Source organism: Chiloscyllium plagiosum, unplaced genomic scaffold (assembly GCF_037043375.1).
Source record: "Chiloscyllium plagiosum isolate Xiang-an unplaced genomic scaffold, Cpla_swu_hap1 HiC_scaffold_10, whole genome shotgun sequence".
NCBI lineage: Eukaryota > Metazoa > Chordata > Chondrichthyes > Orectolobiformes > Hemiscylliidae > Chiloscyllium > Chiloscyllium plagiosum.
Window position 1 is genome coordinate 1,793,601 of NW_028270148.1, and position 60,948 is coordinate 1,854,548.

At 44.8% G+C, this 60,948-nt stretch overlaps 1 protein-coding gene across 1 annotated transcript; it reads left to right on the plus strand.

Moving 5' to 3' along the window:
* The first annotated feature begins 13,720 nt into the window (after positions 1 to 13,720).
* On the plus strand, positions 13,721 to 53,474 carry pomca (proopiomelanocortin a). The gene is made up of 3 exons (XM_043695221.2): positions 13,721 to 13,736; positions 22,454 to 22,609; positions 51,713 to 53,474. Exons 2-3 carry the CDS (start codon positions 22,481 to 22,483, stop codon positions 52,532 to 52,534), a joined length of 951 nt encoding a protein of 316 aa, XP_043551156.1. The 5' UTR covers positions 13,721 to 13,736; positions 22,454 to 22,480; the 3' UTR covers positions 52,535 to 53,474.
* The last annotated feature ends 7,474 nt before the right edge of the window (positions 53,475 to 60,948 follow it).

A 60,948-nucleotide genomic window follows, 5' to 3' on the forward strand; every position in this document is an offset into this window, starting at 1 on the left:
TGTCTGAAGCATCTATATCCTGGAACATTTAGTTGCCAATCATGCCCTTCCTTCAACCAAGCCTCTGTGATTGCAATAACGTCATACTCCCAGGCACCAATCCAAGCCTGAAGTCCATCTGCCTTACACACTATACTCCTTGCATTAAAGTAGATGCATTTCAGGCCACCAGTTCTTTTGTGTTCACCTGCTCTATGCCTACTCTTCCCCTTATTAACACTATCTTCATTATTCTTACAGTCTCCAGTCTCCACCTCGCTGCCTACTTGTTTTCTTTTCTGGTCCCCAGCCCACTGCCACATTAGTTTAAAACCTCCCCAACAGCAGTAGCAGAAACTCCCCCTCGGCAATTAGTTCCGGTCTGGTTCAGGTGTAGACCGTCCATTTTGTAATAGTCCTACCTTCCCCAGAACCGGTCCCAATGTCCAACAAATCTGAACCCCTCCCTCCTACACCATCTCTCAAGCCACGTGTTCATCCTGCCTATTTTTTCATTTCCACGCTGGCTAGCACGTGGCACTGGTAGAATCCCGAGATCACTACCTTTAAGATCCTCCTCTTTATCTTCTCTCCTAGCTCCCTGACTTCTGCTTTCAGGACCTCATCTCGCTGTCTACTTATATCGTTGGTGCCAATGTGCACCACAACAACTGGCTGTTCACCCTCCCCTTTTAGAATGCTCTGCAGCCGATCGGTGACATCCCTGACCCGAGCACCTGGGAGGCAACATACCATCCGGGAGTCCTATTTTCACCCACAGAACCGCCTATCTACTCCCCTCACAATAGAATCCCCTATGACTATGGTCCTACGAGACTTTTTCCTGACCTTCTGAACAGTAGTGCCCGCCATGGTGCCACGATCTTGACAACTGCTGCCCTCCCCTGGTGAGCCTTCTCTCCCAACAGTATCCAAAACGATATGTCTGTTTTGGAGGGAGATGACCTCAGGATAACACCATTGAATGTCATGGAGTAATGGTTGGATTCTCTCTTGTTGAAGCTGGTCATTGCCTGGCACTTGTGTTATTTAAATGTTGCTTTCTCCTGTCAGCCCAAGCCAGGATGTTGAGCAGTTTTGGTGACTTTGGATTTGGATTGTTTCAGTATGTGAGGAATCATGAATGGCACTGAACATTTTGAAATTATTGCCTCGCATCCCCAGTTCTGACCTTATGGTAGAGAGAAGCTCATTGATGAAGCAGCTGAAGGTAACTGGGCTGAGAACACAGCAGGGCTGAGGAGCTCCTGAAGAGATGTTTTGGGACTGACATGAACCATCTTCCAGGAGAGATGGCCCCTGATTCCCATTGACTCCAGTTTTGTTCAGGCTCCCTCGTACTACACTCAGTCAAATACAGCCTTGATATAAAGGGTCATCATTCTCACCTCACCTGTGGAGTTCAGCTGTTTTGTCAAAAAGGCTGTAATGGAGACAAGTAGAGTCATAAAGTCACAGAGTCATAGAGACATAGTATAGCACAGAAACTGACCCTTCGGTCCAACCCGTCCATGCCAACCAGCTTTCCTAACCCATTTGCTAACACTTGGCCCATATCCCTCTCAATCATTCTTATTCATATATCCATTCAGATGCCTTTTAAATGCTGTAATTGTACCAGTCTCGACCAATTCCTCTGGCAGCTCATTCCTTACACACACCACCCTCTGTGTGAAAACGTTGCCCCTTAGGTCTCTTTTATATCTTTCCCCTCTCACCCTAAACGTATGCCCTCTAGTCCTGGACTCCTCCACCCCAGGGAAAATACTTTGTCTGTTTACCCTATCCATGCCCCTCATGATTTTAAGGTCACCCCTCAGCCTCCAATGCTCTAGGGAAAACAGCCCCAGCCTGTTCAGCCTCTCCCTATAGATCAAGTCCTCCAACCCTGGCAACATCCTTGTAAATCCTTTCTAAACCCTTTCAAGAAGGAGACCAAAACTGCACACAATATTCCAAAAGTGGCCTCACCAATATTCTGAAACCAGCAACATGACCTTTCAACTCCTGTACTCAGCACTCTGACCAATAAAGGAAAGCATACCAAATGCCTTCTTCACTATCCTATCTACCTGCGACTCCACTTTCAAGGGGCTATGAATCTGCACTCCAAGGTCTCTTTGTTCAGCAACACTCACTAGGACCTTACCATTAAGTGTATAAATCCTGCTAAGATTTGCTTTCCCAAAATGCAGCACCTGGCATTTATCTGAATTAAACTCCATCTGCCACTTCTCAGCCCATTGGCCCATCTGGCCAAATACTTATTGACTCTGGCAGAACCTAAGTTGAAAATCACTGATCAGGGCAGGTGCTGCTTGATAGTACTGTTGATGATCTCTTCCATCACTTTACTGACGATTGAGAGTAGACTGATGGGGCAGTAATTGGCTGGGTTGGATTTGTCCTGATTTTTAAAATTTTTCAAATCCAGTGTTGTAGCTCTACTGGAACAGGAACAGCTTGGCTAAAGCACAGAGTATGTCCTAGAGCACAGTTTTTCAGTGCTCTTGCCAGAATGTTGTCAGGAGCCATTGACTTGCAGTATCCATTGCTTCCAACCATTTCTTGATATCACGTGGAGTGAATTGAATTGGCTGAAGACTGATATCTGTGATGCTGGGGTGTGGAGGAGCTGCTGTTGGCCTGGGGTGGACAAAGTAAAAAAATCACAGCACACCAAGTTACAGTCCAACAGGTTTATTTAGAAACACTAGCTTTCGGAGCATTGCTCCTTCATCAGGTGAAAGGAGCAGCACTCCGAAAGCTAGTGCTTCCAAATAAACCTGTTGGACTGTAACTTGGTGTGCTGTGATTTTTTTAACTTTACCACCTGAGCCTGACTATTTGGGCAGAATGTGCAGAATGATCCAATTTCGAAGCTCCTTGGATGCTGCCTGAACTGCTGTGCTCTTCCAGCACCACTGATCCAGAATCTGGTTTCCAGCATCTGCAGTCATTGTTTTTACCAGAATGATATTCCTCCCTCACTAATGTTGTTAAAACCCTTTATTCTGCTAAACCTTTCAATCAAGTTTTTATTTCACATTCTCTGTTTTGAAAGAGACCAAGTTTCTTGGATCTGGTATTTGAGCCAATTTTTTTTCAAGATCTGTAGTCAGTTTTCCACTTTGCAGTTTTTGCTGAAAGTTTCATTCTCTCAATTGTGCTTCCCTTCACCTGATGAAGGAGCAGCACTTTGAGAGCTTGTGATTTCAAATAAACCCTGTTGGATTATAACCTGGTGACCTTGTCAACCCCAGTCCACATCAATACTGATGAGCATCTCTCCAAATCTCTTCCCTGTTTTCTTGAGTGCTTCACTCTCCTGTATGCCAATTGGGGATGACAAATGTTTGTACTATTTCAAACTTGGCCCAACCAAGGTTCGATCAAAAGCTGCCATTATCTCTTAAACATTCTATTCTTTTGTGCCAGAAGTAACCTGCAGCAATTAGGGTCTTCCTGATTTATGGTACTATGATTTCTGTATCTGTACTGTCAGATCTTTTTGTTCAGCTGTCCTATTTAGTTCCTTATCTTCCAAAGAATAAGTGCTTTCCTCACTCTGCCTACAACAATGAATCACCTTTCTTTATCTCTCCTCCACTATAAGGAATTTGATTTTCTTTTAAACCACCCACTCTACAAGTCTGTTTATGTCTTTCTGAATTGTGGAGAACTCCTCCATATTACTTATATCTCTATATTGGTATTATCTGTAAATTTCAAAACCATAACTCCTATTTTTAAACATTTATTCACAAGACATGGGAGTCACAGGCAAGGCCAGCATTTGTCACCCATTCGTAATTACCTTGAGAAGATGCAGCCCATCCTGTTGAAACACTGCAATTGTAATAAATGCTGTTAGGAAGGAAGTTCAAGGATTATAATCCAGTAACACTGAAGGTATAGCGATATATTTTCAAGACAGGATGGTGAGTGACATGGAGGTAGTGGTGGAAGGACAGGGACAGGATTTCACAGGTCACAGGAATGTGCTGGCAGACTGCTAACTGGTTTGAAGTGTGTCTACTTCAGCACCAGAAGTATCCGAAATAAGGTAGGTGAGTTTGCAGCCTGGATAGGTACCTTGGACTTCGATGTTGTGGCCATTTCAGAGACATGGATAGAGTAGGGTGAGGAATGGATGTTGCAGGTTGCAGGGTTCAGATCTTTCATTATCATGCAACATTGTCATGTTGCAGTTGTATAAGACTCTGGTGCGGCCGCATCTGGAGTATTGTGTGCAGTTTTGGTCGCCATACTATAGGAAGGATGTGGAGGCACTGGAACGGGTGCAGAGGAGGTTTACCAGGATGTTGCCTGGTATGGTAGGAAGATCGTATGAGGAAAGGCTGAGGCACTTGGGGCTGTTTTCATTGGAGAAAAGAAGGTTTAGGGGTGACTTGATAGAGGTGTACAAGATGATTAGGGGTTTAGATAGGGTTGACCATGAGAACCTTTTTCCACGTATGGAGTCAGCTATTACGAGGGGGCATAGCTTTAAATTAAGGGGGGGTAGATATAGGACTGAAGTTAGGGGTAGGTTCTTTACTCAGCGAGTCGAGAGTTCATGGAATGCCCTGCCAGTAGCAGTGGTGGACTCTCCCTCTTTATGGGCATTTAAACGGGCATTGGATAGGCATATGGAGGATAGTGGGCTAGTGTAGGTTAGGTGGGCTTGGATCGGCGCAACATCGAGGGCCAAAGGGCCTGTACTGCGCTGTATTTTTCTATGTTCTATGTTCTATGTTAAGAACAGGCAAGGCGATAAAAGAGGGGATGCGTGCCCTTGTTAGTAAAAGATAGTATAACTGTGGATGAGAGAATTTTTGATGAGGACTCGTCTACTGAGGTAGTGTAGGCTGAGGTTAGAAACAGGAGAGGAGAGGTCACACTGCTTGGAGTTTTTTATAGGCCTCCGCAGAGTTCCAGGGAGGTGGAAGAGAGGATTAGCAACATTATTCTGGGTAGGAGTGAAAGGAACAGGGTGGTCATTATGGGGGACTTTAACTTCCCCAACATTGACTGGAAATGTTATTACTCTAGTACGTCAGATGGATCAGTTTTTGTCCAATGTGTACAGGAGTATTTTCTGACACAGTATGTCGAAGGGCTGACAAGAGGGGAGACCACACTGGATCTGGTGCTTGGTAATGAACCAGGACAGGTGTTTGATTTAGTTGTAGGTGAGCTCTTTGGAGAGAGTGACCATAATTCAGTTACGTTTAGTTTAGCGATGGAAAGGGATAGGTACATGCCATAGGTCAAGACTTATCGATGGGGCAAGGGCAATTATAATGCGATTAGGCAAGAATTAGGATGCATAGAATGGGGTAGCAAAATGCAGGGGATACAGACAATGGAAATGTGGAACTGGTTTAAGGAACAGATATTGCATGTCCTTGATTGGTATGTCCCTGTCAGGCAGGGAGGAAGTGATAAGGTAAGGGTACCGTGGTTTACTACAGAAATTACATCTCTTGTTAGGAAGAAGAAGGAGGCTTTTATGTTGATGAGGCAAGATGGTTCAGATGAGGTGATGGAGAGTTACAGATCATCTCGGAAGGATTTAAAGAGAAAGTTAAGAAGAACAAAGAGAGGACACGAGGAGTCTTTAGCAAATAGAATAAAGGAGAACCCTAAAGCTTTCTATAGGTATGTGAGGAATAAAAGGATGATTAGGGTAGGAATAGGGCCAGTCAAAGACAGAAGTGGGAAGTTGAGTGTGGACCCTGTGGAGATCGGAGAGGTGCTAAAGGAACATTTCTCATTGGTTTTCACTCAGGAAAAGGAGAATATTGTAGAGGAGAATAATGAGGTACGAGATATTAGACTAGAAAGGATCGAGGTTAGTTACGAACAGGTGTTACCAATTCTAGAAGGAGTGAAAGTAGACAAGCCCCCTGGGCCAGATGGGATTTATCTGAGGATTATCTGGGAAGCTAGCAAGAAGGTAGCAGAGCCTTTGGCTTTGATATTTGAGTCGTCATTGTCTACAGGTTTAATGCTCGAGGACTGGAGGATTGCAAATGTTGTGCCCTTGTTCAAGAAGGGCAATAGAGATGACCCAGGTAATTATAGACCAGTGAGCCTTACTTCTGTTGTAGGAAAGGTTTTGGAAAGGATTATAAGAGAGAAGATTTATAATCATCTAGCAAGCAACATTTTGATTTCAGATAGTCAACATGGTTTCGTCAAGGGTAGGTCGTGTCTCACAAACCTCATTGAGTTTTTTGAGAAAGTGACCAAGCATGTAGATGAGGGTAGGGCAGTTGACGTGGTATACATGGACTTCAGTAAAGCCTTTGACAAGGTTCCACATGGTAGGCTGTTGGAGAAAATGCAGAGGCATGGAATTGAGGGTGATTTAGCAGTTTGGATTAGAAACTGTCTTTCTGAAAGAAGGCAGCGAGTGGTGGTTGATGGAAAATATTCAGCCTAGAGTCCGGTTACTAGTGGTGTGCCATAAGGATCAGTTTTGGGACCACTGCTGTTTGTCATTTTTATAAATGACTTAGACGCAGGCATAGGTGGATGGATTAGTAAATTTTCAGACGACATTAAATTCGGTGGAGTAGTGAGCAGTGTGGGGGATTTGGATAAACTGCAGAATTGGGCTGAGAGGTGGCAAATGGAGTTCAATGCAGCTAAATGTGAGGTGATGCACTTTGGGAAGAATAACAGGAAGGCAGAGTACTGGATCAAAGGAAAGATTCTTGGTAGTGTGGATGTGCAGAGGGATCTTGGGGTCCATGTACATAGGTGATGGGGAACCTGAAAGGTCAGACAGTGAATAAATCACCGGGGCTAGATGGCCTAAATCCCAGGGTTCTGAAGGAGATAGCTGAGGAGCTGGCTAAGGTATCGGTGATCTTTCAGAAAACACTGGTGGGTTAGGGAGGATCCCAGAGAACTGGAAAATGACTAATGTAACACCCCTGTTTAAGAATTGAGGGAGACAGAAGACAGGAAATTATAGGCCAGTTAGCCTGATCTCAGTTGTTAGTAAGATTTTAGAGTGCATTATTAAGGATGAGATTGCAGAGTACTCAGAAGTGCATGGGAAAGTACAGCTGAGTCAGAACAGCTTCATGAAGGGAAGGTCATGCTTGACAAATCTATTTAGAACTCCTTGAGAAGCTAATGAGCAAGTTAGACAATTAGATTAGATTACTTACAGTGTGGAAACAGGCCCTTCAGCCCAAAAAGTCCACACTGACCCGCCGAAGCGCAACCCACCCAGACCCATTCCCCGACATTTACCCCTTCACCTAACACTATGGGCAATTTAGCATGGCCAATTCACCTGACCTGCACATTTTTGGACTGTGGGAGGAAACCGGAGCACCCGGAGGAAACCCACGCAGACACGGGGAGAACGTGCAAACTCCACGCAGTCAGTCACTTGAGGCGGGAATTGAACCCTGGTCTCCTGGCGCTGTGAGGCAGCATGCTAACCACTGTGCCACCGTGCCGCCCACAAATTACAACCAGAGAGGGCTGCCTAATCAGGGTACTTCCATTATACAGCACTGCCCACATTGCGCCCCCACTATCGCCAGATCTCAGCCTACTGTAATGCCCCTAGCATAACTACTAACATAATCTAACATAGCAGAGCATAAGCTCGAGTTTGCAGTATGTGTCCCTTAATCCTCCAAACATTAATCTACCAACCAAACTCCAGTCAAAGAACATGAGCTACAGATTTTAGAATCAGAATCCCTACAGTATGAGGAGAAAGTGAGGTCTGCAGATGCTGGAGATCAGAGCTGAAAATGTGTTGCTGGAAAAGCGCAGCAGGTCAGGCAGCATCCAGGGAACAGGAGAATCGACGTTTCGGGCATAGGCCCTTCTTCAGGAATGGGGAAAGTGTGTCCAGCAGGCTAAGATAAAAGGTAGGGAGGAGGGACTTGGGGGAGGGGCGTCGGAAATGTGATAGGTGGAAAGAGGTCAAGGTGAGGGTGATAGGCCAGACTGGGGTGGGGGCGGAGAGGTCAGGAAGATGATTGCAGGTTAGGAAGGCGGTGCTGAATTCGATGGATTTGACTGAGACAAGGTGGGGGGAGGGGAAATGAGGAAACTGGTGAAATCCGAGTTCATCCCTTGTGGTTGGAGGGTTCCTAGGCGGAAGATGAGGCGCTCTTCCTCCCTACAGTATGAATCAGGCCCTTCGGTCCAACAAGTCTACACTAACCCTCCAGGGAGTAACCTACCCAGGCCCATTCCCCTACTCTGTATTTACGTCTGACTAATGCACCTAACCTGCATATCTCTGAACACAACGGGCAATTTAGCATGGCCAATTCACCTAACCTGCACAACTTTGGATTGTGGGTGCAAACTCCACAGGCTGAAGTCAAACCCGAGTCCCTGGCGCTGGGAGGCAACAGTACAAACCACTGAGCCCCCATTTTGTTCAATGACTTACTTGTCTTACCCTGATCAGCGTTTCCTTCGCCATGCTCCCTTGCCGTTGTTGCTCTTGACTCTTACCCTCGATATCCTTGAGCTGTCTTCTACGAAGACAATGGAGAGTCGGTGAAGATGATCTGTTTGGTTTTGACTCTGTGCTACCCAGGTGTCTGCAACATAAGGAAGTGCCCATGACAAAGGATTGGCAAATTGGCAGAAGGCAGAGAATGGAGATAAAGGTGTCTTTTCAGGAGAGCAGGCAGTGACTAGTGGAGTTCCATAGGTCATACAGTCATAGAGATGGATAGCACGGAAACAGACCCTTCAGTCCAACTCATCCATGCTGACCAGATATCCCAATCCAATCGCGTCTCACTTGCCAGCACCCGGCCCATATCCCTCCAAACTCTTCCTATTCACATACCCATTCAGATGCCTTTTAAATGTTGTAATTATACCAGCCTCCACCACTTCCTCTGACAGCTCATTCCATACATGCACCACTCTCTGCGTGAAGAAGTTGTCCCTGAGGTCTCTTTTATATCTTTCCGCTCTCACCCTAACCCTATGCCCTCTAGTTCTGTACTCCCCCACCCCAGGGAAAAGACCTTGTCTAATTACCCTATTCATGCCCTTTGTGGTTTTATAAACCTCTATAAGGTCACCGCTCAGCCTCCGATGCTCTGACAGTGTTAGTGTTGAGACTACAACTATTCATATCGAACATTAACAGTCTGGACAAAGGAACTGAGGGCATTGCTGCCAAATTTGCGCATGATACAAAGATAGGTGGAGGGACACAGGTCGTGTCGAGGAAGCAGAGAGGCTGCAGAATGACTTGAACAGGTGAGGAGAGTGGGCAAATAACTGGAAGATGGAATTCAATGTGGGAAAGTATGATGTGTTACACTTTGGTAGGAGGCATAGAGGTATAAACTATTTTCTAAATGGGAAAAGACTTCAGAAATCTGAAGCACAAAGGGACCTGGGGCTCCTAGGTCCTAGTTCAGGATTCTGTTATGGTTAATTTACAGGTTCAGTTGGCAGTTGGAAAGCAAATGGAACGTTAGCCTTCTTTTCGAGAGGGCTAGAATACAAGAGCGGGGATGTATTGCTGCAATTGTGTAAGGCTCTGGTCAGACTGCCTTTGGAATATTGTGCTCATCTTCATGTTAGTCCAGAGGATGATCCAGGGAACAGGAGGAGGCAGAGCATCACAGATACCAGTCTTTGGCCAATTGGATTCACTCCATGTGATATCAAGAAACAGTTGGAGACACTGAATACTGCAAAGGCTACAGACCCTGACAACATTCCTGCAATAACACTGAAGGCTTGTGCTCCAGAGTTTGCTGCTCTCCTAGCCAAGCTCCTCCAGTATCATTACAACACTGGCATTTGCCTGACAATGTGGAAAATTGCCAAGGTATATCCTGTATATAAAAAGCAGGATGAATTCAACCCAGTCAATTATCGCCCCATCAATCTATTCTCGATCCTCGGTAGAGTGATGGAGGGTGTCAGTAACAGTTCTATCAGGCAGCACCTGCTCAGCAATAGCCTGCTCAGTGACACCCAGTTTGGGTTCCCCCAGAGCCACTCAGCTCCTGACCTCATTACAGCCTTGGGTCAAACATGGACAAAAGGAGCTAAATTCCGAGGGGAGGGGAGAGGGACAGCCCTTCAAGGGCCACATTCCACCAAGTGTGGCATCAAGGAGCCCTGGAAGAATCTAAATCGATGGGTATCGGGGGCAAAATCTCTGCTGGTCAGAGTCATATTTGGCATATAGGAGGTTGTTCGAGGTCAGTCATCTCAGCTCCAGGACACCTCTGCAAGAGTTCCTCTGGGCAGTGTGCTAGGCCTAACCATCTTCACTGCTTCATCAATAACTTTCATCCAACATAAGATCAGAAGTCGGTACATTTGATGATGATTGCCCAATGTTCAGCTTTATTCATGAGTCTTCAGATACTGAGGCAGTGCATGTTCATATGTAACAAGATCTGGACAATATCCAGGCTTGAGCTGACAAGTGGCAAGTAACATTCGTATTACACAAATGCCAGGCAATGAACATGACCAATAAAAAAATAATTGAACCACCATTCCTTGACAGTTAATGGTGTTGCCATCACTGAATACCAACTATCAACATCCTGGGGGTTACCTTTGACCAGGAATTCAAGTAGGCTCACCACATAAACACAGTGGCTACAAGAGCAGGTCAGAGGTTAGGAATACTGCAGTGAGTAACTCACTTCTTGACTCCTAAAAGCCTGTCCACCATCTACAAGGCACAAGTCAGGAGTGGGATGGGATACTCCCCACTTGCCCTGGATGGGGGCAGCTCCAACAACACACAAGCCTGACACTGTCCAGGAGAAAGCAGCTGCTTGATTGGCACCACATCCACAAACATCCCCTCCCTCCACCACCGATGCTCAGTAGCAGCAGTGTGTACCATCTACTAGATGCACTGCAGAAATTCACCAAAGATCCTCAGACAGCACCTTCCAAACACATGACCACTTCCATCTTGAAGGACCAGGGCAGCAGATACATGGGAACTCCACTCAAAGATCCCCTCAAAGACAGTCACCATCCTTACTTGGAAAACAATCACCATTCCTTCACTGTTGCTGATAAAATCCTGGAATTCCCTCCCTTAGAGCATTGTGGGTCAATCCACAGCAGGTAGACTGCTGCAGTTCAGAAGGCAGCTCACCATCACCTTCTCAAGGGCAACTAGGGACAGGCAATAAATTCTGGCCCAGCTAGTGACACCCACATCCCACAAATGAATAAAAAAGGGGTGGTTGAGGACCTCAGTCTGTACTCACTGAAGTTTCAAAGTATGAATGCAGAAGTGTACATAATGACCTTCATAATGCTGAATCTCATTATAACTTACAGAATACTGAGGGGCCTGTATGGAGCAGACAGATGTTTCCACTCGGAGGAGTGACCAGGGCAAGGGCACAGCCTCAGAGTGAAGGGATGGCGTTTGAACTGAGATGAGGAGGAATTTCTTACAGCCAGATGGTGAATCTGCATAACACATTGCTGCAGAAGGCTGTGCAGGCCAAGTTATTGAGTAACTTTACGACAGAGATAGATCAGTTTTTGATTTGTAAGGGGATCAAAGGTTACAGGGTGTAGGCAAGAGAATGAAATGGAGCAACATATTAGCCATAAGTGAATGCTGGAACAATCCCGATGGGCTGAATAGCCTAATGCTGCTCCTCCATCTTATGGCCTTATCGTTACCGATTGAAATTTCCTTGAAAACTCCAATAAATTAGTCAGACACAATTTCCCTTTCACAAAGCCATGTTGACTTTGCTTGATTAGATTATAATTTTCAACTGTTCAACAAAGGTTCAACCATGTATTTGGAAACTATATAGTTGTAAATGTTTTAATGGTCATCCAGATTCCTGCTGTTTGGTGATAGTTGTGTGCAAGTGATTAACCGGGCCACCAGAGGCTGACACTCACTCATGTCACTGTCAGGCTTTGTCAGGGGGACCCATCTTCTCCTATCCTCCAGCATTATGGAGGTCATTATGTACACTTCTGCATTCACCCACACAGCTCTAATGGCTCTGACTGGAATCGAGTGAGCTTGAGCCCCAGATGTGTACAGTTTCATCTTAATGCGTTCCTCAACTTGCCCATTTTATAGAGTATTATTAAAAAGCTCTTAAAAGGCTCTTGTCTTTTTATCGACATTAGGTGCAAGGCACACACAGATGGGGCAGCTCTTAGAGTATCTTAAAAAGGAAATTAGACTCATGGATTGTTTCCTCTGCTGATGGACAACATCCATTCAGCATCTACCTGACTCATTTCTCAAAGTTCTCAGTGTTTTCAGTTCAGTGTTATATTTAATGAAATGAGATTCGAGAAAAGGAAGATTGATTGAATCCAGTATACAGGAGGCTTGAGTGCCTTTCTGCTAAACAGCCAGACAGTCATGCACTTACACTCTAATTGAAGACTCACAGAGGTAGCCTTGTAGTACTCAGGTGGATCTGCCAGGTTTGTTCCCATCGGTGGGCTAACTCTGACTCCAAATGTATCTCTTCTGCCTAAATCCCAGCTTGTGCCCACTCCCAGGTTTTAAGGAGAAAGTTCTTTAAGGAAGGGAAGATGTTCCAAATCAATATTAAGCACTCCATTTTACAGCAAGCCCTCAATGTGGTATAAAGTAAGCAAGTGAGTCGGTTCTAGATCACTGACCTGAATCTTCTGAGTGGACCGAGGACAGACACCTCACACAGATTTTTCATCCTCGTACACTGAGGGTTAGCAGGAAAGGGCAGAGTAAAGCCCCTGAAACAATTCATTGGCTAACTTCTGTGTTCTCTTTTGTCCCTATCAGATAGAGGATATCACAGCCCAATGTTTCCCAGTCACTCTGATCCCAAAGCCCCATATTCCACAGTCACACAAATCTCAGAGACTCGAGATCCCTCCTTCACCCTGGTCCAACAGTCTTCTATTCCTCATGTCATCCTGTTCCCCCAGTCACCCTAATTGCAGAGCCCCTAATCTACAACACCCCATCAACCTGGTCCCACATTCCCCTTTCGCCACATCATCCTGTTTCCCCCAGTCTCTCTGGTCCCAGAACCACCTGAACACCTCTGTCACTGGTCACATAGCTTTGTTCTCCCACTACCCTAGTCCAGCCTTTGTTCCTGGTTCAGTGTATGTTGTTTTCTGACCTTTATAGATTATTGTGAGATGGAAAACAATTTAGTTCCAGTAAGTGAAGAGGACAGGTGGCCTGTTGCGCTGTCACCGGAGAAAATCACAGACAAAAAGACAGGAGATGTGATCTTGTGTTGACACCGCCTGTAATTGTCCAGCTAATTTGATGTTGATCTGTTGAAACGTTTCTGTGTAAATGCACACTGAAGCTTAAAATCAGCGTTTCATTGAGAGGAAAGGTTTGTAAATTAAAAACGGTGTCATCAGTGACCAATGAAGTTTTTGAAAAGTGTTAGGTTTTGAGAGGATGCTGTGAAATTTCCTGTGTGGAGAGGTGCTAATCCCCTGCACTGTGTAACCAGTGGAAAAGGTTCTGTTTACACATGCAACGTCTGTTAAAAGCTCTGATTCCTTTGGAGTGCTAGCTGTTTCAGATTTCCTACAATTATTGTCCTTGAAAAGGTTGATTTAATCGTGATGACGCGTTTCTTTGAAGTACAAATAGGAAGAATGGTATAAAAAGGCAGAGAGTTGCAGTTGAAGCAGATAAAGGGACAGAGCTTCCGCTAGAAGTCTCTTCACAACCAGAACAGGTAAGAGAATCGGGACTGACCATGTATTTATTCATAATGGGGAAAGAAATTGGTTACTTGTTTAATAGTGACTAGCTTAAATACTCTGAAATTCTTACAGGTCTCTTATGTATCAGCATTTATTGCATAAGTCCTGGACATTTGTAAGATCATCCAGATATTCCTGTACTGACTTATCTCACCAATACTGCAGCACTGTCCCAGCCTCCTGTGCAGTCTCTCCTACACCCCACACCCTGCTGTCCAGTCACTCCCACACCCCAGACCCTGCTGTCCAGTCACTCCTACACCCCACACCCTGCTGTCCAGTCACTCCCACACCCCACACCCTGCTGTCCAGTCACTCCCACACCCCAGACCCTGCTGTCCAGTCACTCCCACACCCCAGACCCTGCTGTCCAGTCACTCCCACACCCCAGACCCTGCTGTCCAGTCACTCCCACACCCCACACCCTGCTGTCCAGTCTCTCCCACACCCCACACCCTCCTGTCCAGTCTCTCCTACACCCCAGACCCTGCTGTCCAGTCACTCCCACACCCCACACCCTGCTGTCCAGTCACTCCCACACCCCAGACCCTGCTGTCCAGTCACTCCCACACCCCACACCCTGCTGTCCAGTCACTCCCACACCCCAGACCCTGCTGTCCAGTCTCTCCTACACCCCACACCCTGCTGTCCAGTCACTCCCACACCCCAGACCCTGCTGTCCAGTCACTCCCACACCCCACACCCTGCTGTCCAGTCACTCCCACACCCCACACCCTGCTGTCCAGTCACTCCCACACCCCACACCCTGCTGTCCAGTCACTCCTACACCCCACACCCTGCTGTCCAGTCACTCCCACACCCCACACCCTGCTGTCCAGTCACTCCCACACCCCACACCCTGCTGTCCAGTCACTCCCACACCCCAGACCCTGCTGTCCAGTCACTCCCACACCCCACACCCTGCTGTCCAGTCACTCCCAGACCCCACACCCTGCTGTCCAGTCTCTCCTACACCCCACACCCTGCTGTCCAGTCACTCCCACACCCCAGACCCTGCTGTCCAGTCACTCCCACACCCCACACCCTGCTGTCCAGTCACTCCTACACCCCACACCCTGCTGTCCAGTCACTCCTACACCCCACACCCTGCTGTCCAGTCACTCCCACACCCCACACCCTGCTGTCCAGTCTCTCCTACACCCCACACCCTGCTGTCCAGTCTCTCCTACACCCCACACCCTGCTGTCCAGTCACTCCCACACCCCAGACCCTGCTGTCCAGTCACTCCTACACCCCACACCCTGCTGTCCAGTCTCTCCTACACCCCACACCCTGCTGTCCAGTCACTCCCACACCCCAGACCCTGCTGTCCAGTCACTCCTACACCCCACACCCTGCTGTCCAGTCACTCCCACACCCCAGACCCTGCTGTCCAGTCACTCCTACACCCCACACCCTGCTGTCCAGTCACTCCCACACCCCAGACCCTGCTGTCCAGTCACTCCCACACCCCACACCCTGCTGTCCAGTCACTCCCACACCCCAGACCCTGCTGTCCAGTCTCTCCTACACCCCACACCCCACACCCTGCTGTCCAGTCTCTCTACACCCCACACCCTGCTGTCCAGTCTCTCCCACACCCCACACCCTGCTGTCCAGTCTCTCCTACACCCCACATCGCAGGTCAGGTGAATTGGCCATGCTAAATTGCCCGTAGTGTTAGGTAAGGGGTAAATGTAGGGGTATGGGTGGGTTACGCTTCGGCGGGTCGGTGTGGACTTGTTGGGCCGAAGGGCCTGTTTCCACACTGTAATCTAATCTAATCTAATCTAAACTCTACTGTCCAGTCTCTCCCACACTCCACACCCCACAGACTGCTGTCCAGATTATTTTTAAATATATTTAATGTTTTACCGATTAATTAGAATTAAGGGGTAAGACATATTAGGAGACCCCCAAACCATAGTCTGCTTGTCTGTCTGTACATGGGAAGCTGGGCACATTAACTGGGCCGAGGAGTTGCATGTGTATAAGATGTGCATTCAGTTGCAGTTCCTAGACGCCCGGGTTTCGGAGGTGGAGCAGCGTCTGAGGTCATTGAGCAACATTTCTGAGGTGGAGAGTATTGCAGATAGTGAGGTGGTCATACCGCAGACTCAGACTCCGCAGGAAGGGAATGGGTGATCACCAGGCAGAGCAGGAGGGCTACGCAGGCAGTACAGGAATCTCCTGTGGTTATTTCCCTGCAAAACACACATACCATTTTGGTTACTGTCGAGGGGAATGGCATCTCGGGGATAACAGTAACAGGCAAACTCTTGCACCATGGATGGCTCTACTGCAGGGTGAGGGTGAAATCAGTATGCACATGGTATAGTTGTAGGGGATTCAATCATAAGGGAAGTGGATAGTCATTTCTGTGTCTGCAAACGAGTCCAGGATGGTGTGTTGCCTCCCTTGTGCTCAGGTCCTGGATGTCTTGGGGCAGTCGCGAGACATTCTGAAGGGGGAGTTTGAACAACCAGCGATCGTGGTACATGTTGGTACTAACGACATTGGTTAAAAAGGATGAGATCCTAAAAGGATGAAACCCTTGAAATGTGGGCCTCAAATGTTGTTATCTCAGGATTTCTGCCACAAGCTAGTCAGAGGAGAATCAGCAATATATATAGGATGAACATGTGGCTGAAACAATGGTGTGAGGGGAGGGTTTCAGGTATGTGGCACATTGAACCGGTTCTGGGGGAGATGGGACCTCTACACCTGGGCAGGACTGGGACAGGTCACACCTGGGCAGGACTGGGACAGGTCACACCTGGGCAGGACTGGGACAGGTTACACCTGGGCAGGACTGGGACAGGTCACACCTGGGCAGGACTGGGACAGGTCACACCTGGGCAGGACTGGGACAGGTCACACCTGGGCAGGACTGGGACAGGTCACACCTGGGCAGGACTGGGACAGGTCACACCTGGGCAGGACTGGGACAGGTTACACCTGGGCAGGACTGGGACAGGTCACACCTGGGCAGGACTGGGACAGGTCACACCTGGGCAGGACTGGGACAGGTCACATCTGGCCAGGACTGGGACAGGTCACACCTGGGCAGGACTGGGACAGGTCACACCTGGGCAGGACTGGGACAGGTTACACCTGGGCAGGACTGGGACAGGTCACACCTGGGCAGGACTGGGACAGGTCACACCTGGGCAGGACTGGGACAGGTTACACCTGGGCAGGACTGGGACAGGTCACACCTGGGCAGGACTGGGACAGGTCACACCTGGGCAGGACTGGGACAGGTTACACCTGGGCAGGACTGGGACAGGTCACACCTGGGCAGGACTGGGACAGGTCACACCTGGGCAGGACTGGGACAGGTTACACCTGGGCAGGACTGGGACAGGTCACACCTGGGCAGGACTGGGACAGGTTACACCTGGGCAGGACTGGGACAGGTCACACCTGGGCAGGACTGGGACAGGTTACACCTGGGCAGGACTGGGACAGGTCACACCTGGGCAGGACTGGGACTGATAACCTTGATGGGGTACTTGGTAGAGTGGTTGGGGAGGGTTTAAACTAGTGTGGCAGGGGGAATGGGAACCAGAGCAGTAGAGTGGTAGATGCAGAGGTAGAAACCAAGGCAAACATTACTAAGAACAAGAACAAAGTGAGGTCTGCAGATGCTGGAGATCAGAGCTGAAAATGTGTTGCTGGAAAAGCGCAGCAGGTCAGGCAGCATCCAAGGAGCAGGAGAATCGACGTTTTGGGCATAAGCCCTTCTTCAGGAATGAGGAAAGTGTGTCCAGCAGGCTAAGATAAAAGGTAGGGAGGAGGGACTTGGGGGAGGGGCGTTGGAAATGCGATAGGTGGAAAGAGGTCAAGGTGAGGGTGATAGGCCGGAGTGGGGTGGGGGCGGAGAGGTCAGGAAGAAGATTGCAGGTTAGGAAGGCGGTGCTGAGTTCGAGGGATTTGACTGAGACAAGGTGGGGGGAGGGGAAATGAGGAAACTTGTGAAATCCGAGTTCATCCCTTGTGGTTGGAGGGTTCCTAGGCGGAAGATGAGGCGCTCTTCCTCCAACCGTCGTGTTGCTATGGTCTGGCGATGGAGGAGTCCAAGGACCTGCATGTCCTCGGTGGAGTGGGAAGGGGAGTTGAAGTGTTGAGCCACAGGGTGGTTGGGTTGGTTGGTCCGGGTGTCCCAGAGGTGTTCTCTGAAACGCTCCGCAAGTAGGCGGCCTGTCTCCCCAATATAGAGGAGGCCACATCGGGTGCAGCAGATGCAATAGATGATGTGTGTGGAGGTGCAGGTGAATTTGTGGCGGATATGTGTGCAACCTCCACACACATCATCTATTGCATCCGCTGCACCCGATGTGGCCTCCTCTATATTGGGGAGACAGGCCGCCTACTTGCGGAGCGTTTCAGAGAACACCTCTGGGACACCCGGACCAACCAACCCAACCACCCTGTGGCTCAACACTTCAACTCCCCCTCCCACTCCACCAAGGATATGCACGTCTTTGGACTCCTCCATCGTCAGACCACAACAACACGACGGTTGGAGGAAGAGCACCTCATCTTCCGCCTAGGAACTCTCCAACCAGAAGGGATGAACTCAGAGCTCTCCAGTTTCCTCATTTCCCCTCCCCCCACCTTGTCTCAGTCAAATCCCTCGAACTCAGCACCGCCTTCCTAACCTGCAATCTTCTTCCTGACCTCTCCGCCCCCATCCCCACTCCGGCATATCACCCTCACCTTGACCTTGTTCCACCTATCGCATTTCCAACGCCCCTCCCCCAAGTCCCTCCTCCCTACCTTTTATCTTAGCCTGCTGGACACACGTTCCTCATTCCTGAAGAAGGGCTAATGCCCGAAACGTCGATTCTCCTGCTCCTTGGATGCTGCCTGACCTGCTGCGCAGTTCCAGCAACACATTTTCAGCTAAGAACAAGAACAGGCAGGAAATGCTGCTGAAAACAGCAGGGGAGGTGTCTGAAAAACATGTATTTCAATGTGAAATGTATAATAGGCAACATAGATGAACTTAGAGTTTGGTTAGTACTTGAAACTATGATATTATTGTGATTAAGGAGACTTAGAGTCATAGAGATGTGCAGCACAGAAATAGACCCTTCAGTCCAACTCGACCATGCCGACCAGATATCCTAATCTAATCTAGTCCCATTTGCCAGCACCCGGCCCATATCCCTCTAAACCCTTCCTATTCATATACCCATCCAGCTGCCTTTTAGTTATTGTAATTGTACCAGCCTCCACCACTTCCTCTGGGAGCTCATTCCATACACGCACCACCCTCTGTGTGAAAAAGTTGCCCCTTAGGTCCCTTTTAAATCTTTCCCCTCTCACCCTAACTCTTTGTCCTCTAGTTTTGGACTCCCCCACCCGAGGGAAAAGACCTTGCCCCCTCATGATTTTACAAACCTCTATAGGTTATTTTAAAAATTTAATCAAGAGACATATCTCAATAAAAATATAATCAAAAAAGAACCCACTCTATTCGCTATTGTAGATTTACAGTAAGGTTACATTTAAAAACAATGCACTTATCTGTTCCTGTGCTGTGAGCTCTCCCACACAGGTTCCTCCAAGGTCAGCTGGGAATTTTGCTGTTTATTCATTTTTCGCAGATGCAGTTTGATGTCCAGACATAGTTGAACTCAAACAGGAAAGGCAGTGGGTGTGCAGATTCTGAAAGAGGTACAGGACTGGCAGCTGAATCCTCCGGGATTTAAATGTCTCAGATGTGATAGAAAGGGATGTAAAAGGGAGTTGGAGAGTTGCATTACTGGTAAAGGATTATCTCGCAGCTATACTGACAGAGGATATATCAGAGGACCCGTGCAGTGAGACAATATGGAATAGGAAAGGTAAAATTATAATACTGGGGTATACTACAGGCTTCTAAACAGCCAGGGGAGGATAGAGGAGAGAATATGCAGACAGATTTTGGAAAGATGTAAAAACAGCAAGATTATTGTGGTGGATGATATTAACTTCCCACTTATTGACTGGGATTCACTTTGTGCTAGGGGTTTGGAATGGGGCAGAATTTGTAACAACCATTCAGGAGGGTTTCTTGACACAGTATGTAAACATATGGATGCTGTCTGACCTGCTGCGCTTTTCCAGCACCACATTTTTCAATTCTGATCTCCAGCATCTGCAGTCCCCACTTTCTTCCAGTATATAAACTGTCCAGCAAGGGAAGGGGTTTTGGGAAATGAGCCCGGCCAGGTGAGTGAAGTTCCAGTGGGGAGCATTTTGAGAGTAGTGACCATAATACAGTTGGCTTTAAGATACTCATGGATGAGGATAACAGCAGTCCTTGGGATAAGGTGTTAAATTGGAGGAAGGCAAGCTACAACCATATTAAGTAGGAACTGGAGATTTTTAATTGGAGTCAATTGTTTGAGAGTAAATCCGCATTAGACATGTGGGAATATTTCACAAGGTAGTTGATAAAGGTTCAGGAGCAGCACGTTTCTACAAGAATGAAGGATAGGTATGGCATACTGCCAGGGGAGATGGTGGAAGCAGACACATTAGTAGCATTCAAGAAGCACCTGGAATACACCAATAGGAAGGGAATAGAGGGATACGGATCCTGTAAGTGAAGGTAGTTTTAGTATGGGAGGGCAAAATGTGTCACTGCAGGCTTGGAGGGCCAAAGGGCCTGTTCCTGTGCTGTATTGTGCTTTGCTCTGAGTTCTTTGTTCTTTGTCTCATTGCACTTCTCCCTTTCTCAATCTATCACCATTCAGATGTAAACCAGTCTTCCTTTTTTGCTTTTAAAGTGGATAACCTCACATTTGTCAACATTATCCTGAATTTAGGCCACTCCCCCAGCCTGTCCAATCACACTGCAACATCTCAGCATCCTCCCACCTCGCTTTGTATCATTTGCAAACTTGGAGATAACACATTTAGTTCCCTCATCTAAATCACCTACGTATATTTTATAAATATTATGGACAGGTTACATGCAGGAAGGATGTTCCTGATGTTAGTGAATCCAGAACCAGTGGTCATCATTTAAGGAGAATGGGAAAAACTTTCAGGACTGAGAGGAGAAATTTCTTCACTCAGAGAGTGGAATTCATTGCCAGAGAAAGTGGTTGACACCAAAATATTTAGCGTTTTTAAGAAGGAGGTAGATGTGGCACTTGTGGTGATTGAGCTTCAATGATCATCTTGCATCATAGTGAATGGTGGAGCAGGCTCAAGGAGCCAAATGTCCTACTCCTGCTCCTATCTTCTTTGTTTCTATTTTAATGGAGAGAGATATCCAGAAAGATAAGAATAGCTGAAGAGATCGAATTGGAGAAAAAGAGATTGAGTGTGGAGAGCGAGAGAGAGACATGGAGAGCTCATGTAAAAAGAGACAGAGAGAAGGACAAGGAGTGCTGCAGAGAGGGAGAAAAAGACAAAGGGATACATAGAGAAAAATTAAAGGAACTGGACAGAGAGAGACATGCAGAGCTGCAGAGAGAGAGAAAGTGAAGGGAAGCTGGGGAGAAATATCCAGAGAGACACAGATAGTTGGAGTGTGCAAGCTGGAGAAAGGGAGATTGAGAGTCAAGGGAGAGAGAGAGACAGGGAGAAAGAAAGAGAGAGAGAGAGCAAGAACGAGAGAGAGAGACAGAGAGAGACATTGAGGGGTCATGCAAAGAGAGGCAGAGAGCAGGACAAGGAGAGATGCAAAGAGGGTGAGAAAGCTGGAGAAAGGGAGATTGTGACTTGAGAGAGTTTCAGAGAACTGGAGAGAGAGTGAGAAAGACATGGAGAGCTCATGCAGAGTAAAACAAGGAGAGATGGAGCAGAAGACAAGGGAAGAGACAGAGAGAAACTAGGAGAGCTGGACAGAGAGAAACATGGAGAGTTAGAGAAAGAGAGAGAGAGAAAAGGAAAGCTAGAGATAGATGAGATCATGATAATTACAGGCCAGAAAGGCCATTAATCCATCCACAGACCCTGGCACCTCACCCCAACTAGAGAAACCAAAGATGTATTTCAAAGATTCTACAGCATCTGCATTCACTCTATCTGGCGGTTTATTCCTCTTCGATTAGTCTTTTTCTGCCATTTATTTTTACTTAAATCAATATCCACATTAAATTGGAATTTTAACCATCATATTTACCTTCATGTGGTCATCTCCCAGAGCGAAAAGCCCCACTCTCTTTCTCTGGCCATCGCTGTGGGGAATATCTAAGCTGTCAGGGATTTTAAAGCTATGGATAGCATCTAATCAAAGTGGATGAAGGATGTGGACCGCTTTCAAATTATTCCAGAGGCAAGAAGGCTCCACTTGGGTAGCGTGTAGTTGATCAGGATAGGGCTTTCTCTGCCGTTGCCATTTACACAGGGTTACATCACGTAGTTCATGCTGTTATGTCGCAGTGGGATATGGCAAGAATATAGCCCCCAAAATATAGGCCCTTACCTCAGTCAGGACAGGGATTGGATCTATGTAGTAAGAGTCATTCTTCAGTTAACTCTTAGCCAAATGAGCTAACTGCCATTTCCCATAACTCAGACTCTGACTTTCAGGGATTCCCTCAGATCTGCCCATCATAGTTAAGTCTCTTTCAGTGGCTGAGCAGAACTGAACACAATAGACAGGATGGGTCTGTAGCATGAGGCACAGTGTACTGGGGAAGGGTTTCTGTCTAATGTAGTTTTCTGTTTTCTTTCTGGAAAGAATTTCTGATCCTGAGACCTGACTATCATGCAGCAGTCAACATGGAGAAGTATCCTGGTGATGTTCAGCATGTCGTGGACTCTGACATCTGGCCAGCTGGGGGATTGCTGGGACCAAAGCAAGTGCAAGAAGCTGTTTTCAACTCCAAAAGTGATGGTAAGCAAGAATCCAACTAAAATACTCACACAATCACTCACTGCAATTACCATTGAAGAAACTGAAACCATTGTCTTCATTCCTGACCAAACTTGGTTCAGTCATCCCTGAGTATTATTCTGGTCACTGACTGAACAACATTGTTTAGCACCTTTCAGTTCTATTTAACATCCAGCTGAGCTCTGGGCTACTTATTGTCTTCATCATAAAAACATTGCCCATTACCAGCTCATCTATAGTGGAAATCCTCATGCAAGTTTTCAACTCACACATTCTGCCCATTTAAAATTCTGCTGCCAAATATCTAAAGTAGACAAGCAGGAGGCTGAAAGAACACAGCAAATAAGGCAGCATCAAGAGGTGGAGAAATCGATGTTTCAGGTATAACCCTTATTCAGGAATGTCGACTTCTCCACCTCCTGATGCTGCCTGGCTCGCTGTCTTCTTCCAGCTTCCTACTTGTTTACTTTGGATTTCTGCATCTGCACCTTTTTTTGTCTCTAAACAAGTATCTAAATATAACCACTTACCTTTCACCCTTGAGTTTGTTGACCTGCATTGACCCTTTCATTGGCAACAGCATGAATTTAACACGATCATCATGTGGAAATCACTTAATGGCCTCACCCATTTATTGTGGTTAGGGTGGTGGCCTCGCAATATTATCACCAGACTATTAATCCAAAGAGCTAGGTAATATTCTAGGTATAAAAAATGCTGGAGATCACAGCGGGTCAGGCAGCTTCCATGGAGAGAAAACAAGCTAACGTTTCCAGTCAAGATGACTCTTCATCAGAGCTGACATGAAGTGTGGAAGGGACAGACAATCAGAATTCCTATCAGACAGAAGAGCAAAGCTTCTTCAGGGTGGGTACTCCTCAAAGAGACATGGCAGTTCATTAAACACAATGTAGGAGCAAATTACTGCAGATGCTGGAACCTGTACAAACGTGCTGGAGATCACAGTGGGTCAGGCAGCCTCCATGGAGAAAAAGCAAGCTGATGGAAGGTTGGTATGCATGATGCACTGGGCTGTGTTCACAACTCTGTAGTTTCTTGCAGTAGATTAGATTAGATTACTTACAGTGTGGAAACAGGCCCTTCGGCCCAACAAGTCCACACCGACCCACCGAAGCGTAACCCACCCATTCCCGTACATTTACCCCTTTACCTAACACTACGGGCAATTTAGCATGACCAATTCACCTGACGTGCACATCTTTGGACTGTGGGAGGAAACCAGAGCACCTGGAGGAAACCCACGCAGACACGGGGAGAATGTGCAAACTCTACACAGTCAGTCGCCTGAGTCGGGAATTGAACCCGGGTCTCTGGAGCTGTGAGGCAGCAGTGCTAACCACTGTACCACCATGCCGCCCTAACTTTCCAAACCAAGCTATAATGCGTTAGGATAGGATGCTTTCTATGGTGTATCTATAAAAATTGGTAAGAGTCATAGAACCATAGATTATTATAGCATGGAAACTGGTCTTTCGGCCCAAACTGGTCCATGCTGACCATTGTATCCACTCAGTTACTTCCCGTTGTTGCATTTTGGCCATATCCCACTAAACCCTTTCCCAGCCATGTACCGATCCAAATTTTTAAAAAAATGTTGCTATTGTACCTGCCTCAAACATTTCCTCTGGCAGACCATTCCATACATAGAACACAGAACATTGAACATAGAACATGACAGTGCAGTATAGGCCCTTTGACGCTTGATGGTGCACTGGAATGTGGAACCAATCTGAAGCCCATCTAACCTACACTATTCCGTTTTCATCCATATGTCTATCCAATGACCATTTAAATGTCCTTAAAGTTGGCAAGTCTATTATTGTTGCAGCCAGAGTGTTCCACACACTTATTACTCTCTGAGTAAACCACCTCTGACATCTGTCCTATATCTATAACTCCTCAGTTTGAAGCTATGTCCCCTTGTGCTAACCATCACCATCTGAGGAAAAAGGCTCTCACTGTCCATGCTGTCTAACCCTCTGATTTTCTGATATGTCTCAATTAAGTCCCCTCTCAACCTTCTTCTCTCTAACGAAAACAGCCTCAAGTCCCTCAGCCTTTCCTCATAAGACCTTCCCTCCATACCAGGCAATATCCTAGTTAATCTCCTCTGAATCTTTGCGAAAGCTTCCACATCCTTCCTATAATGTAGTGACCAGAACTGTACGCAATACTCCAAATGTGGCTGCACCAGTGTCTTGTACAGCTGCAGCATGATCTCATGGTTCCGAAACTCAATCCCTCTACCAATAAGTGTTAGCACAACATATGCCTTCTTAACAACCCTATCAACCTGGGTGACAACTTTCAAGGATCTATGTACCTGGACACCGAGATCTCTCTGCTCATTTATACTACAATTCTTACCATTAGCCCAGTACACTATTCTTGTTGCTCCTTACAAAGTGAATCATCTCACACTTTTCCACATTAAACTCCATTTGCCACCTCTCAGCCCAGCTCTGCAGCTTATCTACGTCTCTCTGTAACCTGCAACATCCTTCAGCACTATCCACAACTCCATCGACCCTAGTGTCACCCACAAATTTACTAACTCATCCTCCTACCCTCTCATCTCGGTCATTTATAAAAATGACAAACAGCAGTGGCCCTAAAATAGATCCTTGCAGTACACCACTAGCTGAACTCCAGGATGAACATTTCCCATCAACTACCACCCTCTGTCTTCTATCAGCTAGCCAATTTCTGATTCAAACTGCTACACCACCCTCAATCCCGTGCGTCCATATTTTGTGCAATAGCCTACCGTGGGGAACGTTATCAAATGCCTTACTGAAATCCATATACACCACATTAATCGCTTGACCTTCATCCACCTGTTTAGTCACCTTCTCAAAGAACTCAATAAGGTTTGTGAGGCACGACCTACCCTTCACAAAACCGTGTTGACTACCTATAACCAACTTATTTTTCTCTGGATGACTATAAATCCTATCTCTTATCACCTTTTCCAACACTTTACCCACAACTGAAGTAAGGCTCACTGGTCTATAATTTCCAGGACTGTCTCTACTCCCCTTCTTGAACAAGACAACAACATTTGCTATCCTCCAGTCTTCTGGCACTATTCTTGTAGACAATGGCAACATAAAGATCAAAGCCAAAGACTCTGTAATCTCCTCCATGGCTTCCCAGAGAATCCTAGGATAAATCCCATCTGGCCCAGGGGAATTACTATTTTCACACTTTCCAGAATTGCTAACACCTCCTCCTTATGAACCTCAATCCCATCGCGTCTAGTAGCCTGTATCTCAGTATTCTCCTAGACAGCATTGTCTTTTTCCAGTATAAATACTGATGAAAAATATTCATTTAACGCTTCCCCTATCTCCACAGACTCCACACACAACTTCCCATTGCTGTCCTTGATTGGCCCTAATCTTTGTCTAGTCATTATTTTATTCCTGACATACCTATAGAAAGCTTTAGGGTTTTCTTTGATCCTCTCTGCCAATGACTTCTCATGTCCCTCCTGACTCTTATTAGCTCTCTCTTTAGGTCCTGCCTGGCTAACTTGTAACTCTCAAGTGCCCTAACTGAGCTTTCACATCCCATCCTAACATAAGCCTTCTCCTTCCTCTTGACAAGAGATACAGCTTCTTTAGAGTTCCCTCGCACGACCACTTCCATCCTGCCTGACAGGTACATACTAATCAAGCACACGCAGTAGCTGTTCCTTGAATAAGCTCCACATTTCAATTGTGCCCATCCCCTGCAGTTTCCTTCTCCATCCTATGCATCCTAAATCTTGCCTAATCGCATCATCATTGCTTTTCCCCCAGCTGTAACTCTTGCTCTGCAGTATATACCTATCCCTTTCCATTGCTAAAGTAAACATAACTGAATTGTAGTCGCTATCACCAAAGTGCTCACCTACCTCCAAATCTAACACTTGGCCAGGTTCATTCCCCAGTACCAAATCCAATGTGGCTTCACTCCTTGTTGGCCTGTCTATATACTGTGTCAGAAAACCATCCTGCACACATTGGACAAAAACTGATCCATCTAAAGTACTCGAACTATAGTTTTGGGGCAGCATGGTGGTTCGGTGGTTAGCACTGCTTCCTCACAGTCCCAGGGACCCAGGTTCGATTCCCACCTCGGGCGACTGTCTGTGTGGAGTTTGCGCATTCTCCCTGTGTCTGCGTGGGTTTCCTCTCACAGGTCAGGTGAATTGGCCATGTTAAATTGTCCATAGTGTTAGGTGCATTAGCTAGGGGTAAATATAAGGTAGGGGAATGGGTCGGGAAAGGTTACTCTTTGGAGGGTTGGTGTGGATTTGTTGGGCCGAAGGGCCTGTTTCCATACTGTAGGGAATCTAATCTATTTCCAGTCAATATTTGGAAAGTTAAAGCCCCCATAACAACTACCCAGTTATTCTTGCTCCTATCCAGAATCATCTTTGCTATCCTTTCCTCTACATCTCTGGAACTACTCGGAGGCCAATAGAAAATTCCCAACAGGGTGACCAGTCCTTTCCTGTTTCTAACCTCAGTCCATACTACCTCAGTAGATGAGTCCTCAAACATCCTTTCTGCCACAGTAATGCTGTCCTTGACTAACAATGCCACACCTCCCCCTTTTTTACCATATTCTCTGTTCTTACTGAAATATCTGATTTCCAGAACCTGCACCAACCATTCCTGTCCCTACTCTAACCATGTCTCCAAAATGGCCACAACATCAGAGTCCCAGGTACCAACCCATGCTGCAAGGTCACCCACCTTATTCCGGATGCTCCTGGTGTTGAAGTAGACACACTTCAAACCACCTTCCTGCTTGCCAGTGAACGTTTGTGACCATGAAACCATATTTCTGACCTCACTGCTCTCAACCTCCTGGACACTGGAACTACAATTCAGGTTCCTATTCCCCTGCTGAATAAGTTTAAACCCTCCCAAAGAGCATTAGCAAATTTTCCCCCTGCAGGAGATTGGTACCTGTCTGGTTCAGGTGAAGACCATTCTGTTTTTAGAGGTCCCACATACCCCTGAATAAGTTGCAATTATCTAGGTATCTGAAACCCTCCCTCGTGCACCATCCCTGTAGCCACGTGTTCAACTCCTCTCTCTCTCCCTATTCCTTGCCTCAATAGCAAGTGGCATGGGCAACAAACCAGAGATAACAACTCTGTTTGTTCTAGCTCTAAACTTCCATCCTAGTTCCCTGAATTTCTGCCTTAAATCCCCATCCCTTTTCCTATCTATGTCGTTGATGCTTATGTGGACCATGACTTGGGGCTGCTCTCCCTCCCCCTCAAGGATCCCGAAAGCACGATTCAAGACATCATGAACCCTGGCACCTGGGAGGCAACACACCAACCGTGAGTCTCTCTCGTTCCCCCAGAACCTCCTATCTGTCCCCCTAACAATGGAGTCCCCAATGGCTAATGCTCTGCTCATCTCCACCTTTCCCTTCCGAGCAACAGGGACAGACTCTGTGCCAGAGACCTGTACCCCATGGCTTACCCCTGGTAAGTTGCTCCCTCCACCAGTATTCAAACACTATACTTGTTATTGAGGGGAAAGGCCACAGGGGATCCCTGCACTGCCTGCCGGTTCCCTTTCCATCCCCTGATAGTAATGATGCACCACTCTCTACATGAAGACGTTGCCCCTCAGATCCTTAAACCTTTCCCCTCTCACATTAAACCTATGCCCTCTAGTTTTCAATTCCCCATCCCTGGAAAAAAACAAAATGCCCCTCACAATTTTATATACGTCAATAAGGTGACCCATCATTCTCCTATATTCCAAGGAATAAAGTCCTCTCCTGGCCATCCTCTCCCTATAACTCAAGCCTCCGAGTCCTGGCAACTTGAGGCCAGGCCCCCTCAAAATGTTTCCAGAAGGTCACCCAGACCTGACCTTTTTTAGTTCTATTAGGCAGGATGGTTATTCCAGGAGTGATGCAGCTGGTCAAACCACTCAGATTTAAACAAACAGAATTTATTTACAGACCACTGAATGAAACACAAACAAAAGAGAACAGAGTATAGAATAACTTAACCTGCCTAACTTAACATGCCTAACTTAACCCGCCTAACTTAACCCGTCCGAGAACCCAACACACTCTTTTGCAACTTAATGATGCTATTCCAATTTCTTGCAACATCCCCATAAACACACCCCTTGGCAAAAAAAAGGTAAATTCAAGCCCAGGTTCTCACAGGAGTGATGTGAGAGAGAGAGGATCTGCCAGGGATCATTTGCTGAAGCATGGATCCTCTGTCCCCACCAAACTAAAAAAATCCCAGAACTGGGAGAATTGACCACTCCCCTTTCGTTGTGTAACTGTTCTAAAAAAACCTAAAGGCATTCCCTTATTGTTGACTTAGGCAGTCTCTGGTAGCCATATCAGCACCTCTGCCTTTTACAACTCCTTTTGGAATAAAACAAGGACAACATAACCTTGTTGAAGGAGCAGCATTATCACATTTTCCAGTTTAACTATGTCTTTCCCATAACAAGGTGACTGAAACTGTACAGAATACTCTAAGTGTGGCCTCACTAATGACCTAAGCAGCTGTAGCAATCCTTGTACTCAATGCCTCGACTGATGAAGGCTAGCATTCTTCACAACTTTGTCTATCTCAGACTCTGCTCTTAACGAACTGTGTATGTGTATTCCTCAGTCCCTCTGTTCTACAACACTCCTCATTTGGCTTGATTTTCCAAAAGTTGAAACTTTATTGCTGGAACAGCACAGCAGGTCAGGCAGCATCCAGGGAACAGGAGATTCGACGTTTCGGGCACAGGCCCTTCTTCAGGAATGAGCAGAGAGTGTTCAGCAGGAGAAGATAAAAGGTAGGGAGGAGGGACTTGGAGGAGGGGCGTTGGAAATGTGATAGGTGGAAAGAGGTCAAGGTGAGGGTGATAGGTCGGAGTAGGATGGAGGCGGAGAGGTCAAGAAGAAGACTGCAGGTCAGGAAGGCGGTGCCGGGCTGGAGGGATTCGGCTGAGACAAGGTGGGGGGAGGGGGGATGAAGAAACTGGTGAAGTCCAAGTTCATCCCCTGTGGTTGGAGGGTTCCCAGTCGGAAGATAAGACGCTCCTCCTCCGACCGTCGCGTTGTTGTGGTTTGGCGGTGGATGAGTCCAATGACCTGCATATCCTCGGTGGAGTGGGAGGGGGAGTTGAAATGCTGTGCCACAGGTTGGTTGGGTTGGTTCGTCCGGGTGGCCCAGAGGTGCTCTCTGAATCGCTCCGCAAGTAGGCGGCCTGTCTCCCCAATATAGAGGAGGCCACACCGGCTGCAGCGGATGCAGTAGATGATGTGGGTGGAGGTGCAGGTGAATCTGTGGCGGATATGGAAGTTTCCACCGCCAAACCACAACAACGCGATGGTCGGAGGAGGAGCGTCTTATCTTCCGACTGGGAACCCTCCAACCGCAGGGGATGAACTTGGACTTCACCAGTTTCTTCATCCCCCCTCCCCCCACCTTGTCTCAGCCGAATCCCTCCAGCCCGGCACCGCCTTCCTGACCTGCAGTCTTCTTCTTGACCTCTCCGCCTCCATCCTACTCCGACCTATCACCCTCACCTTGACCTCTTTCCACCTATCACATTTCCAACGCCCCTCCTCCAAGTCCCTCCTCCCTACCTTTTATCTTCTCCTGCTGAACACTCTCTGCTCATTCCTGAAGAAGGGCCTGTGCCCGAAACGTCGAATCTCCTGTTCCCTGGATGCTGCCTGACCTGCTGTGCTGTTCCAGCAATAAAGTTTCAATTTTGATCTCCAGCATCTGCAGACCTCACTTTCTCCTCTTTGATTTTCCAAAATGCAACACCTTACACTTGTCTGTATTGAATTGCTTTTACCAACCCTCAGCCCACTTCCCTATCTGATCAAGATCCCTCTGGAATTTTTGATAACTTTCCTCGCTATCGATACCTCCTAATTATGAATCATCTGCAAACTTACTAATCCTTCTTGATGAAGGGCTTTTGCCCAAAATGTTGATTTTCCTGCTCGTCAGATGCTGCCTGACCTGCTGTGCTTTTCCAGCGCAATTCTAATCTAGAAACTTACTAATTATGCCTTGTACATCCACATCCAGATTATGTATGAAAATAACAAATAACAAAGGTCCCAGCACCTTCCTTGTGGCACAGCGCTAGTAACTGGGCTCCAGTCCAAGAAACAACCTTCAACCATCATCCTTTGCTTCCTACCATCAAGCCAATTTTGAATCTAATTAGCTAGCTCTGCCTGGATTCCATGCGACCTAACCTTCACGATTAGCCTGTGATATGGGACTTTATCAAAGGCCTTACTAAAGTCTATACAGACAATATCCATTGCTTTCCACTCACCTGTCCTAGAGTCAGAGTCATAGAGATGTACAGCATGGAAACAGACCCTTTGGTCCAACCTGTCCATGCCGACCAGATATCCCAACCCAATCTAATCCCACCTGCCAGCACCCAGCCCATATCCCTCCAATCCCTTCCTATTCATATACCAATCCAAATGCCTCTTAAATGCTGCAATTGTACCAGCCTCCACCACATCCTCTGGCAGCTCATTCCATACATGTACCACCCTCTGCGTGAAAATGTTGCCCCTTAGGTCTCCTTTATATCTTTCCCCTCTCACCCTAAACCTATGGTCTCTAGTTCTGGACTCCCCGACTCCAGGAAAAAGACTTAGTCTATTTATCGTATCTATGCCCCTCATAATTTTGTAAACCTCTATAAGGTCACCTCACAGCCTCTGACCCTCCAGGGAAAACAGCCCCAGTCTGTTCAGCCTCTCCCTGTAGCTCAGATCCTCCAACCCTGGCAACATCCTTGTAAGTCTTTTCTGAACCCTTTCAAGTTTCACAACATCATTCCGATAGGGAGGAGACCAGAATTGCACACAATATTCCAACACTGGCCTAACCAATGTCCTGTACAGCCACAACATGACTTCCCAATTCCTGTACTCAATACTCTGACCAATAAAGGAAAACATACCAAACGCCTTCTTCACTATCCTATCGACCTGTGACTCCACTTTCAAGGAGCTATGAATCTGCACTCCAAGGTCTCTTTGTTCAGCAACACTCCCTAGGACCTTACCATTAAGTGTATAAGTCCTGCTAAGATTTGCTTTCCCAAAATGCAGCACCTTGCATTTATCTGAATTAAACTCCATCTGCCACTTCTCAGCCCATTGGCCCATCTGGTCCAGATCCTGTTGTAATCTGAGGTAACCCTCTTCGCTGTCCACTACATCTCCAATTTTGGTGTAATCTGCAAACTTACTAACTGTACCTCTTATGCTCACATCCAAATCATTTATGTAAATGACAAAAGGTAGAGGGCCCAGCACTGATCCTTGTGGCACTCCACTGGTCACAGGCCTCCAGTATGAAAAATAACCCTCCACCACCACCCTCTGTCTTCTACCTTTGAGCCAGTTCTGTATCCAAATGGCTAGTTCTCCCTGTATTCCATGAGATCTCACCTTGCTAATCAGTTTCCCATGGGGAACCTTGTCGAACGCCTTGCTGAATTCCATATAGATCACATCCACTGCTCTGCCCTCATCAATCTTCTTTGTTAGTTCTTCAAAAAACTCAATCAAGTTTGTGAGACATGATTTCCTACACACAAAGCCATGTTGACTATCCCGAATCAGTCCTTGCCTTTCCAAATAGATGTACATCCTGTCCCTCAGGATTCTCTCCAACAACTTGCCCACCACCGAGGTCAGGCTCACTGGTCTATAGTTCCCTGACTTGTCTTTACCACCCTTCTTAAACAGTGGCACCATGTTTGCCAAACTCCAGTCTTCCAGCACCTCACTTGTGACTATCCATGATACAAATATCTCAGCAAGAGACCCAGCAATCACTTCTCTAGCTTCCCACAGAGTTCTCAGGTACACCTGATCAGGTCCTGGGGATTTATCCACCTTTACCCGTTTCAAGACATCCAGCACTTCCTCCTCTGTAATCTGGACATTTTGCAAGATGTCACCGTCCTCTTGGTTGTCTCTTCAAAAAACTCTAAAAGATTTATCAGGCATGACTTCCCGCACACAAAATCCATGCTGGCTATCCCTAATCAGGTCTTGACTATCCAAATATTGGTTGATCCTGTCGCTCAGTTTCCTTTGCAACAACTTGCCTACCACTGATGTCAGGCTCACTGGCCTGTAACTCCCTGGCTTGTTTTTGCTACCTTTCTTAAAAGTAGAACAACATTAGCCACCCTCCAGTTTTCCAGAACCTCACCAGAGGCTAAAGACGAAGCAAAAATCCTCGCAAGAGCCTCTGCAATTTCTTCCCCAGCTTCTGACAATGTCCAAGGATGGATTTGATCAGGCCCAGGGCTTTATCCACTTTAATGCGTTGTTAAGGCTGCAAACACTTTCCCTCTGGTAACATGTATGTGTCCCAAAACATCCCTAATTGTTTCTCTTATTTCCTTAGCCTCCATGATTCTCTCCTTAGTAATCACTGAGGAGAAACATTTATTAAAAATCTCCCCCACCTCCTTTGGCTCCACACATAGATGGTCATGCTGGTCTTTAAGGGGACCAATTCTCTCCCTATCCACTCTTTTACTCTTAATACAGCTGTAGAACCTCTTGGGATGATCTTTAACATGATCTGCCAGGTCCAGCACATCCCCTCTTTTTGCTTTTCTGATTTCACTCTGAAGTGTGCTTCTACAGTTTTTGTAGTCATCTGGGGATTCACTTGAGAGCGATAGCTTAAACCCAATGTATGCCGTCTTCTTTTTCCTGACCAGAGCCTCAATAGCCCTTGTCATCCAGGGATCCCGAAACCTGCCAGTTTTTAACCTTCAGCCAATAGGGACATACTGTCCCTGCACTCTTGATATCACACTATTAAAAGACTCCCATTTGCTAGTCACTCCTTTTCCTTTTAAGAAACTCACCCATCGACCTCTGCTAGATCCTAATGGTCCCAAAATTGGCCCTGCTCTAGTTTGGCACCATAGCCTGTGGGCCTCCCTTATCTTCATTCACAACTCTGTTAAAACTAAGACAGTTATAGTCCTTTTGGACATGCGAAGTTTCCTTAACCTCAAGAGGAAGCAAAGAATTTGTTGTACTTTCATGACCATTACATCGACATGGGTGGACTAGGATAGATTGTCAGTGATTGTCACTCAGAAGAACTTGACACTCATGAATATCTCCAGCTCAGTACCATTATGCAAACAGGAATGTGCCCTCCACTCCACTTCCTCAAGTCAATAACCAACTCCTTCGTTTTGTTGATGCTGGTGGAGAGATTATTGCCTTTGCATCATGCTGCTAAACTCTCTATTTCTTTCCTGTATTCTATTTCATCATTGTGTGAGATCCTCCCTACAATGATGGTGTCATCAGTAAATGTTTAAATGGAGTTGGGGCAGAGCTTTGCTATACAGTGTATAAGGAGTACAGTGGGGGGGGGCTGAGTATGCAGCCTTGCGGGGCTCTGGTGTTGAGGATTAGGGTGGAGGAGGTGTTGTCACCTATTCTTACTGATTGTGGTCTATGGGTCTATGGAACTTACTTCCAAATAGCACTGTGGGTGCACCTACATGATATGGACTGCAGTGGTTCAAGAGAGCAGCTCACCACCATCTTCCAAGGGCAAGTAGGGATGGGCAGGAAATGCTGGCCCAGCCAGTATTGCCCACATCCCACTAATGAATTAAAATACATCAAAGTTGGATCCTTGCCCCTGAGCTTGTCTTTCTAACCCTAAATTAAAGTCCAATGGCACAGATGTGAATGAAATGAGGATTGGCAAGGGATTGATCCCGATTCCCTTCCTTCCACAACTTTGTAGCCTACCCACACTCAATGGCAGGGTTACTTGTCCCTGTGTCATAATCATAGCATCTATGTACTGTATAGAGTGGCTATAGCACTGAAAGAGGCGAAAATGAGGACTGCAGATGCTGGAGATCAGAGTCTAGACTAGGGTGGTGCTGGAAAAGCACAGCAGGTCAGGCAGCATCCGAGGAACAGGAAAATCGATGTCGCAGGCAAAAGCCCTTCATCAGGATTCCCGATGAAGGGTTTTGCCCGAAACATTAATTTTCCTGCTCCTCGGATGCTGCCTGACCTGCTGTGCTCCATAGCACTACTTTGTCCATACCTCCAAGTGGAGCACATAAGGACTATGTAAGCAGTCCAATCCCATTCCTCTGCCCTGCAAGTTTATTTCCTGAAGGTACCATTTGATTTCCTTTTGAAATTAGTGTTATTCTCCATCTCACCAATTTGGTAGGTGCCAAGTTATTACCACTTAGGGCGTAAAATGATCTTTCTCACATTCCCGTTATGCCACATCAAAATCGCAGACCTGTATGACATGGAATGTACCCATTTGGTCCTTAATGTTTTTGTCAGTTGAGAAACAGTCAAGCAATCAATCCTACCTTCCAGCATTTGATCTGTGCCCAGAAAGTTTCAGCACTTCAAGTACACAATTCAAGTAAATTTTAAATGTTCTGAGGGTTTTTGCCTGTAACTCCATTTTGTCCTATAAAGGTTGGACCTCCAAAGAAGAGGTTAGAAGTAGAAGAGGTAAACTCATTCAAACTGATTTGCTTGGGGTATTCTAGAATCAGGATCACAGTCTCAGAATAAAAGGTAAGTAATTGCGGACGGTGTTGAGGAGGAACCTCTTCACTGGTGAAAGGGTGGTGAATCTTTGGAATTCTCCATCTTATGGAGCTGCAGGGGGTCAGTCATTGAGTTCCAGGCAAAGTTTGACAGTTTCCGAGATGTTAAAAATGATTCTTAAGGTATTTGAAAAGGTGCCACATCAAAGATTATCTCAGAAAATAAAAGCTCTTCAGGGAGTATGCATAACAAAGAGAATGTATAAGAGGGTCTCTTTCTGAGAGGCAGGATGAAGAGTCTTGCAGAGGTCTGTGCCAGAGCCTTAACCTTTTACAATTTACATCAATGACTTGAATTATAGGAGCAAAGGTATAAGACCTTATGACATTGGAGCAGAAGTAACACTTGGCCCATTGAGTCCTCTCCACCATTCAGTGAGATCAGGGCTGATCTGATAACCCTCAACTCACTTTCCAGCCTTTTCATAATCACCCTTGATTCCCTTACTGATTAGAAAGCTGGCTACCTTAGCCTTGATTATACTTAACAAATTAATCTTCAAAGCCCTATGTGGTAAAGAATTCCACAGACTTTCCAACTTCTGAGAAAAGAAATTCCTTTTCATCTCTGTCTTAAATGGTAAACCATCACTCTGAGGTTACACCCTCTGGTCCTCGACTATTAATACAAGGGGACACAACCTTTCTTCATCTTCCCTGCCAAGACCACTGTGGATTTTTTTTTGTTTAATTAAGGTCTTCTCTTGATCCTCTAAACTTGAATGAGTATAGGCCCAATTTTCCCAACTTTTCTTCATGAGTCAGTGCCTCAAATCTGGGTATCAGCCTTGTGTATCTTCTCTGGACTGCCTCCAATGCTGGTAGATCTTTCCTTACAGAAGGGGCACAAGAATGTTCATAGTATTCCAGCTGTGGTCTGACTAGTATCTTTTATAATTTTTAAAACTCTGCCTACTTTTATAACCTGTTCCTTTTGAAACCAAGGCCAAAATTCCTTTTTCCTTTCCTATTACCCGCTGAAGTTGAATACCAGCTTTTTTGATGCATGGACGAGGACTCTCAAATCCTTCATTTCTGTAGTTTTCTGCAGTTTTATTTTCTCTATTTAAATAATATTCAACTCCTCTCTTCTTCCTGCCAAACTGCATAACCTCACATTTCCCCATATTATATTCCATCTGCCAGGTTTTTGTCCACTTGCTCAACCTGTCTTTATCCCTCTGCAGACTCTTTGTGTCACCTTCACCACTTTCTTTTCAACCTATTGTTATGTCATCTGCAAACTTGGGTATAGTACTTTCATTTTCCACATTCAAGTCAATAATATATATTGTAAATAACTGTGGCCCCTGCATTGATCCCTGTGGCACTAGTTACAGGTTGTTATCCTGAAAATGCCTCCTTTATCCCAACTCTCTGTCTTCTATTATTGGCTCCTATTTATTAATTTTAGCTCCACCTTCAACACCACAGTTCCAACAAAACTCATCTCCAAACTCTGAGACCTCAGATTGAGCTCCCCCACCCCCCTCCCTCCCCCGCCGCTGCAACTGGATCCTGGATTTCCTGACCCACAGACTGCAATCAGTAATGATGGGTGACAACATCTCTTCCACAATAATCCTCAACACTAATGCCCTGCAAGGCTGTGTACTCAGCCCCTTACTGTACTCATTTTACACTCACCAAATTCAGCTCAAACTCCATATACAAATTTGCTGATGACACCACCATAGTGAACCAGATCTCAAATAACAACAAGGTAGAGTACAGGAAAGAGCTTACTTGAATGGTGTAAATACAACAATCTCTCCCTCAATGTCAGCCAAACAAAGCTGCTGGTTCTTAGTTTCAGGAAGCAGAGTAGAGGACACACCCTTGTCTGTATCAATGATACTGTGGTGAAGGTGGGGGTCACACCTTCTGCTTTTCTTTTCGTTTCTTTCCTTTTTTTCTCTCTCCTCTTGTTTTCTTTTCTCTCTGCTATTTTAGTTTACTTACCTCTTGGTGATGAGCTTGGTCATGGTGAAGGCTTTAGCAGTTCTGAGTGGGCCTTGCGATGCAGACTTGAGTAGGCTCAGTAATACGGACTCATGGCAGTGGTATTAGATGTGAGCTTGGTTCCCCAGCAGCTTCTGCATTGTCAAGGTGGTCCTAGCATTGACTCTTAGCTGCTATTATGGAAGTGAGTTTGGGTTATTACTGCTGTCTGCTTCCAGCACAGGTTCATGGAGGTGGTGGAGGTGAGTTTGGGCCCAGTATGAGAGCTGGCAGCATCAGCAATGGACCCAAAGCAGAGTTGAGCTTGGGCTGGTGTGGTACCCAGCAGCATCAGTGAGATCTGCATTGGCAAGGTCCAATAGGAACTGATAGTGTTGAGGGCATTGGTGGAGGTGAATTGGCACCGAAGGCTGGTGACATTTGCTCCAGCAGTGGCAGCATGGTGACATCATGGACTATAGAATCCCTACAGTGTGGAAACAGGCCATTGGGTCCAACAAGTCCACACTGGCCCTCCAAAGAGTAATCCATCCAGACCAATTCCCCTACCCTATTGCTCACCCTTTACCCCTGACTAATGCACCCACCCTGAACACTATGGGCAATTTAGCATGGCCAATTCAACGAACCTGCAAATCTTTGGCTTGTGGGAGGAAACCGGAGCATCCAGATGAAACCCATGTAGACACGGAGAGAACGTGCAAACTCCACATAGTCAGCTGCCCAAGGCTGGAATCAAACCCAGGTCCCTGGTGCTGTGAGGCAGCAGTGCTAACCACTGAGCCACCATGCCACCTGGACTCATGCCTGGCTACCAAGCGCATGACTGAACACTTAACAAGAAGGACCGTAAAGGTGAACACTTTCTTTATTTCTTCATTTTTCTGCCTTTATGTTCTATGCTTTGGTTTATTTTTCTGTGTTTTAAGATGGTGCCAGAGAGTGGCAACACTATACAACAAATTTCACTGTATTTTGTAACAAGATACATGTGAAAATAAATAAATCAAATACATTAAAAAGTGTGAAATTACATGCCAACAGTTACCAGACCTTCACATATACATATAGATTTTTCTTTGCACTTTTTCTATGGCTACAATATATTCTGCATTCGGTTCTGTTATGCTGATGTTCTTGTGTAATGCATGATTTGTCAAGTTAGCATGCACAACAATACTTTTCACTGTTTCTTTATACATGTGACAATAATAAATCAAATCAAATATGAATTAGTCTACCGCCTAGCCATGCTCTTGTTAAATAGTCTAATGTGTGGCCCCTTATCAAATGCTTTCTGAAAATCCAAATATATTACACCCACTGCTTCTCCATATCCAACTTGTTACCCATTCAAAGAGTTATAGTAAATTTGTCAGGTATGATTCCCATTTCATAAAACCATGTTCAGTCTGATTTATTGATATACCGAAGCACAGTGAAAAACTTTATTTACGAGCAGTACAGGCAGATCAAAGTAAACAAGGATGTACAGAATATTTAGTAATTTTGGAGAACTATTAATATCTTCTTCTCTAAAACCTGATGCCCCTCAATCACTAAGGAGCCTATGTTTACGTTAGCTTGTCTCTTCCTTTTAGTTATTTAAAGGTAACTGGTTGTTATCTATATCAATGATTTGGATGAGAATGTCCAAGGTATGATTAGTAAGTTTGTTAATGACACTAAAATAGGCAGGATTGTGGATAGTGAGGAAGGTTGTCAGAAATTGCAGCAGGACCTTGATCAGCTGGGGAAGTGGACCGAGAAATGGCAAATGGAGTTTAATATAGATAAGTGTGAGGTCTTGCATTTTGGAAAGTCAAATCAAGGTAGGAGTTTCATAGTGAATGGTAGGGCCTTAAGAAGTGTAATGGAACAGAGAGACCATGGAGTTCAGGTGCACAGATCTCTGAAAGTGGAGTCACAGGTAGACAGGGCAGTGAAGACGGCTTTGGAACACCGGCCTTCATCAGTCAGGCAATTGAGTATAGGAGTTGGGAAGTTATGTTGCAGTTAGACAGGACATTGGTGTGGCTGCACTTGGAGCATTGTGTTCAGTTTTGGTCACCTTGTTATAAGAAGAAATTTACAAGGATGTTGCCTGGACTCAATGGTCTGAGCTATCGGGAGAAGTTGGACAAGCTGGGAGGTTTTTCTTTAGAGCATAGGAGACTGAGGAGGGTTCTTATAGAAATGTATAAGATCATGAGAGGCATGGATAGGGTGAATACACTCAGTCTTTTTCCCAGGGTTGGGGATTTGAGGACTAGAGGGCATCAGTTTAAGGTTAGAAGGGAAAGAATAAAAGGGAATTTGAGGGCCAACTCTTTTACATAGAGGGTGGTATGCATATGGAATGAGCTGCCAGCAGAAGTGGTTGGGGTGGGTACATTAACAACATTTAAAAGGCATTTGGACAAATACATGAATAGGAAAGGATCAGAAGGGTATGGGCCAAGTGCAGGGAAATTGAGGTAGCGTTGAGGGAAAATTTGGTCGGCGTGGAGCAGTTTGGGCCAAAGGGCCTGTCTCCATGCCGCAGGACTCTATGACTCTGAGCTCTTGCTGTCTGCCTTAATATTACTTGCAAGTTTACCCTCAAATTCTTTTTCAGTCATTTTTTGGTAGCTTTTAAAACTCTCTTAATCCTCTTGCTTATTATTAATCTTTACATATTTAATGTGTTTTTTTTAAAAAAAATCATCCTTATACAATTCTTAATTTCCCTGGTTAACCATGGTTGGCTTATACCCTTTCTAAAATCCTTCTTCCTCATTGGAATATGTCTTTTTTGAACGCTATGAACTATTTTCTTAAACATCTACCATAATGTCTCAACTGACTTTGCTGCTTGACTTCTTTCCCAGTCCACTTTAGCCAGCTGTGCCACCATTCCTTTGTAATTACCTTTATTTAAGATGCACAACTTCCTTCCTCTCAAACTGAATGCTAAATTGCACCATGCCATGGTCAGAGTTTTAGAGGAGATCTTTTTCATTAATATTTATTAAACCTGCCTCATTACACATCACACCACAGACAAAATAGTCTGATCTCACAGTGGATCCACAATACATTGTTCTCGGACATGGTCCTGAACATTCCTGAACACACTGGATGAATTCTTCCTAATGGCTTCCTCTGCCAATCTGACTGTCTCAATCTACAAAGACATGAAGATTAAAATCACACATGATTAATGAACTGCATTTCTCACACACTCTCATTATCTCCTGATGTATTCTCTGTCCCACCATATAGCTACTGTTTAGGGTCCTATAGATTACTCATACCAGTGTCTTCTTTCCTATTTTATTTCTTAACCTCTAACCATATGGATTTTATGTCTTTCAAGATCATTTCTTGCTATAATTTTTAACCTATTCAGTACCAACAATGCTACCTCACTATTTTTTATTTCCTGTCTGTACCTGAATATTTACTTCTCATCTTTGGTCTACTTGTAAACATGTCTCTGTTATGGCTATAAGATTATATTACTTAGTCCATATTTACGCTGATTATTCAATAATTTTGTTCCAAATACTCTGTGCATTCAACAGCCATTAATTTTGCCTTTTTGACCACTTTTTCCCCTTTATATTCTGTTTACTACTGTTTTTCTACATTATACACTGTCACTTCTTGTTCCACTCCAGGTGTCATTGTCCAAATAGCTGCCCTGTAATGCTGCCTTATCCTCTTGCTTTGAAAGCCCATGTTTCCCTCAACTAAACCCATCCATAAGTTCTACATTTACTCCTTTATCTATCTCATTTTCTCAATGAATTGGAGTAAAGATTCTGGTTAATCCAAGATGGAGGACAGGAAATAATTGTATCTGTAAGAGCTGTTCCTTTTTTGAGGTATTTTCAGTGTTGGAGCTGATTTCCTCAAATTCTAAGAGCAGTAATTACTGTTTTATAAAAGCCATTGCATTGTTTTAGAACTTTAGGGGAAAATGATCAAAATAACAGCAATTTAAAAAGCAGAAAGAGCGACAAAGCAGGGAGCACATGGCAGCTGAAACAAATGGAGCAGTAAACCTGCACAGCTGTCTGACTAGGCAGTGGACCTTCACTGCTGACTGACTCTGCTGTTTAGTTTCAAGTATCTTTAGTATCTTCAAGTATATTTCTTCCTTGCTCCTTTCGCCTCTTAATTATTTTGCTTATTTTTGAATGCTATTGGTGTCCTGTACTGTGGAGACTGATACAAAGAGCACATTCAAAAGTTTGAATGGCTTCAATTTCTGCTCATATTTCACACAGCCACATACGCCCTTCAGGGATCTTTGGATATTCATTCCAAGGTCTCTGCCTCTCGACCGGTGTCAATATCAACAATTTATAGAGGACTCCATTGTCTTGCTAACCTTCTCTAAATACATTACTTTTGTCCGTTAGGTCCATTGATATCTTCCTGAAATCTTCAGATCTTTTCCTCATTATCAACCACATGGTCAATTTCTGAATTGTCTGCAAACTTATTAGTTATTTCTCCTATGTTGGACCACATACCATTAATAGAAACCACAAAAAGCAGGAGACCCAATATATGCCTTACAGAACCCAATGGATACTGCCCTCCAGTCACAAAATCACTCATCAACCAAAATTCCTTCTTGCTTGACTAGTACATGGAACAATATTGTGGCAGCTGTTCCAGAAACTTGGTTAAGAGAAGGCCTGGGGAGACTGGGCGCCTCCTAGCAGAGCGCTTTAGGGAACATCTCCGAGACACCCGCACCAATCAACCACACCGCCCTGTGGCCCAACATTTCAACTCCCCCTCCCACTCTGCCGAGGATATGGAGGTGCTGGGCCTCCTCCACCGCCGCTCCCTCACCACCAGACGCCTGGAGGAAGAACGCCTCATCTTCCGCCTCGGAACACTTCAACCCCAGGGCATCAATGTGGATTTCAACAGTTTCCTCATTTCCCCTTCCCCCACCTCATCCTAGTTTCTAACCTCCAGCAACTCGATCCCCTGACTTGTCCGGACTTATCCGACCTGCCCAGCTCCTTTTCCACCTATCCACTCCACCCTCTCCTCCCTGACCTATCACCTTCATCTCCTTCCCCACTGACCTATTGTACTCTATGCTACTCTCTCCCCACCCCCACCCTCCTCTAGCTTATCTCTCCACGCTTCAGGCTCTCTGCCTTTATTCCTGATGAAGGGCTTTTGCCCGAAACGTCGATTTTGCCTGTCCTCGGATGCTGCCTGAATTGCTGTGCTCTTCCAGCACCACTAATCCAGAATAAGAGAAGGACTGGACTGGCAGCTCAATGTTCAACAGTTTAAATGTTTCAGGTTGGATAGACAGGGATGGAATGGGGGGGGGAGGGAGTTAAGGTGAGAATCAAGAGTAGACTTCTTGCAGGGTTCATCCAGCAAGACAATATTGGTAGAAGTTAGGAATAAGAAAGGTGCTATCACGATTATGGAATTATATTCTTGGCTTCCCATTAGGCAGCAGGAGATAGAGGAACAGAAATATAGACAGGACATAGAAAATGTAAAAACAACAGTGTTGTTGTAGTGGCTTATTTTAATTCCTCCAATATTCACTGAGACTCCCTTAATACCAGGGATGTAGATGGGGTAGAATTTGTTAGACGCATCCAGGAAAAATTCCTGAAACAACATATGGATAGTCCAACGGGGAAGGAGCCATATTAGCCATATTGGGCTAGGTGATCAAAGTTTCAGAGGGATAGCATTTTGGGAATAGTGGTCATAATTCCATTAGGTCTCGGATAGTTATGGAAAAAGAGAAGATTGCTTCTTGGGTGAAAGTGCTAATATGGGGGCGGGTTAATTATGACATTATGAGGCAGTAACTGGAAAAATTGGATTGGGGCTAGCTGTTTGAAGATAAATCCACATCTGACATGTCAGAATCCTTTAAAAGCCAGTTGACCAGAGTTCAGGACTTACATGTTCCTCTGAGGATGAAAGATAAAGATGGCAAGATTTGAGAATCTTGGGTGCTGAGAGATCTAAGTTTAGTTAAAAAGAAAATGGAAGCATATGTAAGGTTTAGGAAACTGAAATCAAACCAGGTACTTGAGTATAAAGGAAGCAGAAAAGAATGTAAAAAACGAAATTAGGGGGGTAGAAGGAACCATGAAATATCTTTGGCAAATTGGATTAAGGAGAATCCCAAGGCATTTCATATGTATGTTAGGAGTAAAAGGGTAATTAGGGAAGGACAAAGGAGGGAATTTATGTGTGGAGCCAGAGGAGGTGGATGAGGTTCTCAATGAGTCCTTTGCATCGGTGTTCACCAAGGAGAAGGACATGGGTGATGATGAATTTAGATAAGGGCTTGTTGACATTAAGGAGTAAGTGTTGAGTGTGTTGAAAAATATTAAGATAGATAAATCCCCAGGGCCTGATTGGATCTATCCCAAAATAATGAAGGAGGCAAGGGAGGAGATTTGTGGGGCCTTGACAGAGATCTTTGTGTCCTCTTTAACCACAGGTGAGTTCCCAAAAGACTGGGGCGTAGCCAATATTGTTCCTTTGTTCTTGAAGAGCAATAAAGATAATCCAGGAAATTATAGGCCAGTGAGCCTCACATCATTGCGAGGGAAATTATTGGAGATGATTTTTAGGGACAAGATTGACTTGCATTTGTGGGCGGCACGGTGGCACAGTGGTTAGCACTGCTGCCTCGCAGCGCCAGAGACCCGGGTTCAATTCCCGCCTCAGGCGACTGACTGTGTGGAGTTTGCACGTTCTCCCCGTGTCTGCATGGGTTTCCTCCGGGTGCTCCGGTTTCCTCCAGATGTGCAAGTCAGGTGAATTGGCCATGCTAAATTGCCCGTAGTGTTAGGTAAAGGGGTAAATGTAGGGGTATGGGTGGGTTACGCTTCGGCGGGTCGGTGTGGACTTGTTGGGCCGAAGGGCCTGTTTCCACACTGTAAGTAATCTAATCTAATCTAATCTAATCTAAAAATAGACTTATTAGGAATAGTCAGCATGAATTTATGCAGAGGAGTTTAAAAATGTGGTGCTGGAAAAAACACAACAGGCCAGGCAGCATCCGAGGAGCAGGAGAATTGACGTTTCGGGCATAAGCCCTTAAACGTTGATTTTCCTGCTCTTCGGATGCTGCCTGGCCTGCTTGTGTTTTTCCAGCACCACATTTTTCAACTCCGGTACTCCAGCATCTGCAGTCCTCACTTTCTCCTTTATGCAGAGGAGGCCTTATCTCACAATAATATCAAGGTTTTTGAGGAAGTGATGAAATTGATTAATGAGGGTTAGGCAGTAGATGGTGTTTACATTACCTTACTGAAGTATTTGACAAAGTCCCTCATGATAGGCTGGTCCAGAAAGTCAATTTTTTAAGATTATTCATTTGTGGGATGTTGGCGTCATCAGCTAGCCAGCATTTACTGCCCATCTCTAGTTGCCCCTTGAGAAGGTGGTGGTGAGCTGCCTTCTTGAATCACTGCAGTCCACCTGCTGTGGAATGACACACAATGCCCTGAAGGAGGGAATTCTAGGACCTTCATCAGTGACAGTGAAGGAATAATGATAGATTTCCAAGTCAGGATGGTGAGTGGCTTGGAGGGGAACTTGAAGGTAGTGTTCACATGTATCTGCTGCCCTCGTCCTTCGAGATGGAAGTGGTTGTGGGTTTGGAAGGTGTTATTTGAGGAAGTTTGGTGAATTTCTGAAGTGCATCTTGTTGATAGTACACAGTGCTACTACTGAGCATTGGTGGTAGACACCGTGTATGTTTGTGGATGTCACGGCAATCAAGTGGCTGCTTTGTCTTGGATGGTGTCAAGCTCCTTGAGCGTTGTTGGAGTTGCATTCATTCAAGCAAGTGGAGAGTATTCCATCACACTTTTGCTTTATAGATAATGCATGAGTTTTGGGGAATCAGGAGCACAGTGGCTTAGTGGTTAGCATTGCTGCCTCACAGCATCCAGGACCCGGGTTTGATCCCAGCCTCAGGTGGCTGTCTATGTGGAGTTTGCACATTCTCCCCGTGTCTACGTAGGTTTCCTCTGGGTGCTCCGGCTTCATCCCACAATCCAAAGATGTGCAGGTAGGTGAATTGGCTGTGCTAAATTGCCCATAGTGTTCAGGGATATGTAGGTTAGGTGCATTAGTCAGGGGAAATGTAGAGTAATTGAGTTGGGTGAATGGGACTGGGTGGGGTACTCTTCAGAGGGTCGGTATGGACTTTGAGGGCTGAAGGGCCTGTTTCTATACTGTAGGGATTCTATGATACTCACCACAGTATTCCTAGTCTCTGACCTATTCTTGTAGTCACTGTGTTTATGTGACGAGTCCAGTTGAGTTTCTGATCAATGGTAGCTCCCAAGATGTTGATACTGGGAGACTCAGTGATGGGAACATCATCGAATATCAAGTGACAGTGGTTAGATTGTCTCTAAATGATGATGGGCATTACCTAGCATTTGTGTGGCGTGAATGTTCCTTGCCACTTGTCAGCCCAAACCTGGACATTGTCCAGATCTTGTTCCATTTGAACATGTACTGCTTCAGTTTCTGAGGAGTCACAAATGATACTGAACATTGCACATCCATTGGTGAACATCTCCAATTCTGACCTTATGATGGAGGAAAATCATTGATGAAGCAACTGAAGATAGTTGGGCTGAGGTCACTACCCTGAGGAATTCCTGCAGAAATGTCCTGGAGCTAAGGTGACTGACTTCCATCAACCAGAATCATCTTCCTATGTGCCAGACATGACTCCAACTGATAGAGAGTTTATTCCTGAGGCCCAGTGATCCCAGTTTTGCAAGGGCTCCTTGATACCACAATCAATCAAATTCAGCCTTGATGTCAAGGATTGTCACTCTCACCTCCCTTCGAGAATTCAGCTCTTTTGTCCATGTTTGACCCAAGGCTGTAATGAGGTCAGGAGCTGAGTGTCCCTGGTGGAACCCAAGCTGGGCATCACTGAGCAGGCTATTGCTGAACAGGTGCTGATAGCACTATTGATTGACACCTTCCATCACTTTACTGATGGTTGAGAGTAGACTGATGGGGCGGTATTTAGTTGTGTTGGATTTGTCCTGCTTTTTATGTACAGGATATACCTGGACAATTTTCCACATTGTCGGGTAGATGCCAGTGTTGGAATAGCTTGGCTAAGGAGTGGCAAGTTCTGGAGCACATATCTACAGTACTATTGCTGGAATATTCTCAGAGCCCATTGCCTTTGCAGTATCCATTGTCTCCAACCATCTCTTGATGTCATGGGGAGTGAATTGAATTGGTTGAAGACTGGTATCTGTGATGTTGGGTACCATGGGAGGAGGCCAGGATGGATCATCCATTTGGCAGTTCTGGCTGAAGATTGCTGTGAAATCTTCAGCCTTATCTTTTGCACTGATGTGCTGGGCTCCTCCTCCAGTGATTTGTTTAGTTGTCGAGCACATTCATGACTAGATGTGGCAGGACTGCAGAACATAGATCTGATCCCGTTGGTTGTAGGATCACTTACCTCTGTCCATCACTTGCTGCTTAAGCTGTTTGGCATGCAAGTAGTCCTATTTGGTAGCTTTAACAGGTTAACACCTCATTTTCAAGTATGGCTGGTGCTGCTCCTGGGATGTGTTCTTCATACTCTATTGAACCAGGGTTGATCCCCTGGCTTGAGTGGGGGATATACCGGGCCATGAGGTTGCAGATTGTGCTCAAGTACAATTCTGCTGCTGTTGATGACCCACAGCGCCTCATGGATGCCAGGTGTCCCTCAAAGATTATGACTCTGAGAGTTGGGGCTATTAGCCTAGAACAATCACGATACCCTACCTGACAGATATAAACAGAAATATCAGAGGTTCTGTTCACTCTGAGAGCTGGCTGTGATGAAGCTGGACCAGTATCAAGAACTGTGCTTGTGTCAATAAAGGGTGACTTGGTGATAGGATACTAGCCTCTATGAAATTATTTCAGTGGTGACAAGAGAAAAAATACATTCCTGAAGAAATTCACTTGCAACAGTCATCTTTGAGTTGTGGTAAGCATTTCTGGCATCATGTTATTATTTGAAAAGCTTGACTTGTTTGAACCTGCTGTCGAAGACTTGGCCCAGTCTGTGGAAAGATGAGTTATTTTTTCCGGGCAAATGACATTGGGGAAGATGAAAAGCAATGAGTAATTCTCCTGACAGCATGTGTGCCTGCTGCTTTTTATGGTTATTAGGAGCTAAACTTTTTCCTGAGGCACTGGATACTAAAACCTTTCAAGAGTTGATGGATTTAGCTAAGGAATATTACAACCCTAAACCTCCTCTAATTCTGAAACAAAATTGATTTTATTTGGCAGATTGAGAACCAGGGAAATCAGTGTCTGGATTTTTGATAAGGTTCTGTCGATTGGCAGAGGCATGTGACTTTGGTTTGATCTGAATGAGATGCTGAGAGACTGTTCAGTTTGTGGGATGAATACTACAACCTTACAAAAGTGCCTATTGCTGAAGCCCAGCTGGAATTCAGACAGACACTACAACTGGCTTTGTCATTGGAAAAGGCAGCAAGTGGAGCATATGAATTACAGGGTACACTGATGGAAGGGGACACCCTCCTTGACTGACCTTGGGGGACATCACTTGAACAAAGGCAATTGCCCAGCCTCACTCTGGACATATCCTAAACAGAGGGACTCCATGTCAGCCAATAGCAAAACACCAAAGCAAAGCCAAGTCTCAGCCAAATGGTTAACCTTTTCTTCAGGATCCTGCCCCTCACAGCATTATAGGTGCAGTGCTACGTGGACTCGAGACAGTAAAGGAGTCTGACCAGACCTGGACTGAGTCAGGGAACTCATAGGCTGGTATCCAGGAGACTGAAAAGCCCACCTACAGCTGGTTTGGAGCAGTTAAATTGCTCAGCAACATCCAATCAAGATAAACATCTGGTTAAATGGTCACCGGGTTCTAATGGAGCTTGATGCTGGTGTGGCTGTATCAGTGATCACAGAATCAGTCTTTAACAAAATTCACTCTGCACTCCAACCTTTCAGTGTGCGTAAGACTTTGGTTAGACTGAGAACATACATCAGGGAACGTTTTTTTAGATTAAGAGTACAACTTTGGTTCTGATCATGTATAAGAAGCAGCTGGTTCAGTTCCCATTGATTGTAGTAAAGGACAGTTCCAAACCATCCATAATCCAGTGGTCTGGTAGAAACAGCAGACCAAACTTTGAAGGCAGACTTAAAGAGACAGTCTACAGCTTCACTCGATATGAAACTGACCTGGTCTCCGTTTGATTATTTGATTAGCCCTTATGCAACTACAGGATAGCTCCATCAAAAATTCTAATGAGGAGAAATCTAATCTTCTTGGACTTGAGGGAGGTGGGGGGGGGGAGGGGACAGTAAGTGAACGGACATTAGGAATGCCAATACTGGACTCAAGACTCTTCTAAGCAAGAGACATGTTCAATGTGAGTTCAGGCTCTGTGAAGTATAAAGTTCGAGTAGATTATGCGCTCTGAACAAGCATGTGAACCACACGAAAGGTGCAAGCTCGCAAATGGGGCAGGAACAAAACATATCCGGTCCTTCAGAACAGCTGGAAAGGCTGTTAGAACCTGTAAGGTACACCTCTCTGCCTAGCGCGAAGAAACTTTAGAGTCTGAGATGGACACAGTCGGTGTTGCAGCCTCAAGGCCTTTACCACCTGAAGAAGAGGTTGAATTTCTTCCAAGGCAATCCTGGTGCAACAGGGGTGGCACGGTCTGGTACATGCCACCTGTATCAAGGCTGGGGCAGAGGAACTGGACCCAGTGTGAAAACACCCCAGGAGAGGTTACAAGAAAAAGAACAGGCCCATGTCCCTGGACTTATAGAGGAGGGACGTAGTGATTATAATGAGATTAGCCAGCCGGACCTCATAGAATAGGAGTTCCTTGATTGAACCTGGTTCAATAATGGAGCCCCACCCCAGATATAAACAGAAGTGTTAGGGGTTTTGTTCACAGGCTCTGACAAAGCTGGACAAGTGTCAAATGCCTTGCATGTGTAAAGGGTGACTTGGTGACAGAATACCAGCCTTTGTGGAGTTATTTCAAGGCCAAGTATATTTTTCCTTCTTGTGGTTCCCTCACCATCTGTTGCAGACCCAGTAAAGCAGCTATGTACTTGAGGACCCGGCCAGCTTGATCTGTAGTGCTGCTGCTGAGCCACTCTTGGTAACGGACATTGAAATTCCCCACGGAATGTACATTTTGTGCTCATGCCATCCTTAGTGCTTCCTCCAAGTATTGTTCAACAGGAGGTTACCTTGCCATGTTTAACCTGAAACCATGAGACTTCTTGGGGTCTGGAGTCAATGTTGAACACTCCAGGACAACTCCCTCCTACTGTATGCCATAGTGTCACTACCTCTGCTGGATCTGTCTGGACAGGACGTATCCTGGAATGGTGATAGTGGTGGCTGCAACATTGTTTGTAAGATATGCTTCCATGAGTATGACAGTGTCGGGCTGTTGTTTGACTAGTCCCTCCCAATTTTGGCATTAGCTCCCAGATGTTAATAAGGAGGACTTTGCAAGGTGGACAATGCTGTTTCGGCCTTTGTTTTTTCCAGTGCCTTGGTTGATGCCAGGTGGTCCATTTGGTTTTATTTCTTTCTTGAGACTTTGAAGCGATTCATATAGTTGAATGGTTTGCCACACTATTTCAGAAGACAATTATAACTCAATCACATTGTTGTGGGTCTGGAGTCATATGTAAGCCAGACAAGGTGAGGATGATAGATTTCCTTCTCCGAAGGACATCAGTGAATGAAAAGAGTTTTTCTGACAATCAACAAATAATTTCATGGTCATCAGTAGATTTTTAATTCCAGATTTTTTAAACTGAATTTAAATTCCACCATCTGCCATTCAAACCCAGGTCCCCAGAACATTATCTGAATTTCTGGATTGATAGTCTAGTGATAACAATATTAGGCCCCTTTATTGCAGGGAATTTATGGTGAGTTGGCAAGTTGGATACCAAATTGGCTTGGTCATGGAAGATACTTGCGGAGGGGTGTTTTTCTGACTGGAAGTTTGTGATCAATGGTGTTCTGCAAGGATCAGTGCTGCGACCTCTGTTGTTAAAACACTAATTTGACCTCAGCTGGAGATTGCACCCAGATCTGTGCACCATACTTTAAGAAGATTGTGATCACATTGGAGAAGTGCAGAAGAGACCATGATAGCATTTGCACGGATATGGAATTTCAATGATGAGCAATCCGAAAAGCTGAAAATGTTTTCGCTAGAGAGAGGCGATTTGATAGAAGTTTTCAAAATCCTGGTGGGCCCGAACAGTGTAGATTGGGAGAAACCATTACCATTCATAAAAGGATTGAGAATCAGAGGACACAGATTTAAAATAACTAGTGAATAAAACAAAAATGATAACAGGAAATGTTTTTATCACGCAGCCAGTGTTTCAATTCTGGAATGCTTTGAGGTTGTGATGGAGATAGGTTCTTTCAGGTGCAGGTTCATAGTTCCTTGAAAGTGGAGTCACAGGTGGACAGGATAATGAAGAAGGTGTTTGGTACACTTGCCTTTAATGATCAATGCATTGAGTACAGGAGTTGGGAGGTCATGTTGCCACTGTACAGGACATTGGTTAGGCCACTTTTGGAATATTGTGTTTAATTCTGGTCTTCCTGATATAGGAAAGATGTTATGAAACTTGAGAAGGATTTACAAGGATGTTGCAGGGTTGGAGGGGACGTTTAAGCTATGGGGAGAGGCTAACTAGGACTGGGTCTATTTTCCCTGGATTATTGGAAGCTTTTATAGAAGTTTATAAAATTATGAGGGGCATGGATAGGATGAATAGTCAAGGTCCTTTCCCCAGGGTAGGAGAATCCAGAACAGGTTTAAGGTGAGAGGTGAAAGATTTAGAAGGGACCTAAGGGTCATTTTTTTCATGCAGATGGGGGTGGTACGTATATGGAATGAGCTGTCAGACGAGGTGGTGGAGGCTGGTACAATTACATTTAAAAGGCATCTGGATGGATATTGAATAGGAAAGGTTTCGAGGGATGAGGGCCAAGTGCTGGCAAATGGGACTAGATTAATTTAGGATATCTGATCAACATGCAAGAGTTGGCCTGAAGGTCTGTTTCCGTGCTGTACATCTCTATGACTATAAATCTATGACTCAATGTAGGTATTCAAGAGGGAATTAGATGGCTATTTGAAAAGGAATTATGTGCAGGGTTAACAGGAGAAAGCAGTCTAATGGAACAAAGTGAGCTGTTCATTTGGAGAGTTGTTGCAGACATGATGGCACATGGGGCCTCCTTCTACACTGTTCCAGTTTTGTGAATCCATGAGGCCAGCACTGAATATGATATTTTGACAAACTCTGAGTTCAAGTCAAGGTATATCAAAAATGTGTGCATGGAAGTAACAATTCATCTTCCATTTGTTCTTCACAGGAATGTATTGAAGCCTGCAAAGTGGACAAGACCCTCGAATCTCCAATCTATCCTGGAAATGGCCACCTGCAGCCAATTGAAGAAAGCATCAGGAATTATGTTATGGGCCATTTCCGCTGGAATAAATTTGGGAAAAAAAGAGGCAATAACACTGAGATTTCAGACAACAAACGAGAAGATGAACCTGTTCTGGCATTCCTGAATAACCTCCCTGCTATAGAGTCCCAGACCTCTCAGATAGAAGGTGAGGAGATGGAAATTCCATTTCCTAGGGAGGATGATAAGAGATCCTACTCTATGGAACATTTTCGCTGGGGGAAGCCAATGGGCAGGAAGAAGAGGCCTATTAAAGTCTACCCAAATAGCTTTGATGATGATTCATTGGAGAACATGAGTCCTGAACTGAAGCGTGAAGCATCTGTTGATTTTGACTACCCAGTAAAGCCTACTGAAGTAGGTGAAGAGGAGATGCTGGAAGATCTCAAGAAGAAAGAGAAGAAGAATTACAAAATGAACCATTTCAGGTGGGGCAGGGGACCACAGAGTTTAGGTCCTGACGGTATGCATCTCCAGCCATTGCAGTTTCTAAACACTGAAGATGTGCGCCAGGAAAACATGGACAATGGCTTCCCTGAACAAGAGGCGAAAAAAGATGAGGAAGATTACAATTTTGGCCACTTCCGATGGAGTGTACCACTGAAAGACAAGCGTTATGGAGGCTTTATGAAGTCTTGGGATGAGAGAGATCAAAAGCCACTTCTGACTCTCTTCAGGAATGTCATTGTCAAAGATGACCATGAGAAGAAGGCTGAAAATCAATAGATTGGCAAACCCTAATGAAGATTCTTAGCTGTATGATATAGGAGCAGTCTATAGATCTACAATAACAATTCTAAGAAGCTGTTGTTGAACCAGAAAGGAACCTGTGCAATGTACCTTGTGCGGTTTACTGTATGTAGCAATCAATAAAAGAGTTAATATTGTACATAAAGGCTTCAATGAGTCTGCGACCCAATCATGGGCTGTGCAAAGATTTTCCTATTTATTGAGCTGTACAATATGTAAATGAAGGATGGAAAATACATTCTTTTTTGCAAACCAAGTCAATCTCCTGGGATGTGATTATTTTTATGTAGATTATGTTGTAAAATGGGTTGTGCAGCCCTTCATTCCACTAATTACATGCCAAAGTTGTGTATTCTACAGATTATGCAAATCCCCTAACTTTAGGAATAAACAATAAAGTAGCAAAAGTCCATGCAATTCCTCCCAGTGCCTAGAGTATGAGAAAGAGGAACATTTTTAAAACTCATTCAGGGGTTTGGGATTTGCTGATTGGGATCTGACATTTATTGCTTGTCCATAATATCTGGAGGAAGTGGTGGTGAGCTGTCTTATTGGTCTGCTGTGGTTCATGTGGTGTTGCTACAACTGGAGTGATGTGTTCTAGGATTTTGACTCAGTGATACTGAAGAAATAGCGATATAGTTTCAAGCAAAGATGGAGTGGGGGGACTTCGAGGAAAGCTTGCAGCTGGAATCAGCCACTCAGCCCTTCAAGATTATTCCAACATTAAATAAGATCAAAGCTGATCATCTACCTCAATATCATTTTCCGTATTATTACTGCATGCCTTGACATCTTCAATATCTATAAATCCATCAATCTCAGCCTTGACCATACTGAATGTCTGAACCATATGATCCCCTATATGGAGAATTCCAAAGATTCAACACCTTCTGTTTAAAAGAATTGTTTCTCATCCCAGTTCAAAAAGTCTCACACTTTATTCTAAGACTGTGTCCCGAGTTCTAGACTCCCAGCTGGAGAATCCTTTTTCTTGCATCCAAGATTATCTCTACTTCTAAACTCCAGAGAATATACACCCAGCCCATTTAATCTTTCCTAGTAGCACCATATTTCCACCCCAGGATGTGGTTTTCAGAACTAATGCGGCACTCCCTCAATGGCAAATAAACCATTTCCCTCGGCAAGGAGTTCAAACGACATAGAATATACTACACGTGGTCATACCAAGACTCTACATAATACATAATTTCACTAGTTTTATATTCAAATCCTCTTGCAATAAAGCCAACAATTTTTTTAAATGCCTGCTGTGCCTTCTTGTTAACTTTCAGTGATCAATGAGCAAGGAAAATAAAATCTCTTCGAAATTCAACACCTCCCACTCTCACCATTGAAGAAATTCTTTGTCTTTCTGTTTTCCTGCCAAAGTGGGGCACCTCACATTTCTCAACATTCTACTTCATCTGCCAAATTTTTGCCCATTCATTTAGACTCTCCAAATCCCTTTGAAGTATCTTTGCAACCTTCTCACATTTAGTTTTATGTCATCTGCAAACTTGGAAGTATTATATGATTCCCACATCTAAATCATTGACATATATTCTGAAAAGCTATAGCCCAAGCATTGGTCCTTGCCTGGCCTCACTTGTCACAACCTGAAAATAACCAATTTATGCCCAAACTGTTTTCTATCAATTGCCTAGTTCATAATTCTTGACAATACATTCCCCCTAATTCCATGTGCTTTAATTTTGATAATTAACCTCTTGTTCTGAACCTTATCAAAACTTTTCTGAATTCTAAACATAACCACGTCTATCATTTCCCCTTTATCTATTCTTCTGATTAGATATTCAAAAAGCTCCAACAAGTTTATTAAATGTGATTTCCCTTTCATAAATCTAGGTTGACTCTGCCCAATTGTACCATCATTTTCTGAGTATTTTGTAAGAAAATTCTTCATCAAAAGTTCTAGCAGAATCTCTATTCTTGATAATAATGAAATAAGACATAACAACACAAAACCAAGGAGCGGAACGAGACCATTCAGCCCATTGGGTCTGCTCTGCCATTCAATGAGATCGTGGCTGATCTATTAACCCTCAACCCCATTTTCCTGCCTTTTAACAATTACCCACGATTCCCTTATTGATTAAAAATCTGTCTACCCCAGCCTTGAATAGACTTAATGACTCAGCCTTGACAATCTGTGGTAAAGAATTCTGCAAATTCAGAACCTTCTGAGGTAAGAAGTTCCTCCTCATTTCTGTCTTAAATGAGTGACCCTTTATTCTGAGATCATACCCACCCAGTTCTGGACTGTCCTACATAGGAAGTAATATTTTCACATCTAGGAATTTTGTATGTTTCAATAAGATTGCTCTCATTTTTCTCTGAACTTTTTTGGACTGCCTCCAATGTCTTTCCTTAGAGAAAGGACCCAAAGCTATCTCACAGTATTTCAGCTGCAGTCTTACCAGTGTCTTGTACAGTTTTAGTAAAATCTCCCTACTTTTATATTCTATTTCTTCTGAAATAAGGGCCAATATTTGACTTGCTTTTCCAATGTCTGCTGAATGCTCGCATTTTGTGATTCATGGATGAGGATGTCCAAATCCCTCAATTCCGTAGCTTTCTGCAGTCTTTTTCTATTTAAATAACATTCAGCTCTTCTATTCCTCCTGCCAAAGTGCACAACATCACATCATGCTGATATGCTATCTCCAACAGTATGGGCTCTTATTAAGTAGTCTAATGTGTGGCACCAAATCAAACACCTTCTGAAATTCCAAATATATTACATCTAATGTTTCCCCTTTAACAATCCTGTTTGTTATCTTCTTGAAAAAAATTGAGTAAATTTGTCAGTCATGATTTCCCCATCATGAAGCTATGTTGATTCTGCTTGGTCATATTATGCACCTCTAAATGCTCTGATATTACATCTTTTATAATTGACTTGGATATTTTCCTAAGAACAGACATGAAGCTAACTGGCCTGTAGTTATTTGTTTTTCATGCCCCTCCCTTTTTTATCTAAAGGTGTTAGATTGGCAGTTTTCCAATCTTCTGAAATATTTCCAGAATTTAAGGAATCCTAGAAAAGGCCGACCATTGCATCCACTATCTCTGCAGCTACTTCTAACATCCTATGGTGCATCTCGGGTTCAAGGGATTTGTCAGTCTTTAGCCCTATTGATTTCCCTAGCACCTTTGCTCTAGTGATGGTTATTGTATATACTTGCTCTTCTTCTTTTGTCCTCAGAATATACAGTAATATTGGCATGCCATTAGTGTCTTCTACTGTGAATACTGATGCAAAGTATTTATATCACACTAATATGTCAGTAGTTCCCTGTTTTCTAACTCTTTGCTTTCTTAAATAGTAGGATTATATTTGTCACTTTCTAATGTGCAGGCACCAACCAGAGTCGATAGAATTTTGAAAGATAATCATCAATACACCCACACCTCGAAAAGTCACATCTTTCAGCACTGAGATATTGATCATCAGGTCCAGGGGATTTATTTACTTTACATACCATTCATTTTTCTTCGGTGACTTTTACTAAACAATAGAAACACCATGAAATGTTTGGTTTACTCTGGCCGTTAGATTTTCCATCATTTAATGTTTTCTTTCATGAAACCTCTCTGCCATTTTCTTATGCCCTATTCCCCAAGTTATGAGTGGATCATCTATCTCAGTACCCACCAGAAGTCCCTAGCATTGCAATGCCAGTCTTTAGCCAATTCAATTCCCTCCATGCAATGTTGAGAAATGGCTGGATACCACAAAGGCTGGGAATCGAGGGGAAACCGCTCCACTGGTTGGAGTCATAACCTGCATAGAGGAAGATGGTTGTCATTGCTGGAGGTCAGTCATCTCAGCTTGAGAACATCTTGCAGAAATCCCTCAGAATAGTGTCCTAGGCCCAACAATCTTCAGCTACTTCATCAATGACCTTCTCTCCATCGCAAGGTCAGAAGTGGGAATGTTTGCTAATGACTGCATGATATTCAGCACTATTTGAGACTCCTCAGATACTGAAGCAGTTCATGTACAAATGTCACATGACTTGGACAACATTCAAACTTTGGCTGACAAGTGGCAAGTAACATTTGTGCCACACAAGTGTCAGGCAATGACCATCTTCAAAAGGAGAGAATCTACCCATCGCTCATTGGCATTCAATAGATTACCATTATTGATCCCCCACTTCAACATCCTGAGGGTTACCATTGACCAGAACCTGAACTGGATTAGCCACATAAAAACAGTGGCTACAAGAGCTGGTCAGAGTCTAGGCCCTCTGTGGTGGGTAACTCACCTGCTGACTCCCCAATGCCTGTGCACCGTCCACAAGGCTCAGGAGTATGATGAAGTACTCCCCATTTGTCTGGATCAGAGCAGCTCTAACAACACTTGAAGCTTGACACCATCTGGGACAAAGCATCCATCTGATTGGCAGCCACTTGGTTAACACCTTATGTAACACTTTTAGTATTCATTCTCCACATCAGCAAAGTAAAGTAGGCTGCATTGTATATTATCTACAATATGCCATGCAGAAACTCGCCCAGAGTTACTCCATAGCCACTTTCAAACCCATGGTGGCTCAGTGGTTAGCACTGCTGCCTCACAGCACCAGGGTCCCAGGTTCGATTCCCGCCTTGGGCGACTGTGTGGAGTTTACACATTCTCCCCGAGTCTGCATGGGTTTCCTCTGGGTGCTCCGGTTTCCTCCCACAGTCCAAAAGATGTGCAGGGCAGGTAAATTGGCCATGCGAAATTGCCCATAGTGTTAGGTGCATTAGTCAGAGGGAAATGGGTCTGGGTGGGTTACTGTTTGGAGGGTCAGTGTGGACTTGTTGGACCGAAGGGCCTGTTTCCACACTGTAGGGAATCTAATCTATAACCTTTACCATTTTGAGACACTAGAATATCAGATACATGAGAATCTGCAAGTCCCCCTCTAAGTCATTCACCTTTCTAACTTGGAAATATGTCACAGTTCCCTATGTTGTTGGGTCAAACTCCTTGAACTCCTTCCCTAACAGCATGATGGGAGCCTCTACATCCCAAAGACTGTAGCAGTTCAGGAAGAAAGATGACCACAACATTCTCAATGGCAATTAGAGATTGGTAATAAATTCATTTCTAGCCAGTAATGTCTATATTATGTGAATGAATAATTTAAAAATTATAAATACTGTTCTGATTCTTCTTGTAATGGACCCACATTTATTTTCGTTAAATGTTTTCTTTTCACCTATTTATAGAAGTTTTTACAATTTATCTTTATGTTTTGTCCTGGTTTACTCTGTATTTTGACATTTTACCTTCCTTGATATTTTTCTTGGCTCTTTTTTGCAGTATTTTAAAATGCAGACAATTCTCAGATGCATCCTTTTTGCAAGTTTATCTGGCTCTTCCTCTGATCTAATTGGAAATCTTATTAAAAACCAATGAAATTGTGATAGCTTCATCCGGAGGCTTACTGATGATGTTAACTAGTAAGGTGACGACACGTCTGAAAAGAGAACTTTACAGCTCAGTGTGCAAACCTACATCCAAATTGTGATAGTGTTAAGTAGGTAGTTATATAATATAAGTTGAATGGACAATGAAATATGTCCAAGTCAGGGTATGTGCGACTTTGAGAGAATCTCTCTTTTAATCAGCATATTCCAGATCACAACAACTTGCTGTATAAAAACACTCTCCTCATCATCTCTCTAATTCCATTGCACCATTTACTCTATCACTTTGAAATTTTGAATACATCCAGTAAAAAGGTCCTTAACTTCATCTCCTTCAAAAACAATGAAGCTTCCATAACCTCTCAGTCCATCTGAAGTCTCTCATCTCCAGTACTATTATAGTAAAAATCATCTCTCCAAAGCTTTATGAATGTTCCAAAAATGGTTGTTCCAAGCCAAACACGATGTTCTTGCTGAGGCTTAACCATGACAAATTCAATCTAGAAGGACAAAGACAGCACATGTATAGGAACACAACCACCTGCAAGGTACCATCTAAGTCACCCACCATCTTGACTTGGAGATGTATCATCATTCCTTCAGTGTTGCTGGATCAAAATCCTGGAAAATCCTCACCATTGTCATTATGGGTATACCTACAACATGTGGATTGCAGTCATCCAAGAAGACAAATCACCTTCATTTTCAGACTAGGCACTTTACACCCCTCTGGATTTAATACTGCATTCATTACATTCAGATTGTGAACTGGCCCATTCCTTCCCTTTCTTTTAGCTTTACTTACTGCATTCTTTGTCATCATGTCTTCTCTCCCCTCCCCCCACTCCAATGTTCTGTCTGTCCTTCCCAGTTTGGCAGTTAGACACACCATTGTTCTGCCATTCTCACAATCCGAAACTTAATCTGTACTATTAGCCACCTTCCCCCTCCCTGCCAGCACTCCAATTCCAGCCCCCAATCCCCCAGTACTGCACAAATGCTGCCCCCTCCACACTTCACTCTGATGAATAGCGCAAGAGGATTCTGGGTAATCCAAGATGGAGGATGGAAAAAAATTCTGGCTGTGATAGCTGCTCCTTCTTTTGAGGTATTTTTGGTGCTGGAGGTGATTTCCTCGAATTGCAGGAGCAGCAATTACCATTTTATATGCTGTTGCATTGTTTTGGAATTTTGAAAAAAAAGTCAAAACAACAGCAGTTTTAAAAGGGAGAAGAGCAGACAAAGGAAGCACATGGTGAGGACAGTGCAGGAGAGAGGGAGAGAGACAGAGAGAGAGAGAACCTGCACAGTTACTGCCTTTGCTGTTTGAATTCGTGTATCGCTGGACATCGGATTGCATCTTGGAAAACTATCAAACAGTGAAATTAACAACTGATCTTGGAGGAACTGTTGGGCGAAGTTCACAGCACAGAATCAGATAAGTTAATCGTTCTTTTAAGTGTGGCACACAGAGAATCTGCAGTAGTGAGTAGAGTAGGTTCTTTCTTGATGATATGTTTTTGGAGATATGTCTCTTGATTAAACTTAAAATATAAGCCATAACTATTAATTTAACCTGGGACAGTGTTTGTAGAGGAATGAGACGGTGTTATTTTCTGGGTCTGTAGATTGTGAAGGAGCAAAAATGGCCGTTAATAGAGTGATATGTACTTCTTGTCAGATATGGGAGTTTAAAGAAAGTTTAAGGGTTACTGCGGATTATATCTGCCATAAATGTTGCTGGCTGCGAATCTTATCAGATCGAATGGATTGGTTGGAGAGACAGAAGCGATGAGGAATTTACAACAGCAACAGTATGTGATGGATGGCAGTTATAGGAAGGGGAGGAAAGTCTCAGATATAGTCACATAGATGGGTTAACTCCAGGAAAGGCAAGAGAGGGGTAGGCAGCAAGTGCAGGAGTCTTTTGTGGAGATACCCATTTCAAACAGGTATGCTGTTTTGGAAAATGTAAGGGGTTATGGATTCTCAGGGGAACGTAGCACGAACAGCCAAGTTTCTGGTATTGAGACTGGTTCTAATGCAACGAGGGGTACGTTGGGGTCCAAGAGACCAATTGTGTGAGAGGATTCTCTAGTTCGAGATACAGACAGACGCTTCTGTGGCCAGCAACGAAAAAGCAGATTGGTGTGTTGTTTCCCTGGTGCCAGGATCAAGGATGTCTCAGAGAGGGTGCAGAATGTTCTCAAGGATGAGAGGGGCCAGCAAGAGGTCATTGTCCACATTGGAACCAATGACATAGGAAGGGAAAAAGTTGAGATTCTGAAGGGAGATTATGGAGAGCTAGGCAGAAATTTAAAAAGGAGGTCCTTGAGAGTAGTAATTGAAGAAGCTTTCCTCCTCTCTCTACAAGAATCTCAGGGAGTCTCTCTCTCTCATTGCAACTCCCAGGTCATTTCCTCAGCCCTGAAGCTCTTCAACCATGTCCTGAAACAAACTCGGTATCACAGCCACATTTGCTTCCTCAGTGCCTGTCTCCGTAACCAACTCACCCCACACGGACTCCGGACCACCTTTAAACCAGCAGAGTTCGGACCCGAACAGGACAAACAGTACAGATTACAGATTCAAAAACACCAGCAACGGTTCTCCATCAAGATCCTCCGCTCCACGCTCGCAGCAATGCGCCGGTACCTAACCTCTCTACAGTCTGCCCTGCCTCAGCTGAGGGCCACACTCTCTCAGAATTGCAAAGGACCCACTCTGTACTACATCCTCAGGAGAATTCATACTCTCAACAAACAGTATTTCAATTCCATCTCAAACATCAAAAACTGTAAGTACAACAAACTTTTATCTACCCAGCTCCATAACCAGCGCTCCTTGAACATTCCAGAAGATTCCCCTGGCCTCGGAAACGCCATTAGCCATGCGGCTGATGCAGCTACCATCCCCACGCTGATTGATGATGTCACTTCTGC

Excerpts from the sequence above, each read along its gene's own strand:
- pomca (XM_043695221.2), top strand. The coding sequence starts at position 22,481 with ATGCAGCAGTCAACATGGAGAAGTATCCTGGTGATGTTCAGCATGTCG. Across the intron at positions 22,610-51,712 it reads TTTCAACTCCAAAAGTGATG|GAATGTATTGAAGCCTGCAA; the intron begins GTAAGCAAGAAT and ends TGTTCTTCACAG.